Below are 71,164 nucleotides of genomic sequence, written 5' to 3' on the forward strand. Positions count from 1 at the left end.
ACAGAGTCTATCTCTTGAGGAGGGAAACCGTATGCTCATCATGCAAGGATGGACAGAACCAGATGGCAGCTATCTGCAGAGAATCCACCACAGTGGTGCCCACAGGTGGGGATCAGAGTTTAACTGTCCCTTGCCCCCGAGAATTAGATAAAAAGAGTCTTAGGAACTGTTTTAGCACAATGCTAAGTGCTGCAGCACACACCAAATGCTCAGCAAGTGCTGATGATTATTATTAATCATTATTATTCTTTTAATAGCTTTTTAAAACAGTCTAAGATAGCACTGTATTCAGTTTAAAGTGACATCTATGGGCCAAATGAACTTTGAGTTCTTTCCTAACTTTAATACCATGATTCTTTGAGTCTCTTTTTTACAGATTTGGAAACTGAGGCTTAGGAAGATTGCATGACTTATCTGGAGTTACATACTAAGCTGGTGCATGACGTCCACATTCAGAGATATCTCCCTCCACTGAATACGCTGGTTTTCACTCCTTCACTTAAAAAATAGTGTATTGGGCACCTACCACAAGCCCAAAGGAGTATAATAAACATATACTGATAATTATTTATTGAATACATCCTATGTAATATTGTGTCACTGAATCCTCATCACAAGCCTATGATGAACCCCCTTCCCATTTTACAGATGGGAATGAGGCAGAGCAAGGTTAAAACAAAAACAAACAAAAAACAGGGTCTATCCTCATAGGGATTACAGTCTACTAAAGAGGATATAGGACAGTCAAACAAATAATTGAATATATAATTACAAATTGTTCTTGGAGTCGGACTGCCCTTGGAGCCCGAGTGCCCACCCTCTCCCTCAAATCAAGGTCTCAGGTAGCCCTGGCAATGGGTCTTCCTGCCAGTAGTAAAGATGGCGCTGAGAGCACGAGCGCATTTTCACACACCCCCATTACCCACAATGCAGCGGGGACAGGGGAGGCTCAGTTTCTGCCAGGAGCTAATATGGCTTCCATAGTTACACCGCTCTCTCTCTTCAACTAATCAGTGACCTTACTTTCCCAGACCAGACTGTCGAGCAGGAGCTAAGACTCCTTTCACCCTGTGCTGACCGCTACTACAAGAGCGGTTGAAGCTAGGCGACCACCTTGCGGAGTTAAACTCCGTAACCTGGGAGCACCACTTCCGCTGACGTCATTACGGCGACACGTGGATCCAAGATGGCGACGGCGATGGTGAGTGAAGGAGACTCCGGGAGCGGGAGCTGGAGCGGGGCCCTCCGGGGTATCCCAGGATCTTCCAGCACCCCATGCCTGACCCTGAGCCACCTCCGGGACCCCTGACTCAGGCCTGAGGGCTGCCTCTGACTGGGCTGGTCTCCCCCGAGATCCACCTCCCCGGCCCTGCCCCTGCACTCAGGCTTGTCAAGGCCCCAAGTTTTGGGGGAGGCGCCGTTTCGGAGAGAGACTTCGGCTGCTACCTTCGCCGGTTCCCATTCTACTTTTGGTCTCCGCCCACTGTGAGCCCCATTTTCCAGTTTTCACCTCCCAGTCCTGACCCCTCTGAAGACCCCCGCCCCTGTTATTCTCATCCTTGCTCCTCCCCGTCACGTCCAGACCCTGCTCTCGCCGCCTCCCCACTATCCTAACCAGTCCGCGGATGTGACCTCCCCTCTGACCACCCTCCCAGCCCAAGCGCTGCCTCAGATCCTTTTCAGAGCCCTGTCCTCACTTACACTCATAGCTGTCCCCATCGCGCACTCCTCTTGACTGCCGCTTCCCCAGAGCTTGCCCTCACCTACCCCACCCCCATCTTTCATCCCTAGACGCTTCCCCACGCCTCCTGTCTTCCCTCAGTCAACTCCCTGCCCCTATCCTAGGGACCTTTTACCCTGTTGGTTCTCAAACTTTACTGTGCAAAAGAATCTCGGGGTGTGCAGGAGGAGGCGTGCTCAAAATGCAGTTTCCTGAGCAGCCCCTCTCCCAAAGATTCTAATTCCATAGGGCTAGGTGATGCCCAGGAATCTGCCCTTTTGTAAGCACTCCAGTGATTATGGTGGAGGTGGTCTGTGAACTACGTTTTGAAAAACACTAATAGCACCACCTCACTGCTGTCCTTCCCATTCCCCAACATGGCCACACAGCTCGTTAGGGATGAAGGCTCATTATGATGAAGCTATATATTGGGATGAAGTCTGTGTGGATGAGGGTGGAGGTAAAAGAGCCATACTTGGAAGTTGGGTCAGAGCTTGCGGGCTCCTGATGCAGAACCCTGGAAGTAAATCTTTGAAGGACTGGCCCTTCTTCCAAAAGTTTAGTTCAAATTCTGCTCGTCAAGAGACCAAAACTAAAATTGAAGTCACTTAGTTCAGAATGATTTTCTGGAGCTTCCTGCATACTGCTTCGTCAGCAGATAATTTCATCCTGGGAGTGAATGACAAGGAAGGCTCAGAGAAAAGGACATTTGATTTTAGCAAAGGAAGATTCTGGCTTAAATAATTTGGTGTTGGTTTTCTCCAAACAGGGATATATTATTGACTGGTAGCAGTTTTCCCTCCTTCTCTTAGCTGACTGAGAACTTATCTTTTGTTTAATGAAGGATTCCTTATTTAGAACTTCAGAGGTCATGTAAAAAGATTTCATGACTTTACCTGGTGTGGTTTCAGACTTCAGGCTGAACCACGAATGGAGCAAATCCTCAAAGTAGTATATTGAAACTTGTATATATATATGTATGTATATATATTCTGATGCACATTCAGAACAAAGATGGTGTGAGAACTTAACAGGAAATCACACCCTCTCTTGCTATAAGGAAAACATTGAATAAAGTGAATAAAGTAGTATTTACAACACTGCACTGGGAAATCCCTGCCTTGGTCAGAGATTTTTAAGAGGTTATAAGTTAGCCATACATATATGTGGTACACATCTATTTAGTCAGCAAATATTTGAGTACCGATTCTGTTCCATGAACTAGGGGTGTAGTTGTGAATTAGAGGGTCAAGGTCCCTACACTTGTGGAGCCTTTCTAGTTTGAGGAGACAGGCAGTGAACAAGCAAATACATGAACGAAATAACGTCACCAGTAAATGCCGTGAGGACAGCAAAATGGAGTGATAGTGATTGGGGTGACTGGATGACACAACTACTTTGGATTGAGTGGCCGGAAAGAAGTCTTCTCAGAGGAGGTGACTTGAGTTGAAACATAATTAACAAGAAGGAACCAGCCATTCAAAGAATGTCCCAAGCAAAGGAAATGGGAAGTGTAAGGGGCTGAGATGGGAGGGAGCTTGGTGTTTTTGAGGAACACACAGAAGGCTGGAGGAGCCGAAGCATGGTGAGGGTTAGGGTAGGAGAGAATGATACAAGATGAAACTGGAGGGAAGCAAGAGCAACTGTTTTGAGAAACATGCCTGGAATTGGGATGGACTGCAGTCTACATTTTGTTGACGGTCGATTGCATTTTCAAATAGAGTTTTGTATTAGGCTGCTTCCCCTTCCCATCCCCTTGAGGACAGTACTTGAAGGGAGTTCTCAGTTGGCACAGAGGCTGTGGAAAGGAGTTTGGATTTTAGTCTAAGCACAGTGGAAAGGACGGAGATTTTGCCCAGCACAGTGACTCAACCTGTAATCCCATAATTCTGGGAGACCAAAACGGGGAGATCGCTTGAGCTCAGGAGTTTGAGACCAGCTTGGACAACATGGCAAAACCCCATCTCTACAAAAAAAAAATACAAAAGGAAAAAATTAGCTGGGCTTGGTGGTGTGCACCTGTAGTACTAGCTACTTTGGGGGCTGAGGTGGGAGGATCACTTGAACCTGGGAGGTCAGTACCAAGGATGCAGTGAGCCCTGATCACAGCACTGCACTCCAGCTTTGGCAACAGAGCGAGACCGTGTCTTAAGAAACGACAACAGGCCGGGCGCGGTGGCTCACGCCTGGAATCTCAGCACTTTGGGAGGCTGAGGCAGGTGAATCACTTGAGGCCAGGAGTTCGACACCAGCCTGGCCAACATGGCGAAACCCTGTCTACTAAAAATACAAAAATGAGCCGGGTGTGGTGGCACGCACCTGTAATCCCAGCTACTCGGGAGGCTGAGGCACGAGAATCGCCTGAACTCAGGAGGTGGAGGCTACAGTGAGCCAAGATCGTGTCACTGCACTCCAGCCTGGGCGACAAGAGTGAGACCCTGTCTCACAAAAACAAAACAAAAAACACCACCACCAACAAAACCCTGAAAGTACGGTGATTTAGCGTTTGTTGTGCCACCCAGGGGTACTGTCCTGAAAACAGTAACTGATTTAAAGAAACTGAATGTGTAATGTATGCAGTGACCCGCAGAGGCCAGTTTAAAGGGTGCATATGGAGAAACTTCATATCTGGGGCAATAGTGAAAAGGTGTGGAAGCAAATTTATTACGGGGGTATGTGAATAAGGGGCAAGGTGGAGTCACAGGGTTGAGTCTGATCTGCAGCACTTCATTACACAGAAGTCAGAATAGTCCCCACTCCCTCATACACACCCTCATTTCATAACTGTTGGTGGGGGGTGAGGGGTGCGGTAGATCTGCTTGGGAGTGTATGGGTCTCTGAGGTGAGTCATACAGCCAAAGAGGAACTGAACTAGTGGATTCAGTGGCTGTGGGAACAGCAGGGTTTTTGGTTTGTCCTTTGTTTTGAAAGTTAGGGTTGTGGGTGCAAGTGCAGTGGCATGTGAGCCTTTCCCTTTCTCTCCTTGGTGAATGGCTCTTCTTCCCCAAGCGTTGGGCTGCCATCTCCCAGAACGATGTTAGTATAGAGGGTGTTTCCTGAACCTGCAGGGCAAGACTTCTCCCTCCATAAAAGATAGCTGGTATAAACTGAAGTTCTCTTTGATTTTTCCTGTCTTCTTCCATCCTTAGATTTAGACTACTCTGTGAAGTTACAGGATACAGTGTTGATCTAGCTAGGTCTGAATTGAGAGGTGGGCTCATGTCTCACTCTTTATGGAAAACGGTTCTTGGGAATATTATTTCACTGGAACTTGGGAAATGTCCATTGAGGACATTTCTAGATGTCTCAGGAGTCTAGAAAATTCAGCTTGGGAGAATAAAACTCTGTACTTCTCTCACATCATTGTTCATACTGTTTTGGTTTTTATTATAATCTTTTTTATGGATATAATTCATATGCCATAAAATTCACCCCTTTAAAGTATATAATTTAGTGGGTTTTAGTGTTTTCATAGGTTGTGCATACACTAAATGTGATGGTTATCATCATTGTGTAATTCAGAACATTTCATCACCCCCAAAAGAGAGTCTCCCTACTCTTCCCTCCCCACAGCCCTAGGCAACTACTAATTTACCTTCTATCCCTATGGATTTGCCTATTATGGACGTTTCATACAAAGATAATTATATAATATGTGATCTTTTGTGTCTGGCTTCTTAGCATAATATTTTCAAAGTTTGTTCATGTTGTATCATGTATCAGTAGTGCTGCATCCCTTTTTATGGCTGAATCTTCCCTTGTATGGATGTACCACAGCTTGTTTATCATTCATCAGTTGATGGACATTGGGATTGTTTTCACTCTTTGGCCGTTAGGTATAATGCTGCTGTGAACATTCAGGTGTAAGTTCTTGTGTGAACATAACGTTCAGTTTCCTTGGGCGTATAGGGGTGTAATTGCTGCATCAGTTCACACTGTTTTGCGGTTACTTGGGTTTGATCCAGTCCAGAAACAGAGGAATGGAATAAATGACATCAAGATTCCTTTGTGCTAATGGAGCCAATGCCAGGAGTCCCTCCAGCCCCAGTCAAAGGCCCAGAAACTGGTTTTGTTTGTTTTTTATTATTATTTGAGACAGGATCTCACTCTGTCATCCAGGCTGGAGTGCAGTGGCACGATCATAGTTCACTGCAGTCTCCGCCTCCTGGGCTCAGGCAATCATCCTGCCTTAGCCTCCTGAGTAGCTGGGACTACAGGCACGCACCACATCCAGCTAATTTTTTAATTTTATTTTTCCTAGAGATGGGGTCTTGCTATGTTGCCCAGGCTAGCCTTGCACTCTCCTGGCCTCAAGCAATCCTCCCGTCTTGACCTCCCAAAGTGCTGGGATTACAGGCGTGAGTCACTCTGCCAGGCTAAAGCTGTTTTTAATGGTGGAATGTGGTGCTAATCAGGTTGGATGATAGAGTCCTGGAACAGAAGGCCAGGAGCCTGAGCTGTGCCATCAGTCTTGTGTGCAGGAAGTGGCTGTCTCCTGTGGACCCCGTGTATAGGAGGACATGAGCTGATTGAAGAAGGAACACTGGAGCAGGAGCCAGCAGCCTGGGCTTGGTCCCAGTGCTGCCATTGATGCATTGTGTGGCCTGGGGCAAATGACTTTAGCTTTGTTAGTCTGTTTTCCACATATGATATGTGTGAAATTAAGGTTTGGACTTGATGATTTCCAGATTCCAAGTTGAAAATTTTGTAGTTTGGAATACTTGCATTTAAGGTGAGTTTTGCTAATATGCCTATAAAATCAGACTGATATTGTTTTTTCCATGATGATGGTCCCTGTGATCTTTCCAAGCTGTTGTGTTCGTTGTGCTGTCTGTCTTATCACCCAGGTTTCCCCACCTGGCTCATGTTCTGCAGGAGCTACTGTGTCCTTGGAACCGAGGTGCTGACATCGGAGCTTCGTTAAATGTGTTTCTCCGAGGGGTCCCTTTAAAGTAATGCCCTTAACCCCCCTCAGGAAGTACAGAGGAGGTTGGGATCACATTAAGTTGCCTCTTGGTTTCTGTTTTACAACTTGGACAAACGTCTCTCTTTGATCTTGGCATTAAAGAAGCAGGTCACAGAATGTTGGAGAAGGTTGAGTTTTGATCTCTGGGCACTGGCAAGAAGGTGGGAAGAACCCAGGATGAGGAAAGCCATCTGGCCACAGATGAATAATAGGAGCCGTCTACCACCTCCAAGCCTGCTTTGATCCCTGAACCGTTTGCTGACACTAGAGTTTCCCAAATGGGGCATGAATGGGGACACCCAGGACTTCTCAGTTCCATCTCATTCCTTTTCATTGCTTCCTTCTCTCCCTTCCTAAACATGGTTTCTCACCTATGCCTGATGCATTAAACCGACAGACCTCCCGGGGTTTGAAATCCTGGTCTTGTGCTTGGTCCGAGAATATGGGCTAGCCTCCCAGCTCTGACACTGTGATTACTTTTGTGACTTTGGACTGGTTGGTTATATGATTTTGGGAAAACTGTTTGCCCTTTTAAGCCTCAATTACCTTATATTAAAAAATTTTTGTTGTGGTAATAACAAAATCTACCACTTTAAGCTTTTTTTTTTTTTTTTTTGAGACAGAGTCTCACTCTGTTGCCCAGGCTGGAGTGCAATGGCGCGATCTCAGCTCACTGCAACCTCCGTCTCCTAGGTTTGAGCAATTCTCTTGCCTCAGCCTCCCAAGTAGCTGGGATTACAGGCATGTGCCACCACACCTGGCTAATTTTTGTATTTTTTGTAGAGAGAGGGTTTCACCATGTTGGCCAGGCTGGTCTCGAACTCCTGACCTTGGGTGATCCACCTGCCTCAGCCTCCCAAAGTGCTGGGATGACAGGCATGAGCCACCATGACTGGCCCACTTTAAGCATTTTTAAGTGTGCAGTTCAGTGGCATTAAGTACATTCACACGTATACAGCTGTTAGCACCATCCGTCTCCAGAACTTTTTAATCTTCTTATTTTTGAAACAAGGATGATATTCTCAAGGGGTTGTTGTGATGATTAAATGAACTATGAGATGAAAGTGCTAGCACAAAGAGGATGCTCTGTAACTTTACTCCAAGGTTTGAAGTCTTCCTGAGGTGAGCTATCTAAGCCTGCTGCTTGGGCTAGCTGAGAGTTCTTTTATAAATACCCGAGGTGGAGACAGGAGAGCAGTACGTTTCTGCACTTTCTGGCATCAAGGTTGAAGTCTGGTTGCCTGTTGCTTTGTAAGGGTGGTTGTTAGTTTCACCTGGACTTCCGCAGCCTGCTGTAAGTTTTTCCTACCCCCAAATTACAGCTTTGAGTCTTTCATGTGTCTCTGTTCAACAGCTACTCTGTTTCTGTGGGCTCTGAAATAAAGGCTACATTTTCAGTTTCCTGTGGCTAATTTGTTTTTTGTTTGTTTGTTTGTTTTCTTGCTCTGTGAGTTCTTTAGTTCCCTGGGCCTGCTTAGTAAGTAGTCTCTAGCTGTCATTAGCCTTCATTCACATGCGGTTGGATTCTTGGTACGCTTTAACTGACTGGGTAATAGACTTCAGTTAACTATTGGCAAACTGTGCCCAAAGCCTTTTTCTTTCTTTTTTTTTTTCTCTTTTTCCTTTTTCTGTCTTTTTTTTTTTTTTTTTTTTATTGCTTAATCTGAGGGAGCAGTTACTGACATAGTCTCAAAATGGTGACTGTCGCCAGGCACAGTGGCTCACACCTGTAATCCCAGCACTTTGGGAAATGCCGAGGGCGGGGTGGGTCACTTGAGGTCAGGAGCTCAAGACCAGCCTGGCCAACATGGCGAAACCCCATCTCTACAGAAATACAAAAAATTTGCTGGGTCTGGTGGCAGGCACCTGTCATCCCAGCTACTCAGGATGCTGAGGTAGGAGAATCACTTGAACCCAGGAGGTAGAAGTTGCAGTGAGCCAAGATCGTACCACTGCACTCCAGCCTGGGCAACAGAGTTAGACTCTGTCTCAAAAAAGAAAAAAAGTGACTGTCTTTTAGAAAGTAAAAGAATCTAGTCTATTTTTAAGGAAAATGCTGCTTTTGCGGTAGGAAAGGCATGGAACCAGAAAGGCTGTTCAGATTGACCAGATGTATTGCTGCTAGTTGATGCTATTTATGGGAAAGGAGATTGCAAGGCAGAGGGCTCCAGAAAAGGTTAACTTCTGGTTACAGAGAAATGCGAGTGAATGAAATAATTTTTAGTTCTCAGGGAAACTTCCTGTTTTCTTTGGAAAATGTTAGTTGTTCACACTTTTCAAACTGGGTGGGGTGAATTTGGAGTAGTTTGGGGTACTTTTGAGTCCTAGCAGCCCTTCATTAGACAGCTGTTTGGGGGAGATATTTCTGAGTGCCCAACCCACCCCACCCCCAAGAATAAAACAGATGGGGAGGGAAAGACCTTGATTCTTGGTTCTCTTGAGCTTTATAAGATTCCAGGTCACCTGTATCTTTGCCAGTGATGGCGTGTTAGATTACAGCACAAAAGGCTTCTAGATTGCCATCACCTTATTGCTTGATATGCTGCCTGTGCGGTCTCATGACTTGCAAACCAAGTAGCAAAAGCAAAATGACGTTGAATGGGCTGGTTCACATCTCTTAGGACTCCTCACATGGCTCTGAACACGCAGAAGATGATTTACTAAATATTTAATTGACTTTTCAGACTGAACCTCACATGGGAGTTAATGAGGTGATCAATTAAAAATTAAGGCCGGGCACGTTGGCTCAAGCCTGTAATCCCAGCACTTTGGGAGGCCGAGACCAGCGTATCACGAGGTCAGGAGATCGAGACCATCCTGGCTAACACGGTGAAACCCCATCTCTACTAAAAAATACAAAAAACTAGCCGGGTGAGGTGGCGGGCGTCTGTAGTCCCAGCTGCTCGGGAGACTGAGGCAGGAGAATGGCGTAAACCCGGGAGGCGGAGCTTACAGTGAGCTGAGATCCGGCCACTGCACTCCAGCCTGGGCGACAGAGTGACACTCCGTCTCAAAAAAAAAAAAAGAAGATTTAAAGGAATTTCATAAGAAGCAGGTACTTTGCTACTTCCTTAGAGAAAAGAACAGCAGACCAAACATTCTCTTATCAGGCTATCGGGAGTATAGAAGGTGATGAAGTCATAGAATCACAAAAAGTTGGAACAGTATCCAGGGGTTTTTACCAGAGACCCATGAACTTCTAGTCCCTGATTCTCTGTGTATTGGAGTATTTTTTCCGAGAGCAGTATCTGTAGCTTTGTAAGTTTCTCAGAGGGATTTGTGACACCCTCCCCAAGATTAAAAATTGCTAATCTGTCTGCTTACCCACAAACCTGGTGCCAGAACCCCCTCTGCAGCCCACTTTCTGCACATCTTCTGTGGAACTCTTCCAGGTATTTTCAGAGGCAACCCATTTCCTTCGCTTCTTAAAATATAAATGAGTATTTGTCTTTATTTTTAATTTTTTAATTTTTTTAGAGACAGGGTCTCACCCTGTCACCCAAGTTGGAATGCAGTGGTGGAATCATAGCTCACTCTAACTGCAGCCATCAGACTCCTGGGCTCAGGTAATCCTCCGACATAATTATAGACGTTAGCTACTATGCCCAGCCTAAATGTATTTATTTCATTTTATTTATTTTATTTTTTTGAGACAAGGTCACACTCTTGCTCAAGCTGGAAAGCAGTGGTGTGATTTTTCCTCACTGCAACCTCCACCTCCCAGGCTCAAGTGATCTCCCACCTCCACCTCCGGAGTAGCTGTGACTACAGGCAAGCACCACCATTCCTCATTAACTTTTTGTATTCTTTGTAGAGATGAGGTTTTGCTCAGGCTGGTCTCAAACTCCTGGGCTGAAGCGATCCACCTGCCTCGGCCTCACAAAGTGCTGGGATTACAGTCGTGAGCTACTGTGCCCATAAATGTATTTATTTTGAGTCAGAGTGATCCATGTACATGGAAAAATGTATTAAAAAGCTATAAAAGCTTTGGGAGGCCGAGACGGGCGGATCACGAGGTCAGGAGATCGACACCATCCTGGCTAACACGGTGAAACCCCGTCTCTACTAAAAAAATACAAAAATCTAGCCGGGCGAGGTGGCGGGCGCCTGTAGTCCCAGCTACTCCGGAGGCTGAGGCAGGAGAATGGCATAAACCTGGGAGGCGGAGCTTGCAGTGAGCTGAGATCCGGCCACTGCACTCCAGCCCGGGCCACAGAGCGAGACTCCGTCTCAAAAAAAAAAAAAAGCTATAAAAGTACCAAAACATTATGTTGTGTGCCTACCATAAATATACTCAATTTTTATTTGTCAATCTTTAAAAAGCTACAAAATAGATCAGGTGCAGTGGCTCACACCTGTAATCACAGCACTTTGGGAGACTGTGTTGCTCATAAAGGAATACCCGAGGCTGAGTAATTTATAAAGAAAAGAGGTTTATTTGGCCAGGTGTGGTGGCTCATGATTGTAATCTCAGCACTTTTGGAAGCTGAGGCAGGTGGATCGCTTGAGCCCAGGAGTTCAAGACCATCCTGGGCAACATGGTGATACCCAGTCTCTATTAAAAATACAAAAATTAGGGCTGGGCGCGGTGGCTCATGCCTATAATCCCAGAACTTTGGGAGGCCCAGGCAGGCAGATTCTCGTGGGTGTGTGGTGGTACCTCACTGTGATTTTGGTTTGCATTTCCCTATTGACAAATGATATTACATATCTTTTATGCTTATTAGTCATTCATATATCTTCTTTGGTGAATTTCTGTACAAATCTCTTGTCCATTTTTAAATTGGATTGTCATTTTCTTATTAAGTTTTAAGTCTTCTTTGTATATTCTGGATATAAGTTCCTTATCAGATACGTGATTTGCAGAGAATTTTCCCCTAGTCTCTGGCCCATCTTTCCATTTTCTTAGTGGTATCTTTGGAAGTGTAAAAGTTTTTAATTTTTTATGAAATTTAATTTAATTTTTTTTAATGGATTCTGGTTTTGGTGTTGTATCTAAGACATCTTTGCCTAATCTAAGATCACAATGATATCTTATTTTTCCATCTAGAGGCTTTTTAGTTGTAGCTTTTTTGTTTAGTTCTGTGATCCATTTTAACTTAATTTTTGTGTGTATGTTCTGAGGTTCCATGTGCATATGGCTACCCAGTGGTCCAAGCACTATGTTTTGAAAAGACTTATTGTTTCTCTATTGAATTTGCCTTGTCAGCTTTGTTGAAAATCAGTTTACTATAAATGTAAAGATTTATTTCTAGACTTCTATGTTCCACTGATCTTTATGCATATTCTTGCCACACTGTCTTGATATTGTAACTTTATAATATGTTTAGAAATTATGTAGTATAAGTCCTCCAATTATGTTTTTAAGGTTGTTTTAGATGTTCTGGATCCTTTGTATTTCCATATAAATGTTAGAATCAGCTTGTCAGTTTCTACAGAAAAACCTGCTGGAATTTTGATAAGGATTGCAGTGAATCTGTAGATAAATTTGGGGAGAACTGACATGCTGCCAATATTGAGTCTTCTAGTCCGTGAACATGGAATATCTCCCCAATTATCTTAGTTCATTTCTCAGCAATTTCAGAATTTTCAATATACAAGTCCTTTTAAAAATATATATTTCTAAATATTTTATTCTTTTTATACTAAGTGGAGCTTTTTTTTTTTTTTTTAAGTTTTAGTTTTGGATTGTTGTTGGCTAGTATGTGGAAATACAATTAATTTTTCTATATTGATCTTGTAGTCTGATCTTGCTCAACTTGTTTATTAGTTCTGGTAGTTGTTTTGTGTATTCCTTAGGATTTTCTAGATACACAATCATGTGATCCGTAACTAAAAGCACTTTTTGCTTATTTCTTTTAATTTTTTCCCGTATGCTTCTTCAGGGATGCCCTTAATTATTAATGTATTTGCTTTAGTGCAGTGGCTTATAGTATAGTGTTGAATGGAAATGACAAGAGTCAGCATCCTTGCCTTGTTCCTGATCTTAGGGGAAATAATTCAGTTTTTCACTACTGAGTGTGATGTTGGCTGTGGATTTTTCATAGCTACCCTTTATCTGATTGAGGAAGTTCCCTTCTAGTCCTAATTTGTTGAGAGTTTTAATGATGAATATGTTGGATTTTGTCAGCGGCTTTTTCTGCATCCATTATGATGATCATATGGTTTTTGTCCTTTATTCTGTTTATCTGGTATATTAATTGATTTTCAAATATTAAGCCAACTTAGGATAAACACCACTTGGTCGTGGTGTATAAACGTAGATTCAATTTTCTAATATTTTGTTAAGAATTTTTTCAGGCCCGGTGCAGCGGCTCACACCTGTAATCCCAGCACTTTGGGAGGCCGAGGTGGATGGATCACGAGGTCAGGAGATCGAAACCATCCTGGCTAACACGATGAAACCCCGTCTCTACTAAAAATACAAAAAAAATTAGCCGAGCGTGGTGGCGGGCGCCTGTAGTCCAAACTACTCAGGAGGCTGAGGCAGGAGAATGGCGTGAACCCGGGAGGTGGAGGTTGCAGTGAGCCAAGATTGTGCCACTGCACTTCAGCCTGGGTGACAGAGCGAGACTCTGTCTCAAAAAAAAAAAAAAAAAAAAGGCCAGGCGCAGTGGCTCATGCCTGTAATCCCAGAACTTTGGGAGGCCGAGACGGGCGGATCACGAGGTCAGGAGATCGACACCATCCTGGCTAACACAGTGAAACCCCGTCTCTACTAAAAAATACAAAAAACTAGCCGGGCGAGGTGGTGGGCGCCTGTAGTCCCAGCTACTAGGGAGGCTGAGGCAGAAGAATGGCGTAAACCCGGGAGGCGGAGCTTGCAGTGAGCTGAGATCGGCCACTGCACTCCAGCCTGGGCAACAGAGCAAGACTCCGTCTCAAAAAAAAAAAGAATTTTTTCATCTGTTCATCGTCATCATGAACACACAGGATAGTTGTCTGTAGTTTCCTTTTCCTTTTCTTGTGATGTCTTCACCTGGCCTTAGTACATGGTTTTTTAAAAATTTATTTGGACAAGTGAAAAAAGGCTATACATAAACTACATAAACCTGCTGTGCCTCTTTTTTTTTTTTTCCTGCACAATAGCTTATGTTGGCAGTCCTTCAGTAACAGTTCTACCTTCTATTTAAGTATGTATCGCTAAATTACCCTCCCTAAAGACTGTACCAGTTTACCTACATCTAGGCTAATCATACTTTTTAAAGCTTTATAACTCTGTTAAGCAAAAAAATGAGATGTCATTATTTTGACCTACAGCTTTTAAATTATGAATGATGCTGAGCATCTTTTTGTGTTTGGCCATTTTGAGCTTTTTTTTTAACTGCCCATTCATATTTCTTTTGGATTATTTGTCCTTTATCGGTTTTTGAGTGTCCTTGTATATTGAAGAAAGTAGTTCTTGATCAAGTATGTTAAATGTTTTTACCTAAGCTGTCTTTTTCTTTCTCTTTGGTGTATTTTTTTTTCATTTTCTTTCTTTATGCATTTATGTATCCTTTTTCTTTATACCTTCTGGATTTTACTTTATTCTTTGGAAACTTTCCACGAAGATTATTTAAAAGCATATCCATATTTTCTTCTAGTACTTCTATTTAATTATACTTGTAAGTTTTTATGTTCTTTCCACCAGTATCAAACACTTTGGATAGCTCTCTAGCTCACGCATTCTCTCATATATACATTTTTTTTTTTTTTTAAGAGATAGGGTCTCCCTCTGTCATCTACGCTAGAGTGCAGTGGCACCATCATAGCTCACTGCATCCTCAAACTCCTGAACTCAAGCAATCCTCCTGCCTCAGCCTCCCAAGTAGCTAGGTCTGCAAGCCCACTTCACCATACCCAACTAATTTTTAAATAATTTTATAGAGACAGGGTCTCATTACTTTGTCCAGGCTGTTCTCAAACTCCCGTCTGTCCTCAAGTGATTCTCCTGCCAAAGTGCTGGGATTGCTGGTGTGAGCCACCATGACTGGCCTGGGTAGCTCTACATTTTAACGTTTAGTAAAACTAGTCTGCCTTTTCGAAGAAACTATTCCTCTTTTCAAAATCACCCCAAAGTAAAGGACAGATACCAAATTCATTGCAATGGTTTGTTAAAAGAAAGGCATTGAATTGGGGGAGAGACAAGGGAGACAAACAATCAGAGGAAAAGAATTGGAGAGGGATGGTCAAAGGAGAAGAATAAGCAGTTCATCTGTGGCAATACAGTTCTTCTTGAACACCTCTAATCGTAACTTCAAACTGTCCCTAAGCATGGCTCCCAGCCTGGTGACAGACCTCTGTTCACTTGGCTGTGCTAGTTTTGGGGGGAGCTGGACTTATGTCACTTTGCAGATAACTTGCTGTGTGACCAGGGCCTGTTTCTTTCCCTCTCTGACCTCCTGGATTATATGACCTCTGAAGTTTTTTTAAAAACTCTTTTTTTTTTTTTTTTTTTTTTTTTTTGAGATGAAGTCTCACTCCGTCGCCCAGACTGGAGTGCAGTGGCACGATCTCAGCTCACTGCAACCTCCACCTCCCAGGTTCAAGCAATTCTCCTGCCTCAGCCTCCCAAGTAGTTGGGATTACAGGCGTGTGCCACCATGCCTGGCTAATTTTTGTGTATTTAGTAGAGACGGGCTTTCACCATCTTGGTCAGGCTGGTCTCAAACTCCTGACCTCAGGTGATCCACCCTCCTTGGCCTCTCAAAATACTGGGATTACAGGTGTGAGCCACCACACCCAGCCCTAAAAACTGTCTTTTTAACCCCATCAAACCCAACTTGGAATGGAACTTTGCCTTGTTTTGTTTTACTTTTAGGTTACTTTGGTTGATACAGTGTTGAATATTCTCAAGGGAATTGTTAACTTCTTGCGCTTCAAGGGAGGTCGTGAGACCTCTGATTCACCCTGTTCATCAGGGCAGAGACCTCCTCTGCCACCTCCTCCCGTGGTCACTCAGCTCAAGGTGACGGTCGCATAGCTCTCCTGTTAGAAGAGCCTTAGAGTGGGCCCGCTGCGCCTCCTTGCAGTGTCCTCCTTGGTTCTGCTTTCTTGTACAACCCAAAACAAGGCCACCCTGCCTTTATGAAGCACCTACTATGTGCCAAGTGCGCTATGAACTTTATTTAATCTTTACCACTATCACCCTGCCATGAGGTTAGTAGTATTTTTCTCATTTACAGGTAAGAACCCAAGACTCAAAAGAGTTATAAAAATTTACCCAAAGTCACACAGCTAGAAAGTGGTAGGTTTGGGATTTGAATTCATGTTTGTATGGTCCTCAAAGCCTGTGCTCTTTCCAGTACACCAGTGGTTTTCAAAGCGTAATTTCAAGAGCAGCAGCATCTTCTGGGAACTTGCTAGAAGTGCACATTCTCAGGCCCTGCCCCAGACCCAGGTGTTTTAGTAAGCCCTCCTGGTAATTTCCATACATGCTCAAGTTTCACCACTGCATGCCATGTCATTCCACTTCTGTACCTGGCTGCTGCTTCTCTTCACATTTGACCGAGAATTTATAAGTGATTTCTCTTTTTTCTTTTCTTTTCCTTTTGTTTTTTTTTTTTGAGACACAGTCTTGCTCTGTCACCCAGGCTGGAGTGCAGTGGTGTGATCATGGCTCACTGACTCAGGTGATCCTTTCCACCTCAGCCTCCCCAGTAGCTGGGGCCACAGGCACATGCCACCACGTCCAGCTAACTTTTTGTATTTTGGGTAGAGATGGGGTTTCAGCATGTTGCCAAAGCGAGTCTCAAACTCCTGGGCTCAAGCAATCCACCCACCTCTGCCTCCCAGAGTGCTGGGATTATAGGCATGAGCCACCGCACCGGGCTAGATTATTTCATTTATCCTTATTAAATGTCAAATCTAGGACTGGATATTACTACGTCTCCAAAGCAGAAATGTGCTCCACACAGCCCCCCTTTCACACACACACACACAAGCCAGAGTAACCTTTAAAACTGCAGATATGATTTATTCCTTTTCTGCTTAAAATGCCTGAGTCTCTCCCTGCGCTGAGAACAGAGCCCAACACTTGCTGCTCATAGGATGATCCGTGAACCAGAAGTGTCGTCATCACCTAGTAGCTTGTGAGAAATGCAGAGTCTCAGGCCCTACCCAGACCTTCTGAATCAGAATCTGCATTTTAACAAGGTCACCAAGTTATTTAAATGCACGTTAAACTTTAAGAAGCGCCAGCCTATACATTACCTGCCAAAAAGTCAGAGTTGCCACCAGGCTTTTGCGTCTGTGTTGTGCTCTTTCTGGAACCCTTCTCTCTTTCCTCTCCCCTCCCTTCAGGTTTCAGGGTAGACTTGAGTTCTTAGGTTTGCACTCCTTCCCTGCCCCAAGCCTGGGTATATTGCTGCTCCCATGTATTCCCAACGTATTGCTCTTAGCCTCTTAACCTACTGAGAGCATCTGGGACCTAGTGTTGTGATTGGCTGATGGCTCGTCTGTGTCCCCTGACCTACCTGAAAGCTCCTTGTGGGCATGTATGCTGTGAGGCTGGCACAGTGCCTGACACACAGTAGGTACTCAATAAGTAGTTAAACTAATTTCTTTTTTCTTTTTTTTTTTTTAAGACAAAGTCGCGCTCTTGTCCCCCAGGCTGGAGTGTAATGGTGCAATCTCGGCTCACTGCAGCCTCTGCCTCCCGGGTTCAAGCGATTCTCCTGCCTCAGCCTCCTGAGTAGCTGGAATTACAGGCGCCTGCTACCACACTCAGCTAATGTTTGTGTTTTTAGTAGAGACGGGGTTTCACCATACTAGCTAGGCTGGTGTCGAACTCCTGACCTCAGGTGATCTGCCCGCCTTGGCCTCCCAAAGTGCTTGGATTGCAGGCGTGAGCCACCGCACCTGGCCTGTGACCTAATTTCTGTACTGGTTTGAACATGGGCTTTGGGCTCAACCAGGCTAAATCCTGTTTAATCCTAATACTGTTCAATGCCAATCCTGAGAGCCCGTCTGACTCTCAGTTTCCTCATCTGTGAAATGGGAACAAGAGTCCCCACCTCATAGGATTGTTTTCATTGAATTATTCCATGGAAAGAACCTAGAACTGTGCTTAGCACATAATCAGCATCCAATAAATGTTAGCTGCCGTTGTTATGAACATCATCTTCCAGTCTCCTCATTTGTAATGCAATTCACCTGCCTGAAAAGAGCATCCTTGTTCCTCCACGTTCTGGCTGGGTGACCTTGGGCAAGTTACTTAACCTCTGGGTCTCTGGGTCTCAGATTAACACCGTCTGCAAAATGGTGACCAAAATCTCCAGGTACCTGTAGTTGTGAGGATACCACAAATCAATGTTTGTCAGTGCCTAGCAGGGCACAGGGATTTGGTAAGCAGTAAGTGGAAAGAAGGAACCAGGTCTATCACCGTGCCTTATACTTAGAAGGTGCTCAGTGACTCTGCCTTCTTGTTGTTTTTTGGTGGTGTTTTCCTGTTAGGGCATTCTTGCTGTGTCTTTTTGTTTTTGTTTTTTATGTGTATACTTGCTCCATTGGTTTGAGACTGGAACAAAAGTGTATTAAAGTCTTTCAGGATTTGCTTTTCATTCCTCTGCAACCTGAGCTTCTCAGAGAGCCCTTGAGTTCCCTAGGGTGGTGTCTCTCAACTAAATCTGGAGGATTCTGTTTCAAAAGAAGGTAGAACTGTGGTAACTGCTTAGACTTAATTGGCTTGATAACCAGAGGAGATTGTGATCCCCTGCACTGGTTTCAAATCACATATCAGATGAGACAAAAAGGTCCGGTGTCCAGCTTCTTAGGAGGAGACATTCAGAGCACAGGTTATTGATGAGCAAGAAAGAATGATAATCATACTTACATATAAGGGTTGTGGCTTACTGGTTATTAAATGTTTTCAAATCCATGTTCTTTTTTGAGCTCCACTTCTACCACATGAATCCATCCTAATAAATGAGGACACAGCCCAGCAAAGTTGAAGTTGATTGCCCAGTGCTGCACAGCTGAGGGGAGGGTATAACTCCCTGGCCTTATTTTGGGACCCCAGGCTCAGTGCTTTCCCTAGCAAATGACAGCCATTGCAGTATTGGTTGTCAAGATGCAGTTTTAAATCTAGTCAAAGAGAAATACAGACCACTACATCCCTTCTGAGAGGTTTGTATCGTCTGGGATAGACTCTTCTACCTAAGCAGTGGTTTTTGATCCTGACTGCACTTTAGGCTTACCTAGAGCAGTGCTGCTTAAACTTTAACTCAGGGAACTTGCTGAAATGCAGGTTCTGATTCACTAGTTCTAGGGTAGGGCCCGAGATTCTGCATTTCTTTTCTCTTTTGAAATAAAATTTAGGGCGTACCAAGTGCATGCAGCGTACCAAGTGCATGTTACATGGGTAGATGGGGTAGTGGGGAAGTCTGGGCTTTTAGTGTAACCATTCCCTGAATAATGTACATTGTATCCAGTAAGTAATTTCTCATCCCTCACCACCTCTACCCTTCAGAGCCTCCAGTGTCTATTATTCCACAGTGTATGTCCCTGTGGACACAATATTTAGCTCCCACTTGCAAGCAAGGACATGCAGTATTTGACATTGTTTCTGAGTTGTTTCACGTAAGATAAATGGTCTCCAGTTTCATCCATGTTGCTACAAAAGACATGATTTTATTCTTTTTTATGGCTGAAGAGTATTCCATTGTGTGTGTGGTGTGTGTGTGTGTGTGTGTGTGTACACATTTATACAGTGTCCCGAGTCCTAGATCTCCCTGAAGGCTTAGAAAGAAAAGGTGGGAGGTGCCGCTGGAGAGACAGTGGGAGCGGTGGGTGGATGTTCCTCCGTGCCAAGCTAGGATTACTCTCACCTCGGTGTTCAGAACAGTGATGTTTTCTTTTGCCTCATTTGTTATTTAAGTGGCATAAATACTATATAATCCTCTAAGAAAATTAGAAAATATAGATACACAAAAAAGGAAAAAAGCTCATCAGTAAGACATTTTGCCTCCTAAATATTTTTCCAAAGATAACTTAAAAAAAAAGGAATCCTGCCACACAATGTTCTAGCTCCTGCTTTTACTATGTAAATCTAAAACTTGAACATTCCTATTCAAGAAATGTATCGGCCAGGTGCAGTGACTCACACTTATATCTCAGCACTGTGGGAGGCTGAGGCGGGAGAATTGCTTGAGCCCAGAAGTTTGAGACCAGCCTGGGTAATATAGGGAGATGCCGTATTTACAAAAAATAAGAAAAATTGCAGAGCATGGTGGCATGTGCCTGTGGTCCCAGCTACTTGGGAAGTTGAGGTGGAAGGAACACTTGAGCCCAAGAGGTCAAGGCTGCAATGAACCGTGATTGCACCACTGCACTCCACCCCGGACAACAGAGTGAGACCTGTCTCAAAAAAAGAAAAAAGAAACATGTCATCACTTTCGATGACTATTTAAATGGACATACAATAATTTAACCCATTCCACTAACATTTGACATTTTACTGTTGTAAGTAGTGAATTTTTTTTTTTTTTTTGAGATGGAATCTCCCTTTGTTGCCCAGGATGGAGTACAGCTCCCTGCAACTTCCGCCTCCCCAGTTCAAGCAATTCTCCTGCCTCAGCCTCCCAAGTAGCTGGGATTACAGGCATGTGCCACCACACCTGGCTAATTTTTATTCTTTTAGTGGAGATGGGGTTTCACCATGTAGTCCAGGCTGGTCTTGAACTCCTGACCTCAGGTGATTTGCCCCCCCACTTGGCCTCCCAAAGTGCTAGGATTACGGGCATGAGCTACCGCGCCCAGCCAGTAGTGAACTATTTTAAATAATGCTGTTGGCGAACATCCTTTCATGTATACATTTTGGCATACCTGACACATTTTTCTTAACATACCTAGAAGCAGAATTACAGAGTCAAAGAGTATGTACTTTTGGGGGACTTTTGGATACAGAGTGCCAGATAAACCTGCAGTAGTGTTCCAGTATAATCCCTATAGCCATGTGAAAATACCAAGACAGGGACATTTTAATATCTAAAATAGACAGTGTCATCGGATACAGCCATTAGTTCTAAGTTGAACTTCTGAATTGCTTTTGGTTGCCAACATAAGTATTATGTTCAAAGATTCTAGCATATTACGAAAATATCCTTTGCTGTTTTTCATCTCTTGATCCTTCTAAGATAAATTGGTGTGTGGTTTGTTGATAGTATCTTTGTGTGAGGATTGTTTTTCAAAAATTCAAGGTTGAGGTTTTTTTGTTTTTGTTTTTGTTTTTTTGGTTTTTTTTGAGACGGAGTCTGGCTCTGTCGCCCAGGCTGGAGTGCAGTGGCCGGATCTCAGCTCACTGCAAGCTCCGCCTCCCGGGTTCACGCCATTCTCCTGCCTCAGCCTCCCGAGTAGCTGGGACTACAGGCGCCCGCCACCTTGCCCGCTTTTTTTTTTTTTTTTTTTTGTACTTTTTTTAGTAGAGACGGGGTTTCACCGTGTTAGCCAGGATGGTCTCGATCTCCTGACCTCGTGATCCGCCCATCTCGGCCTCCCAAAGTGCTGGGATTGTTTTGTTTTTTTAACAGCTTTTCGGTGGCTGTTTTTGCCAGCAATACAGGATTTGCCTTCTTTATATTTTGGTTAACTGGAATTCAGGAACAGAGGGGAATTAGAGGAAAAAAGAGGGCAGGGTTTATTTCTCTCACATGACGCACTTGCATTCTAACCAATGACATGAGGGTTGGCAAAAGGTTCCAATGAGGAAGGGCCAGAATCTTCAGATGCCTAGTCAGGTGAAGGAGGTCCCCTGACGCAGAGGAAATCAGATGCTATACCCAGCCTGCAGTTGGTAGGCTTTCCATCACTACTCAGAGAGAAAGAAGAAAAATCGATTTGTTTTTGTATTCAAGCCAACCTGTACTATGAAACCCTCCCCTTTGTACCAGCATGGAATGTCTCTAGAGAGATTTTCAAGGAACTGGTGATAGCAGTTGTCCATGGGGACCTGAAGTGGAAGGAAGATTTATTTTTCATGGCATACCCAATTGTGCTGTTTGGATTATTTACTGTAATTTGCTTTTTCAAAAAATGTTCATGCTAGTTGCTTTTAAAAAGCCTTACTCGCTTATGGTTATGCAAGATGTTAGCATTAGGGGAAACTGGGTGAAGAATGTATGGGAACCCTCTATAGTCTCTCTGTAACTGCTCTGCAAATCTGAATTTACTTAAAAATAAAAAGTTCTTTTTTTAAAAAAAAGGACAGAGGGAAAAAATACTGTCTTCCTATCCTTCCTATCCAAATTGCCCCGTGAGGCAATTTATCTACTAGTCTTGTCGTTTCTTTTAAAGATTTTCCTGCTCTCCTAATTCATCTGGCCTCCTGATTGCCAAATACAGTACACCTGTCTTAGCCATGGTACTGTGTTTATGGGGGGGGGTCAGGCTTTCCTAATGAACATCAGCTGGCAGATACTTGTAAACATTCACAACAAATCAGAGGAAAAACTCCATGAAGATATTGCTTAAAAGACTTTGACCAAGCTATGTGTCTGCAAAAAGTGTACTGAATTCCGAACCTTTTACAAATTCAGAAACTTGTAAAGCCATTTTTTTCCTCAACTTGTAGTCCAGGTAAAAGTACAGGTCATTCTGCATTTTTGGCGAGCCCCCTCACTCAGTGATCCTGATTTCCTATAAAACTGAGTTTCACTGAGAGTCATCTGAGAGAGAGAGAGAGAGAGAGAGAGAGTGTGTGTGTGTGTGTGTGTGTGTGTTGGTCATTTGGTTGCTTGGTTGGTTGGACGGGGTATAACTTGATGGATGGGAGGGCTGTGGAGACAGGTGATCAGGAGACTGTGCCAATGTCCAGGTAGGAGGAAATAAGCATCTGAAATGCAACAGCAGTGAAAGGTTAGGGAGAGCAGTCAGATACAGAAACTGACTTGAGTTGGTGATTTAGGCGTGTGGAAGACAAAAGTTCATTGTTCAGACTGCACAGAAGGAAGAGAATCCGGCAGCTCTTCTAGTTCCTTGCAGGGGTGAAGCGCTATTATTAAGGGAAAGAGATGCAATGGGCCTTTCTTGCCTTTGATTCCCAGGTGCCTATGCTGCATGCAGATGTTTCCTGAGTCCCCATGCTGTGCCAGGCACTGTTCATGGTGCTGCTCCCACAGAGATCACATTCAAGGGTAGAGAGAGATGCAATACCCAAATAAACACATACATATAGTATATGTCAATTAGATAAGTCCATGAGGAGAAATAGATAAGGGACTAGAGTAATGGGTAATGGGAGCCCTGAGGTTGGTTTTTTTTTTTTTTTTTTGAGACAGAGTCTGGCTCTGTCGCCCAGGCTGGAGTGCAGTGGCCGGATCTCAGCTCACTGCAAGCTCCGCCTCCCGGTTTACGCCATTCTCCTGCCTCAGCCTCCCGAGTAGCTGGGACTACAGGCGCCTGCCACCTCGCCCGGCTAGTTTTTTTGTATTTTTTAGTAGAGACGGGGTTTCACTATGTTAGCCAGGATGGTCTCGATCTCCTGACCTCGTGATCCGCCCGTCTCGGCCTCCCAAAGTGCTGGGATTACAGGCTTGAGCCACCGCGCCCGGCCGAGGTTGTTTTTTAGATAGAATGGTCAGTGCAGGCTTCTCTGAGGAAGTGATATTTGAGAGACCTGAATGAGATAAGAAGGAGATGTGCCATTGGGCGTGGTAGCTCACACTTGTAATCCCAGCACTTTGGGAGGCCGAGGTGGGCAGATCACCTGAGATCAGGAGTTGAAGACCAGCCTGGGCAATGTGGTGAAACACCGTCTCATCTAAAAATAGAAAAATTAGCCTGGTGTGGTCGTGGGTACCCGTAGTCCCAGCTACTTGGTAGGCTGAGACAGGAGAATCACTTGAACCTGTGAGGCAGAGGTTGCAGTAACCTGAGATCGTGCCATTGCACTCCAACCTAGGTAATGAGCAAAACTCCATCTCAAAAAAAAAAAAAAAAAGATGTGCCATGCAGGTGCCTGTGGGAAGGGCATTCCAGCAGAAGGCACAGTAAAGACGAAGGCCCTGAGGGGTGCAGAAGGGTTTGTTGTCAGGACAACAAGGAGGCCTGTGTGGCTGAGCTGAGCGAGGAGAGTGGGAGGTGACGGAGGCCAGCACAGTTTTGGAGAAACTTGTAGGAACATCTCTTGGTAACATAGGAGCTTTTGACAGTGTGAACCAGTTGCTATACAGAGAAATGGAATTAATTAAATGTCCTGGAGCTTTATTCCCTGCTAGCTGTCCTGGGAGTTACACACTATAAATGGTTAAAAGAACATTGATCCAGAAGCGGGGAGACGTGGCTCCTGTGTGACAGTCTTCCCTTTTGCCCAGGTGTTAATTACTTTGTGGCTTACTCCTGAAAGTGCAGAATTGTTGTCTTGTGGCACTCTTGGGGGCATTTGGGAGACAACGTTTACGAGGTCTTCAGGCTTCGTGGGTCAGAGGGTGGTGACACTGGGTCAATTAAAGCAACATTAAGGTGGTATGACTTGATCTTCCTCAGAGGATCTTCTTCACTTCTCCCCAATCCAACCCTGGCCTCTCTTCTGAGCAGGATTGGTTGCCATGGTCTTTACTGCTTTTCTCCCTGATGTATGAAACAAGCACCTTCTATGTGCCTGGGGTCGCGCCAATCAACTTCCACCAGAACGATCCTGTAGAAATCAAGGTAAGTGTGTTCCTGGATTTTTGGAGCCTCTGTGCTAGGCAGCGTGGCTGGAGCACCATGGTGAGCTGCTCGTGTCCATCCTGTGGTTGCAGAGAAGAAAGAATAGTGCCAGTTACCCTGGAACTCTGCCTCTCCCTCTCCCTGTGCCTCTGGTTCTTGGTCCCCTCTCCATTTCCAGTTCTTTCTGTGTCTCTGTCCCTGTGTATGCTTTTGTATATGTGCATCTCGGTCTCTTTCTCACTCTCACTTCTGCTCTCAGGTATTCTGTCTCTGTCATGTATGTGTCCATCTGTTTTTGTGCCTTTGTCTTGCTCCACCTGCCTCTTTAGCATCTCTGCCTCCCTGTTTCACCTGCTCCATCTTCTTCTCTGTTACCAGCTTTGTCTGCATAACTCCTAGTGTCTGCTCATATTGTTCATATATTGTGAGCATCTCTTTTCTTTGGCAGTCAGACTTGTAACTTGCAGGAACAGTCATTAAAATAACTTTTATTTACATGCCAGGTATATGCATGGCTTAGCTCAGGATGTCCCCCGAGGGGCTAATTCTATATGTTACACAGATTTCCTATTCATTTTACAGATGGGGAAACTGAGGCCTGGGAAGGGAAATTAGCACGTTCAAGGTCACATAGTGAGGAAGACATAGGATTAGTTCAAACCCCATCTCTATTTAGAAGAGATGTGGTCTTTCTCTGTTGCCTAGGCTGGAGTGCAGTGGCATGAGCATATCTCACTGCAACCTTGACCTCCCAGGCTAAAGCGATCCTTCTGCCTCAGCCTCCCAAGTAACTGGGACTGCAGGTGTGCACCACCATACCTGGCTAATTTTTTTTGTTTTCTTTTAAGTAGAGATGAGGTGTCACTATGTTGCACAGGCTGGTCTTGAACTCCTGGGCTCAAACAGTTCTCATGTTTCAGCCTCCCAAAGTGCTGGGATTATCAGGCATGAACCACCACACCCAGCCCAAGACCCCATCTCTTAACTACTGCAGTACCTTCTTCCCACTACCTCTGTCAAAAGCTCCCTCCAGAGCAGAGCAGTGGCCTGGAGGTACCAGGGCTGCTCTGGCTTCCAGTCCCACATAGCTGAGTATGTGAGGGTGGACGCCTTGGGTGGGAAGAGAGGGAGTGGGAGGCAACATAAAGGTGGGACATATCTCTCTGTTACGTGCATTCTTTTCTCATTTCCTGAGTGAGAATGCTAAGAAACACAAAATTGTTAAAACAAACTTTTTGGCCATTTTTCCTCAAGCAATTCATGGAATGTTTAATAGAGGTCCTTAATCCCTTCAGTTTCACATCCAGAAAGCTCTGGAACTCAGTTTTTCCAAGCACATTCAAGGCAAGAACTGACCAGAACTGAACACAAAGCTGTTTATTGACTTTTTCTATCCCACTTGATATGAATATTTTTGCATTTCTCTGCACAAATAGTTATTGAATATGAGGTACTGTCCAGACCCAGCTTGGCTATGGTTTGTATACCACATTGCCTTCTAAAATCTGGAAATTTTCTTTTTTTGAGATGGAGTCTTGCTCTGTCGCCCAGACTGGAGTGCAGTGGCATGATCTCGTCTCACTGCAACCTCTGCCTCCCGGGTTCAAGCAATTATCCTGCCTTAGCCTACTGAGTACCTGGGATTGTAGGTGTGTACCACCACGCCCAACTGATTTTTGCATTTTTAGTAGAGATAGGGTTTCACCATTTTGGCCAGGCTGGTCTCAAACTCCTGACCTCAAGTGATCTGCCTGCCTCACCCTCCCAAAATGCTGGAATTACAGGGAATCCGGAAAATTTCTAATCCCAAAAAAAAGATTTGAAAGAAGATTGTAGACCTGTATTCCAAAAATCTTTTATACTTTCAGGTGGTGTATGAGGAATGGTCAGTAGTTCCTAAATAGTAAAGGTAGCTTCACTCACGTTTGGATTAAAATTTTATTTTTTGTAACATTTTGATGGGTTCTGTTTTGTCTGTGGTTTCCAGAGCTATATTCTGTGTGCTTGTAGCATTTCCTAAACATTCTCCTTCATTGTCTTAAACTTTATTTTTTTATGGCTTTACTATATTTAATTGAAAGAATATATCATGGTTTATTGATCAATTTCCCATTGCAGGGGCTTTGAGTTGAAGTTGTTTTTCATTTTTCCTCTCTTCTCTCATTCAGCACTTTGTACCTACTTTGTACCTAGCTCTAAAGCACTGGAGTTACAGAGGTGGCCAAGGTACACGTGGTCCTTGTCCTTATAGAACTTAAATCTTAAATGCTAATGGGAGAAACTGATTTTCAAAAAAACAGGGAAACTAATTAACATTTTATCAGACATGCTATGAAGTAAACAGTTGAAGACTGACAGTCCAGTGGATATTGGGGGAGTTCCTTTAGAAGGCCTCCCTTCTGAAGGAAGGCCTCAGAGGCAAAGGGAGAGCTGAGACCTGAAGCGAAGGAGGAGGAGAAGCCAGGCGAGCACACAGTAGGGCAGAAAGGAGCAGTGGGTCAAAGCCTGAGACAGGAGAGAGCTTGACTGACTCGAGGAGCTGAAGGAAGAAGATCACTGTGGTTATGAATCATAAGGAGTGAACTTTGTTGCTCCTAAAATGCTTTTTTTCCTTATTTGGAGTTATTTCTTTAGGAAAGATGCCCAAAAGTGAAATTACTGTGTCAAGGGATAGTAGCATGTTCAAAAGTCTCACAGTGTATTAAGTTTGATTGTTGAAATGTGAAATAATTCAGAATTGTGGGCAGCACATTATGTAGTGTACTGCTGTCATTTCTTCTAAGTCATTTGCCTATTAGATAATATTACCAAGTGTACTCAAGATGGGTGGGTACCAGGAAGGATTATTGGTCATCTTGGTTTCTGCTGGATTCCCATCAGGCTGTGAAGCTTACCAGCTCTCGAACCCAGCTACCTTATGAATATTATTCACTGCCCTTCTGCCAGCCCAGCAAGATAACCTACAAGGCAGAGAATCTGGGTAAGTTCTTCTCCCACACTGCTATCAACTTGTCCCCAGGGGGAACCCAGCATGATTTTTATAATGATAACAACAGTTAACTTTGCTATATTCTAGACACTGGTCTACATTGTTTGCATACCTGTTAGCTTATTTAAACCTCGTAACAGTCCCAGGGAGACAGTTGCTCTGTTTATTCCCATTTTGCAGGTTAAGTGACTTGTCTTTGTTTATACTGTGGGCAAAGGCATCCTCTGTTTTCTTCACAGAACAGCCAAAGTGATCTTTGTTTTGGATCCACAGTCAGTCTTCAGACTTGGAGCATTTGGCTTCTACTTACACCTCCTCTTCTTGATTTCTAGATATCTCCTCTCTGGTGGCTTCATCACCTCCTCTGCTTTAAATGGAAAGGGAGAGTGAGTGCCTCTGCCCTGAATGCAAGCAGAGATACCACCACAGTTCTTGCTGAACTCTGCAACCCTCATGTCAAATAATATGAGGCACCCAGTGCAGTGTCTGACACAAATATTCCATAACTAGTAGCCATTTTATTCTCATTTAAATAATTCTCCATTTGGCAGGATTTCAGGTGTAGAGGCGTCTATTCATGACACAGTTATTAGTGCTTCCTCTATGACTGTGTTAGGTCCTAGAGATAAAAGCATGGAAAGATGCTCTCCCTGACCTCAAGGAACTTAAGAGACTTTCTTTTCTTACACCTTAGGAAGGAGAAAGGAGAGAACTGGTTCTCAAGCAGGCCCCTGAAAGGGCTGCCTTCTCCATCAGGGCTACCCATGGCTCAGATGTTTCTGGAACCCCTAGCTGACAAATTTATCTACTGCCAGGTATTGGGGGTCCTGGACCAGTTGGAGGCAGGCCTTGGAGCCAGTATAACCAAAATTGGGTAGCACCGTCTCCCCTAATACCAGCTGTGCCGAAGTCTTGCCTTGTAGCATTGAACAGAGATTGGCTTCAGAGCCTGGGCTTGCCTCCACCGACTGCAGTGGTGCAGCTTGTGGCCCTGCCACTTACCATCTGTGGACCAGTGCCTGCCTGCCGTAGCCCTCGTTTCCTCTCCACACCATGCCATCTTCCAGCCACCTTACCTCTCCCCGGGAAGCCTGACCCACTTGGTGCTCCAGGGTCCTGATGTCAGGCCCCTCACAACTGTACCTCCCTTCTCCTGGGAGCTGTTGTGGACCCTTTGGCAGCCCAAGGCTCTATAGTTACGCACTCTTAGTGTGATCCTGGGTGACCTTAACCTCTCTGAACCTCTGCCAAATCTTCCTAAAGCTGGGGAGAGTTCGTGCCTCATAGAAATGGAGATTTCTGTATACAAATGTTATCCTGCCATATTGCATCTCATTCTGTCTTTGTAGTGCCTGCCTTCATGGCCTAAGGGCTCTTTGACTGGAGGGATTGTGTCTCACGTTCCCCTCTCTTCTCAGCTTCTAGCCCAGTGCCTGACACATAGTAAGCATTCAATAAGTGTTAGTGTCCTACCTGAGTGGAGCAAGACCATCCTTAATTGCATGACCATTGGATTGTAAGCCATTTACATCATCATCCTCATCGTCATCATTAGTACCGAGAGGGCTCATCCTATGAGCTGGGCACTGTTGTAAGCATTCCTGTGCCTTAACTTATTCAATTCTCACAGCAACTCTAACTTATTAATTCTCACAATAAGGGGTAGATTCTCTTACTCTCTCCTTATTATAAATAAGGGAAGTGAGGCACAAGGAGGTAAAGTCACTCACTTAGTAAGTGGCAGAACTCCAGGAACTCTGGCTCCAGAATCCATGCCCATAAGTACCACACTATACAGCAGCTTCTGTGATTCTGATAGTAACTCTGAAGCTGAGTATTTCATAGTAGAGGGAACAGCGTCCTCAAGGGTTTGAAAGACTTATTCAGGGTCACATGGCCAATAGGTGGAGAAATTGAGATTTTTTAAACTCAGGTTTTTTTTACCCTAAAGCCAGAGTTATTTCTGTTGTCCCAGGCTGCCTTCTCCAGAAAGGCCCATGGGGCTATCTGAGGGCTGTGCTAATGGTGTCACATTGATGGAGATCCTTGGCAGGTGTTCTGGATAGAACCTCGGACTCTGGGAGGCTCCACATTCATGGCTTACTGCTCATTATTAAAAGGAGTACTTCCGTGTATAAAATGAGCCATTTCCCTCATGCCTATAATCGCAGCACTTTGGGAGGCCAAAGCAGGCGGATCACCTGAGGTCAAGAGTTCAAGACCAGCCTGGCCAATGTACTAAAATACAAAATTGAAAAAAATTCGTAAATCTCTACTAAAAATACAAAAATTAGCTGGGTGTGGTGGTGCACACCTGTAATCCCAGCTACTTGGGAGGCTAAGGCAGGACAATTGCTTGAACCCAGGAGGCAGAGGTTGCAGTGAGCCGAGATCGCGCCATTACACTCCAGCCTGAGCAACAGAGCAAGACTCTGTCTCAAAAACAAAACAAAAAAAGAAACAGAAATGAGCCATTTCCTGACCATTATGTCCCCTTTCTTGGTTTAAACTTAATTTTTAAATACCAAGAAGCGATTCCACCGTGCTTGGTCTGCCGTCCTGTTCCTTTCTGTAGCTCTTTCTCTCCGCAAGCAAGATCCTTGTTGACAGGAGATAAAATGGGCAGTAGGAAATGTTATAGAGGAAAGAGGCCAGGGATTTAGCATTACCACCACCCCCTTGTATCACCACAAGCAGGTCTCTGATCCTCAGCTTGTTGTCTTTAAAATGCCATTTCAGCAGTGGACTCTGCATATGTCTTACTGTGTCCTCGCTCTTCACTGGCCAGTCCATCCCTGGGTTTTGCAGGCTCACCTGCATTGCCAGCCTTCCAAAACAGGGTGGAGAGGTGAGGCCTTCATCCAGGCCCTTCCTCACCCTCTCCCTCTCCTGTGTGCCTCCTCCACACTCGAAGCATCGCTTGCCAGGGCTGCTACTTTGCACAGCAGAGTGCTGGCCCCTACGGCAGTGTAGCTCGCAGCCCTGCCATTTACCATCTGTGGGCCGATAACCCCCAACTTCCATCTGTGCCCTGACCTCTCCTCTGCGCGTCAGATCTTGATATCTAAGTGCCCACTTGATATATCCAAACTGAAAATGCCTTCGATGTAAATTTGCTGTTCTTCCTGTTTTCCCACCTAGAACCTGGTTGTAGAAACCTCAGAGTCAGGCCGGGCGCGGTGGCTCAAGCCTGTAATCCCAGCACTTTGGGAGGCTGAGACGGGCGGATCACGAGGTCAGGAGATCGAGACCATCCTGGCTAATACGGTGAAACCCCGTCTCTACTAAAAATACAAAAACTAGCCGGGCGAGGTGGCGGGCGCCTGTAGTCCCAGCTACTTGGGAGGCTGAGGCAGGAGAATGGCGTAAACCCGGGAGGCGGAGCTTGCAGTGAGCTGAGATCTGGCCACTGCACTCCAGTCCAGGCGACAGAGCGAGACTCCGCCTCAAAAAAAAAAAAAAGAAACCTCAGAGTCATCCTAATATGCACCACCCCTCACTCATGCCTTGTTTACAGTCAGCAATGCTTCCCCTGGATTTCACCTCTTCGGAGCTCCTGTGTACTCTTCTCCACCCTCACCAGCACCTGTTCCAGCCACCAGTGTCGCTCATGCATGACTGCCATCGCTGCTGCCACCCCCCCACACCCCACCGCTCACTGCCAGTTCCTTGCATCCTCTGTTTTCTTCACAAAACAGCCAGAGTGATCTTTCTGGAACCAGACTCAGATAACGTCTTTCTCTACCCGTTAGAAACCTTCATTGGATTTTGTTGCTTTCTAAGTCAAACTGGTCAAGATCAAACTGTGTGTGTCCCACAGGCCCCTGTGGTCTAGCACTGGCCCATCTCTGCAGCTCATCTGAGCTTTCTACACTGTAGCCACACAGGCCTCTCAGATTCAATGCCTCCCCCTGTCCCAAAGGGGCCTTTGCACATGCTGTCCTGTCTGGAATATTCTTCCCCTATTTTTAACTTCTCTCTTCCTTTCAAGTACCACTTCCTCAGGGAAGCTGTCCTAGACCCACTCCCTTGTGTCTACAGCAAGTTATATATTCTCATTTTGCTGATTATTCAGCAAAGTCTATCTTCCTGCTAGGCCATGCACTCTATGAGTACGTCTATTCAACTTTGTATCTTTAGGGCCTGGCAGGTAGCCAGTACCCAGTGCATGTTCATGGATGAATGAATGACTAGATGACTAGGGAGAGTGCCCTATTGAGCAGATCCACCCTGGAGGAAAAGTGCGAGACCAAGTGCATGTGGAGGTGTTAATTAGTCTTCATCTTGTCCATCAATTGTTGAACAGCTCAGAATGAAAGCACCATGGGGTTTGCTTGATAGTCCCTAACTGCTCAGTGCCTGTTAGGGTGACATCTGGCAGCAGGTTACTCTGAGGCAAAAGGCACACAAGGGGTGCCACTTCATTGTGTCAAAAGATATTTTGGCTAAAAATCTCAGGTGCTGGGTTTCACCCCACTCCCTTCCCTGCTGGAACCAGGAACTGAAGACACAGAGATAAATAGGAAGCAGTCTAACAGTAACGAGCTCATAGTCAGGTAGGGGAGTCAGAAACACGACTGTATCAGCACATTGTGCAAAAGTAGATCCTTAACATAGGAACGAGTGCTGATGATAAAAGAGCGTTTGGTGCCTGCCTACTGTGTGCCTGCTACTTTATTGGATTGACTTCCTTTATTTCTCACTGTAACCCTGTGAGGTGGGTACTGTTATTATCCCATTTTACGGATGAGGACATGGAGGCTCAGTGAGGTGGAGTGACTTACCAAGACTGCTAAGGCAGGCAGCCGGGACTCAGAGCCATCTCTCCACTGCATAATGCTGCCCTCACACAGAGGGCAGTCAGGGGAGGGAGTGATGGGCTTGTCCTGAGGGGTTAGGAAGGGCTTCCCAGAGAGAATGAAATGAAAACTGGGCTTCCTGGGGAGGCCAGGAGCATGGGGCAGGGAACAGCACTCCCGGAGAAGGAAGCGACCGAGGCCCAGAGGCATAGAAGGATGTGGTGCTAGATGAGTGCTAAGGGGTCTGGTAGCACTAGAGCCCAAAGGAGGAGGGTGGCAGGTGGGGGTTAGCTGGGCCAGTTGGGTGTGAACTGATGGGGAAGGGCATTGGCTGCCAGGCTGAGGCACTGCTGAAGTCCTTGGAAGCCCAGTTTTGTCCTGCAGTCCTGTGTCTCTGTGACTCTGCTGACCTCAGCAACCTCAGGGCTGAAGCTCTGAGCTCGATCTGTCTCTCTTATGGCAGGAGAGGTGCTGAGAGGGGACCGGATTGTCAACACCCCTTTCCAGGTTCTCATGAACAGTGAGAAGAAGTGTGAAGTTCTGTGCAGCCAGTCCAACAAGCCAGTGACCCTGACAGTGGAGCAGAGCCGACTTGTGGCTGAGCGGATCACAGAAGACTACTACGTCCACCTGTAAGTCGCCCTCTACTCCCTGCTGCCTCAGGCTCACACAGGGGAGGGCACTGACGGGAGAGGCGATTGAGAAGACCTGAGCGGGGCATTCGCTTTCCAGCATTGCTGACAACCTGCCTGTGGCCACCCGGCTGGAGCTCTACTCCAACCGAGACAGCGATGACAAGAAGAAGGAAAAAGACGTGCAGTTTGAACACGGCTACCGGCTCGGCTTCACAGATGTCAACAAGGTAGAGTGTCTTTGGCGTGCTCACAGGGCCGGGAGCCACACCTCACGAGTCCCGGCCCACAGAAAAGGTGGCGCTCGGCCACAGCAAGTTTCTCCAGGTGCCCTGGGCATGATGGTCTGTCAGAGGTCCGAGTGCTCCGGGCAAGGCCCTGGGAGGTGCTACAGGGAGGTGAAGGCACAGTTCTTAGGACGTCAGGTTCCGTTTTCCTAAGATTAAAACAACATAATAGTAGTTCAACAAAATGTAGAACTTCATCAATATGTAGGAGAGAGGGCTACGTAGTGGTCAAGTGCATGTAGGCTCCCTGGGTTTGAATCCTGCCTCTCCCACTTGCTAGTTGTCTGAGTGACCCTGAGCCTGTGGTTCCTTAGCTGTAAAATATGTGCAGCAGCAATGGCGGGGTAAATTAGCACATCCGTGTGAGCACTTCCCAGCACAGCCCTGGAGACTCAGCTAATAATGTGATGGTTATAGCCCTGATTCTCTTCTCTTTCTTTCTAAACTGAAAGATATTAGGGAATAAATGACAAAAACATTTCTTTTGAGGTGCAGCCCCTGTCGCCAAAGGGCATCTGTCCTAATTGGGAAGAGAACCGACAGTGGGAGGCTCTAGGTCTCAAGTCCCAGCTGCCTTTCACTGGCTGTTAATGGCAGGGGAGGTCAGAGGGAGCTCCTTTTACACTCAGGTTGTCACAGAGGAGGTGGGCCATGAGAAATTGGTCGGCTTTTGCTGAGTGGAGTTGGGAGTGGCATTCTAGTTGGAGTGGAATGCAGGGTAGGGACTGGTTCATGAGACAGTGGGCGCAGGGGAGGCTGGGTGAACTCATGTAACTTAGATGATGACACTCAGTTCTGTCAGGGTCAGAGGATAGAAGGCCTTGAATGCCAGGCTGAGAGAATTGGGCTTTTGTCTGATAAGTCCCAGGGAGCCCTTGAAGAGCTTCTGAGTAGGGGGATGATGAGAATAGTGTTTTAGGAAGGTTGGTACAGACAGGCATGCTGGGCGAGGCGAGGACCCTAATACCTGGAGAGTATCCCTAAGTGATGTTCTGTTGTGCTCTCTCTGTTGCTGCATTTCAGATCTATCTGCACAACCACCTCTCATTCATCCTTTACTACCACCGGGAGGACATGGAAGAGGAGCAGGAGCATACATACCGTGTCGTCCGCTTCGAGGTGATTCCCCAGAGCATCAGGCTGGAGGGTGAGTGGGGAGGTGTGGCCGGAGGGGCAGGGCTGGATGGGCCTGGGCTTCTCCACCCAGGGTCTTCGCACTCTTCTCCCTCCTGAGCTGGCCGATGGGCTCGGGTGAGGCGTGTGGGCCCAGCCAAGGTAGGATCACGGTATTCTCATCAGAGAAGGTGGGGTGGGGGACCAGCTGACAGCGGCAGTGTCACGGGTTGGACACCTTACTAGTTTACCCCTTCCCAGCAACCCCAGGAGGTATGTGGTGATTACAGATGAGGAACTAGAGGCTCAAAAGGGGCTAGTAACTTGGCCAAGACCAAACAGCAAGTTGGGGCTTTGTTGGGCCTCCTCACAAGAACCAGCCAGCTTACCGGGGGTTGAGAACAAGGGGCCAGGGTACCGACAAAGCCCACAGGCAGCAGGTTTCTTTGTTCCTCTCCCTCTGTGTGAGTGATTGGCATAAACTAAAATTTGCCCAGGGTCAACAGGTGTGCAGGAGTTTCAGAGCCCAGCACAGTACTAATGGGCCTCATAGGAGCTGGTCTGGCTTCGCCTCACTTCTTGGCCCTTGATCACCACAGTGTGCTTTTCAATTAAGCAGCATGCCCAGCCTTTTGACATCGTTGGTGGTATTTGGGCTTTTTTTTTCCACTGTGGAACTTAGTGTTCAAACAAAATTAGACCCAGAAGTCCCAAACGTAGATCCTGCCCTTCAAGAGCTCTGTAGCACATCTACTGCTGGGAGCTTCCTGAGTGCGGTTGTACGTTTGTGTATGTGATGGTTTTGAGGCCACCTGCTCCCCACTGGCTCTTCGAGCTTAGAGTCTCCCTGTCTCCTTTTTTTTTTTTTTTTTTTTTTGAGACGGAGTCTCTCAGTCGCCCAGGCTGGAGTGCAGTGGTGCGATCTCGGCTCACTGCAAGCTCCGCCTCCTGGGTTCACGCCATTCTCCTGCCTTAGCCTCCCAAGTAGCTGGGACTACAGGCGCCCGCCGCCACGCCCGGCTAATTTTTTGCATTTTTAGTAGAGACAGGATTTCACTGTGTTAGCCAGAATGGTCTCGATCTCCTGACTTCGTGATCCGGCCGCCTCGGCCTCCCAAAGTGCTGGGATTACAGGCGTGAGCCACCACGCCCGGCCCTGTCTCCTTTTCTCACCATTTTATCTTTTTCGTTTTTTCCCCAAGACAGCGTCTCGCTCTGTCACCCAGACTGGAGTGCGGTGGCGCAATCTCGGCTCACTGCAACCTCTGCCTCCAGGGTTCAAGCGATTCTCCTGCCTCAGCCTCCCCAGTAGCTAGGATTACAGGCGCCCACCACCACACATGCCTGATTTTTGTATTTTTAGTAGAGACGGGGTTTCACAATGTTAACCAGGCTGGTCTCAAACTCCTGACCTCATGATGCGCCCACCTCAGCCTCCCAAAGTGCTTGGATTACAGGCGTGAGGCACCACGCCTGGCTCACCATTTTATCTTAAGCACCCAGCACAGTACCTGGCCCATAGTTGGTGCCTATTATACGTTGTTGGTTAAATGAGTAGATGGATAACAGGATGAACAGATGAGCAAATGAATGGAGAAAACATCTGAATGATTTATTACGAAAATGCCAGAACTTTAGAGATAGACTAAATAAATGAGTAGGCATGATGGAATGGATCAAGGTTTTATGTTGAATGGGACTGGCTGGATGGTGGGTGAATGTTTGAATTGAGTGAAGGAACACTGACTCAGGGAGGAACTCCAACTCAGGCCCCTCCCTTCCCCCATGCACAGGCCTCTCTGCAGCCCCTAAGTACTTTTGGAAAGTCAGGGCTCTGGGGAATAATTTTCAAAAACCATTGTTGGCCAGGCATGGTGGCTCACACTTGTGATCCCAGTGCTTTGGGAGGCCAAGACAGAAGGATTACATCAGGCCAGGAGTTCAAGACCAGCCTGGGAAACATAACAGGACCCTGTCCCTACAAAAAATTTCTAAAAATTAGCCAGGTGTGGTGACATCTGCCTGTAGTCCCAGCTACTCCAGAGGCTGAAGCAGAAGGATTCCTTGAGCCTGGGAGATTGAGGCTGCAGTGAGCTATGATTGTACCATTGCCTGCATGACAGAGCAAGCTCTGTCTCTAAAAAAATAAGATTTAAAAATAAAAAATAAGGCCGGGCGCGGTGGCTCAAGCCTGTAATCCCAGCACTTTGGGAGGACGAGGCGGGCAGATCACGAGGTCAGGAGATCGAGACCATCCTGGCTAACACTGTGAAACCCCGTCTCTACTAAAAAACACAAAAAAAAAACTAGCCGGGTGAGGTGGCTGGCGCCTGTAGTCCCAGCTACTCGGGAGGCTGAGGCAGGAGAATGGCGGTAAACCCGGGAGGCGGAGCTTGCAGCGAGCTGAGATCCGGCCACTGCACTCCAGCCCCGGCGACAGAGCGAGACTCCGTCTCAAAATAAATAAATAAATAAATAAAAAATAAAAAATAAAACCCATTGTTGCCCATTGTGCTCCCAATCTCCAGTCAGACCCTAGAGGCTGGGTCCCCGCAACAGACAGCCTTGAGGGCAGCCCCTGGAATAGCCCCTGGGCAGTGGCACTGGCCACTACAGGAACAGACTGAGTCTCTGTCTCTCTCAGACCTCAAAGCAGATGAGAAGAGTTCGTGCACTCTGCCCGAGGGTACCAACTCCTCGCCCCAAGAAATTGACCCCACCAAGGAGAATCAGCTGTACTTCACCTACTCTGTCCACTGGGAGGTGAGAAGGGGCTGGAGATCATGGGCAGGGGAGGAGGGCTGTGGTCTGTGTCGGGTTCTCCAGCAGGAGGCCTGACTCTAAGTGCTTCCTCCCACCTGCCAGGAAAGTGACATCAAATGGGCCTCTCGCTGGGACACTTACCTAACCATGAGTGACGTCCAGATCCACTGGTTTTCTATCATTAACTCTGTTGTTGTCGTCTTCTTCCTGTCAGGTGAGAGATCTGTGGGTTGAAGGAAAGGGGATGGGAGTTGGGGTTGAGGGACTGAGACATCACGTCATGTATGGGGGACTTCCAGGGTGTTCTCAGGGCCAGGTGTGGGTCAGAAACAGACATCAGGGCTCTGCTAAGCATCAGGTGCACACAGGTGAAGAAGACTCATCTCTAGAGAGCTCTGGAACTCTGGAGAGCTCATTCATAGAGGACAGACATACCTGAGCCTGCACACGTTCTTGATTCATTCAGCAAGATGTTGTTGCTCATTCTGTGCCAGGCACTTTGCCAGATGCTGGGAATATGGTGTGAACAAGCCCAACCCAGGCTCTGCTCTCACAGAGCCTATATATTCTAGTGGTGGGAGAGAAACAAAAAAGCAAATAAGTAGTGGAGTTGCAGATAGTGATACATTCTGTGAAGCAGATCAACAGGGTGGCCAAACGCACAATAGCTGAGGAAAGTGTGAAGGCTCTTTGGGGAAGACCTTTCTTTACGAGAAGGAGCCACCATCCAGAGACCTGGGAAAAGTCTGTGCCAGTGAGGATCATGGTCCTGCAGTGAGAGAAGCTTGGCAAGAAACCAGGTGGTGAGAGGGTGGTAGGCAGGAGTAGAATGACACTGATGGTTTCACTATCATATGAGAAGCACAGATAATGCTAAGTACTGTTTATTAAACATTTACCATAGGGCCAGCTGCTGAACTAAGCACTTTCCAAACATTTCAATCCCTGAAGCCCTGTGAACTAAGCCCGAAAATGTTAAGTGAACTCAAGGTCATATGGCCCATGCTCTTGACACTACAGTGCTGCCTAGAGAGGGAAACAGGAAAGTACAAATGGGGCCAGGAGTAGCTCTGTACTGTTCAGGGTGCTGGGAGGTGAAGATGCCCAGGGTGAGCCATGAAGCATGAGTAGAAGTCAGGGCAGGGCGGGGCATTCTGGGTAAAAAGGAGAGCCTGAAGACAGGCATGCCAGTGAGGACACAGTGAGGCCAGGAGCCATAACTGAAGCAGCAGATAGCCAGAGGTGGAGCCACAGGTGGCCCTTCGACACATGCGCTGAGAAGTCGGTAGGACCAAGCCATGGAACAGCTGGGATGCTCCTCTCCCCAGGATACCCCTACCCATCCCAGCAGCCCTTTCCTCCCCACCTCCATGCTCTGTGATCTCCTCCCCTGGTAGCTGGAGTGGAGCTCCCCCAAGAAGAGGCCTTGAGGTGACTGCATAGCCAGTTCATAATGGAGCAAGCCGTGCATGCCAGCTGTCGCACAGTAAAACATCATGTCCAGGAGGGCATGGAGCATAGGCTTGCTGGCAGCGCCAACTTCTCCTCATCCTCAACCCCATCTGTTTCAGGTATCCTGAGCATGATTATCATTCGGACCCTCCGGAAGGACATTGCCAACTACAACAAGGAGGATGACATTGTACGAGGTCTTGGCTGGGGAGGGATGAAGTTGGACGGGGAGGGGAGGAGGACCGTGTGTGTGCGTGTGTGTATGTGTATGTGTGTGTGTGTGTGTATTATTCATAGAGGAAACCTCAACATACTAAAACAGTTTAGTATACTTTTTTTTTTTGAGATGGAGTCTCTGTCACCAGGCTGGAGAGCAGTGGCGTGATCTTGGCCCATTGCAGTCTCTACCTCCTGGATTCAAATGATTCCCCCACCTCAACCTCCCGTATAGCTGAGACTACAGGCGCGCACCACCACGCCCTGCTAATTTTTTGTATTTTTTAGTAAAGATGGGGTTTTGCCCTGTTGACCAGGATGGTCTCAGTCTCCTGACCTCATGATCCACCTGCCTCAGCCTCCCAAAGTACTGGGATTACAGACATGAGCCACCGTGCCTGGCCTAGTATATTTTTAATACTAAAAAAGTAAGGAAAAAAGTTTTATTCACCCAAAGTGATAGGGACAGCCTAATTTTAAAGCATAAAAACAGTGGAAGAAATCACAAAGAATAGTTGATTCATTTGACATTGAAAATTGTAAAACTATTCTGCATGCCAAATACATAAACAAAACAGAAGGCCACAATGGCAAAACAATATCTGCAACAAACTTGAGAAAAGTGGCACAGTTTAAAGAATTCATATAAAATCTCTTTGTTTAAAAAAAACTAGGTCAGGGCCGGGCATGGTGGCTCACACCTGTAATCCCAGCACTTTGGGAGGCCAAGGCAGGTGGATCACCTGAGGTCAGGAGTTCAAGACCAGCCTGGCCAACATGGGAAAACCTCATCTCTAATAAAAATACAAAAATTAGCTGGGTGTGGTGGCATGCACCTGCAGTCCCAGCTACTCAGGAGGCAGAGGCAGGAGAATCACTTGAACCCGGGAGGCGGAGGTTGCAGTGAGCCAAGAACACGCCACTGCATTCCAGCCTGGGCAACAAAGTAAGACTCTGTCTACAAAACAAAACTAGATCGGGAACAGTAGATAACTTGAGGTTAGGAGTTGAAGACCAGCCTGATCAACATGGTGAAAACTCATCTCTACTAAAATACAAAAATTAGCTGAGCATGGTGGTGGGCACCTGTAGTTCCAGCTACTCAGGATACTGAGGCCAGAGATCGCTTGAACCTGGGAGTTAGTGGTTGCAGTGAGCCGAGATCACACCACTGTACTACAGCCTGGGCAACAGAGCAAGACTCTGTCTCATAAATAAATAAATAAATAAAACCAAAAAATCCAAAATTTCGAATGTGATGATGAACAGGAAATTTACAGGCAAGACACTGCAATATGCCCAGTAAGCAAGAGAAAACTGTTTTTACCTCAGGAATAACCCCACAAAATGCAGATTCAAACAATCTTGAGAAGACCGTTTTGGACCATCATATTAGCACAGACTTTTTTTCTTTTTTTAACAGTACTAATTATTGGCAAGGTTAACATGAGCCAAGCACCTTTCCATACCACCCATGGAAGTGTAAGTTGGTAGCTTTCTGAAAAGTGATTGGCAGTGGATATCAAGAACTATAAAACAGGCTGAGCATAGTGGCTCATGCCTGTAATCCCAGCACTTTGGGAGGCCAAGGCAGGAGGATCGCTTGAGCCCAGGAGTTCAAGACCAGCCAGGGCAGCATAGGGAGACCGTGCCTCAACAAAAACAAAAAAGAACTAAAACAGGCAACTTCCTTTGCACGGCAATTCTTCTATAATTTTTCTAAGGCAAGATTCAAAACACCAAGACTTGGTGTAGAAATATTACAGCTTTGAGGCCGGGCGCGGTGGCTCAAGCCTGTAATCCCAGCACTTTGGGAGGCCGAGACGGGCGGATCACAAAGTCAGGAGATCGAGACCATCCTGGCTAACACGGTGAAACCCCGTCTCTACTAAAAAATACAAAAAACTAGCCGGGCGAGGTGGCGGGCGCCTGTAGTCCCAGCTACTCGGGAGGCTGAGGCAGGAGAATGGCGTAAACCCGGGAGGCGGAGCTTGCAGTGAGCTGAGATCCGGCCACTGCACTCCAGCCTGGGCCACAGAGCAAGACTCCGTCTCAAAAAAAAAAAAAAGAAAGAAATATTACAGCTTTGAAATACAATGTCAAAGAGCTTTTATTGACCTAAGGAAATGTTCACAAATACCAACTGAAAATAACAAAGTACGTAGTGTGATCCCAATGTTATTGTTTAAAACATACATATACACATTATATATAAAAGATTAAGGGAATTATATCAAAACAGTGTTATTAAGTGGGAGTATTAGTCTTTTTTTTAATCTTTCTGTTTAAATTTTTCTATAATAAACGTGTTAGTTTTTGTTCATTTGAATTTCATGCTACATACCAAATTATTTTTACTTTTTTTATTATACAAGTAAGAATATGTATTTCTTTTATAATCAGAAAAAATAAATAAATTGATTCCAAATCTCACCACCCAAGAACTATTACAGTTAACATTTCAGTGAGTTGAGGTATTTACATTATATTCCCACAAATGAGGTTTGTGAAATTTAAAGAGATTTTCCTTTTATGCAGCTCCAGGCATCAGGTTTGTGGCCTCCTTTTCTTGTGACAGTTTCAGATAAGCACTTTCTCCTATCACTTACACTCCTGTGTCAGAGCAGCACTGGTTGACATCTGAGGGTGTCAGCTGTACCTTGGGGGTGGTCCCTGCAGGAGCTGCCTCCATCCTCAACAACTAGCCTCACTCTGGCTCTTCTCTGCAGGAAGACACCATGGAGGAGTCTGGGTGGAAGCTGGTGCACGGCGACGTCTTCAGGCCCCCCCAGTACCCCATGATCCTCAGCTCCCTACTGGGCTCGGGCATTCAGCTCTTCTGTATGATCCTCATCGTCATCTGTGAGTGTGCCCAGCGGGGCCCGGCATGGAGCATGGCTCCCTCTTCCAGGTGCCTCAAGGAGAGAAGGGTGGGCTTCCCTCCGTGGAGAAAGGGAACGAAGCTCCTGGCGCCAAGTGGGCATGTCAGTATCTCTGGGCCAGACGGGCCGTCTATCTCAGCAACAGCCCCAGCCACAGCCCAGGACTGGTGATTCACCTCACAGCCGTTTACGGAGCCCACCATGTCCCCTCCATCAATGAGGCCACATATCACTGCTGTGAGCTTGGCCTCCTTTTGTAGTCAAAGGCTGTGACCTGCCCAAAGTCAGTACCAGGATTAGGATTGAAATCAAGTATTTTATTTAACAAAAACCCCACTAATATATAGTAATTTTAGACAGCTTTGCACTCATCTGTCTAGATTTACATCTCAGTCTCATGCCTCCAAGCTTTGTGGCCTTGGACAGGCCACTTGACCTCTGTGAGCCTCAGTTTCCTTACTTGAGAAATGGGGAAAGTAATCACCCTGCAGAGTTGGTAAGGTGGGTTCAGATACCTGGCATTTGTGGTGCCCTCAGCCCAACACCTTGACTAACTGCAAGTGCTCTATGGACTGGAAGCTGCAGTTGAGATTTGACCAGTCAAGGCCCAGCAGCTGCTGCACCCCTCTGAACCCCAGCTAAGACCCAGTCTTCCCCTGTAGAGGACAGGGGACTGTGCTGTTGAGAAGACAAGGAAGGGGGAGCCTCATCTGCCCAGACTCCTCCTGTCAGCCTGTCCAAGATGGGCCTGGGGCTGGGGTTGTGGCTGGGGGCCTGGTGATCAGCCACCCTGCCTTTCTCTGCCCTCCCTCCCTCCCTCCACAGTTGTGGCCATGCTTGGGATGCTGTCACCCTCCAGCCGGGGAGCTCTCATGACCACAGCCTGCTTCCTCTTCATGTTCATGGGGTAGGTGTGTCTGAGCGGGCGCCCAGGGGCGGCACAGGCCTCTTCCACGGCAGCTAATGGGTCCCCTTGGTGTGGATCCCCGCCATTTTCCCACAGGGTGTTTGGCGGATTTTCTGCTGGCCGTCTGTACCGCACTCTAAAAGGCCATCGGTGGAAGAAAGGAGCCTTCTGTGTGAGTATCCTAAACCTTCTCTCATGTTTGGTGGGAAGCTGAGAAGCTTCCTGGGCTCCTCAGGAGGAGGTAGGCAGGCCCCGGTGGGGATTTTGGGCCGGAAGCTGAGCAGTAGCAAGACGTAGCAAGAGGAGCACAGGTTCAGGGGAGGAATCCCAGGCTGTTACCCACGGGCTCACAGCAGAACCTCCTAGGGCCTCCTCCGCCCCATCTGTAAAATGAGGGATTTGAATTTAGGTCATTTTTAGCCAACATTGTCTGATGGCTCAAGCAAGAGAAGAAATAGGGGATTCAGAATAACAAGATTTAGAATAGGAGGGCAGCTGAGAGAACACCCTGAGTAAAGAGGGAATTGCCTGCCTAAGCCCGAAGAGGCCAGACCTGAGTTCCTGTCAGCCCGTTTTTCCAGACTAGTGCCTGCATTTCTCTTTGGTGAGGGCTCCTGCCCTTCTCTGGCCTCCTGGAGGTAAGGCGAGTTCTTGGCAACAGAAAAGACCATAGAAACCAGAGGGGGTCTGGAGATGGACCTCACCTCCTAGGGAGCCCCAAGCCCCTTCTCCCAGAGTGAGTGAGTCCCTTAGAGGACTAGGCAGACTCTTGAGTGCCCACACTCAGAGAAGTCTCTGGGCCCGGGATTCTGAAACCATTCTCACCGCTGTCAAATGGTCAAGGAGAGCTCAAGCTGTGTCAGCTCTGGCTGCCACACCTCTGGCACAAAGTAAGCCTCAGTAAAGAAAAGTTATGACCGTGACTATTTTGGAAGGATCAAAGAAAGCTTCCTGAATTGTTTTTTGGTGTGTGTGTGTGTGTGTGTGTGTGTTTGTTTTTAAGAGTTTCGCTCTTATTGCTCAGGCTGGAGTGCAATGGTGCGATCTCGGCTCACTGCAACCTCCACCTCCCGGCTTCAAGTTATTCTCCTGCCTCAGCCTCCCGAGTAGCTGGGATTACAGGCCTGCGCCACTACGCCCAGCTAATTTTGTATTTTTAGTAGAGACGGGGTTTCTCCATGTTAGTCAGGCTGGTCGGGAATTCCCAACCTTAGGTGATCCGCCCACCTCGGCCTCCCAAAGTGCTGGGATTACAGGCGTGAACCACCGTGCCCAGCCAATTTCCTGAATTCTTGATGATTTGAGCATTTTACTCTGGCTACCATATGCCAAGAGCCAGGGATCTAGAGAGGAGTAAAACCTACCACTGCCTCCTGGCAAGATTCTTCCTTGATGAGGTCACCAGATACCCTCCAGGATTTCCCTCAGTGGATCCCACACCAAACCCAGTCTTCTTCCCCCAAACCACCCCTTGCATCTAGTGAGCCCATCATTCATCCAGGCCCCCCAAGCCAGAAACCTGGAGTTGCCTGTCCTCCTCCTCCCTCGTGCCTCATTCCTTCTCAGACATCAAGTGCTAAGGGTCTTCCTACCAAATGTTCTGTGAATGTTCCATGAATTCCACCCCACCGCCCCCATCTCTGCATCTTCAAGGATTCAGACATCTTTGCCTCTCACTTGGCTCTCACGGTCTCCCTGCAAGATTCTGAGCCTTACCTGGTGCCTTTCCACAGGTGGTCATCTCCGACAGCCCGCAGCAATGTGGGTGTACTCTCCTATGGCCTTGTCTGTGCCATCCCCTCTGCCTGGACCACACCACCTTTACTTCTCACCTGGCTGGTGTCACCTCATCCTTTAAGTCTTAGCTCCTACATCAATACTCTAGAGGCTGTTGCCTCCCCCACCTCCTAGAGCCCTCATGAGACCTAAGTAGCACTTGGCAGAGCTAAGTAGGGGCGGGTGTGTTGTTCTCTACATAGGGGTCTGCCTTTCTCCCTGGAGCATTTTTTCCTACCTAGCACGGTGACCAGTCAGTACATTTCAGCCAGGAAGGTAGATGAGGAATTCTGTGTGCTACACAACAGTCATGCAGGAACACACAGGAAGGGAGGAAGTGACCTTTGAGCCGGGCGTTGGAGAGGAGGATTTCAGATGAAGGGATGCAGCCAGCAGTGGGACCTAAGGTTCTAGAATGGCCTAGATCCCAGTCTGGCTCTGTTCTTTCATTGGTTGGTAACTTTCAACAGCCCTCCGAGCTTCAGTTTCCCCATCTCTCCAATGAAGATAGCTAGGGTTAACTGCACATAAGGACCTTGGTACAGCGTTAGCCCTCAGGAAATGGATCCTCTGAGGTGTTGATGACCTATGCAAAAAGGCCCAGAGACAGGAATGTGCAGAAACAGTGACCAGTTGTTGGGTGCAGGGCTGTGAGCCAAAGATGAAACTGGCAACGGAGGTTGAGCGTCAGGTTCCAGAGGGCCTTCGTCATTGTGGTTAGTGACCCACCTGGAAGCTCAGGCTGCCACAGCAGTCCCTGGCCTGGTGATCAGTGTGGCAAGAAGGTTCATGCTGGTTGTGGTGGCTTGCGCCTGTAATCCCCGTCCCTTGGGAGGCTAAGACAGGAAGATCACTTGAGCCCAGGAGTTTGAGATCAGCCTGGGCAACACAGTGAGACCCTGTCTCTACAAAAAAATAAATTACTTGGATGTGGTGGCATGTGCCTGTAGTCCTAGCTAATCAGGCAGGTGAGGTGGGAGGAGCACTTGAGCCCAGGTGTTTGAGGCTGCAGTGAGCTGATTACACCACTGCACTCCAGACTGAGTGACAGAGTGAGACCCTGTCTCTGAAGAAAATAGAAGGAAAAGGCTCAACTTTAACTCTGGGCCTTGACTAGACTAGAATCCCTGTGCCTAGACCCCACCCAAGAGATTCTGACTGGCTAGAATACACTGCAGTAGGTCAGGAGCATGGGCTCTGGGTTCAGACTGCCTGGGTTTATACAACTCTGCTGCACCTTCAGGAGACTGGGTGACGTGGAGGTGGGGGGAGTCTTTAACATTGCCAGGCCTCAGTGTCCTCATTAAAAGGAATAATGGTAGACTTTCCTTCCAGACTTGCAGTGAGGATTAGGTGAGACAAGGTACATAGGAACCCAGCATCTGCCACCCCTAAGACTCAGAGCTTCACCATCCTCCTAGGCGGTTTGGGTTGGGGCCCAGACATACGTGGTTTGTTAAAGTTGGTTTTTGGGGTTTTTTTGTGTGTGTGAGACAGAGTCTCGCTCTGTTACCCAGGCTGGAGTGCAGTGGCGCGACTCGGCTCACTGCAACCTCTGCCTCCCGGGCTCAAGCGATCCGTCTGTTTCAGCCTCTCAAGTAGCTGGGACCACAGGTGCGTACTACCACGCCTGGCTACTTTTTTGTAAAGACAGGGTTTCACCATGTTGCCCAGGCTGGTCTCAAACACCTGAGCTCAAGTGATTCTGGAAGTAATTTTTTTTCCCAAAAAAAAAAAGATTTACATATATATGTATATATTGGGTAGTTAATGTGTTCTTTCTTTTTTTCTTTTTTTGAGATGGAGTCTCGCTCTATCGCCCAGGCTGAAGTGCAATGGCGCGATCTCTCCTCACTGCAACCTTTGCCTCCTGGGTTCAAGCAATTCTCCAGCCTCAGCCTCCTGAGTAGCTGAGACTACGGGCGTGTGCCACCACACCCAGCTAATTTTTGTATTTTTAGTAGAGTTGGAGTTTCGCCATGTTGGCCAGGCTGGTCTCAAACTCCTGACCTCAGGTGATCCATCCACCTCAGCCTCCCAAAGTGTGGGATTGCAGGCTTGAACCACCGCACCCGGCCAGAGTAGTTACCGTGTTCTCAGTGATGAGAGTACATCAGAGAACAAGGTGGACACACTCCTCCCAAGGAGCTCACAGTCTTTTGGGGATAGGTGGATATTGATCAGGTAGCCAAAATATGTAATTACAAACTGGGATGAGAGCAGAAGGGGCAGGTTTAGGGACCTGAGAGGGCATAGGACAGAGCCCTGCTCAGTCTGAGGGTCAGGGAATACTTTCTGGAAGGAATGATGCTTGAGCTGAGTCTGAAAGACAAGGAGGGCTTAAGAGCTTCTGGTCTGGGGGCCCCACTGGGACACGTTGGGGAGCTCTCTGGATGCTGCTCCTCAGCCCGGCCCCTCTTGCTTCAGACGGCAACTCTGTACCCTGGTGTGGTTTTTGGCATCTGCTTCGTGTTGAATTGCTTCATTTGGGGAAAGCACTCATCAGGAGCGGTAAGTGTCTCCCCTACCCTCCCAGCCCCTCCCCAGCAAGCGAGGACCAGCGGCACTCAGCCCCACTCCCAAAAACCACTTCCTGCCATTCCCTTCCCTTTTCTGAGTCCCCAAAGTTATGTTCCCAGCCATGAGGGCAGAGGACCGTCTGGGGTTTCCCCAGCCCTGCCCTTGGTGTGCCATGCCCTGGCCCTGGCCTTCCTGTGAGATCTTTCAGACAACTGACCCAAGCCCACTTCTCTAAAGGGAGGTTTCCACAGTCCAGGGGCCAACTGGGAAATTTCCCTTTGTCTTAACCAAAAGTGAGCTTGCCAGTGTGAGTTTATTAGGTCAGTATCCCAAAGCAAGCCTGTCCTCCTCAGTGTCCCTGCCCCTCAGCACCAGCCCCTGCAAGTGGAGAAGAGAGGAAAGGAAGGATCAGGTTATATTACCCTTAGAATTGGGATCCTGCCAGCCCTAGCCCAGTGTGTTACTAGCAGCTGTCCAAGACTTACTGAGTAGGATTTTGAACTCAGTTGTGGGGAGTGGGGATGGGGTCTTGGTCAATTAGCAGGACTGCAGTTGAGATGGGGCAGGCATTTTGCTATCCTAGCCTTAGCAGGTAGAGCTGCCTGCCCTCCACCTGGGGGTGGCGGTAAAGGTCCTTGCATGAGGCTTCACGTCCAGGCGCTCGGAGGACGGATTTCTTTCCCAGCAATTAGGAAGCCACCCTCAAGACACAGTCATGCCCTTCCTCTCACTTCCCCTTTTTTATACCTGTGTTCCTTCTCCCTTTGAGCATTTTCCTCCCAGTTACCAACTGCTCATTATAAACATTCGTTGTAGAAATTTTGGAAAGTACAGAGAAGTTATAGAAGAAAATTAAAATAACCCCAGATCTACTCACCAGAGATAAATACAGTGTAGGTCTTTAATATATGTTCTTTCTGTCTTTTTTCCTTTTTATAGATATACTTACAAAAGAATTATGTAATTTAAAATTTATAAAATAACAGCAAACATTTATATGGTTCTTGCTTTGTAGTACTACTGTTCTAAACACTTTATATATTTATTTCTTTTTATGTGATTCTTGTAAAAACTTAGTAAGTGTAGAGAAGAGGATAAAGAAGAAAATGAAAAATCAATTCTAATCCCCCATATCCCATTTAAGAAAGTATTGTTAGCTCTTTGGTGTAGGCCTTTCCAGGCACAAGTATAAATAAATAGAATTGTCCCTTGGTATCCATAGGGGAGTGGTTCCAGGACCCCTGAAGATACCAAAATTCAAGGATGCTCGAGTCCCATATATAAAGTGGCATAGTGTTTACCTACACACATCCTGTATATTCTAACTCTTCTCTAGATTACTTAAAATACCTAATACAATGTAAGTGTTATATAAATAGTTGTTATACTATATTGTTTTTTAATTTGTATATTGTTGTATTTTTTGTTTGTTTTGAGACAGAGTCTCACTCTGTCGCTCAGGCTGGAGTGCAGTGGTGTGATCTCAGCTCACTGCAGCCTCTGCCTCCCGGGCTCAAGCAGTTCTCCCACCTCAGCCCCACTGAGTAGCTGGGACTACAGGTGCCACCACCACACTCGGCTATTTAAAAAAAAAAAAAATTGTAGAGATGCATTCTCACTGTGTTGCCTAGGCTGGTCTCAAACTCCTGGGCTCAAGTGATCTGCCCACCTAGGCCTCCCAAAGTGCTGGGATTACAGGCATGAGCCACTGCACCCAGCTTATTTTACTGTTTTTTGTTTTTGGTTTTTTTTTCCTGAACATTTTCTCTTTTTTTTTTTTTTTTTGGAGACGAAGTCTCACTCTCACTCTGTCACCTGGGCTGGAGTGCAGTGGCGAGGTCTCAGCTCACTGCAACCTCCACCTCCTGGGTTCAGGCGATTCTCCTGCTTCAGCCTCCCAAGTAACTGGGATTACAAGTGCTCCCCACAGTGCCTGGCAATTTTTTTTTTTTTGTAATTTTAGTAGAGACTTGGTTTCACCATGTTGGCCAGGCTGGTCTTGAACTCCTGACCTCAAGTGATCTGCCCGCCTTAGCCTCCCAAACTGCTGGGATTACAGGCATGAGCCACCGTGCCCGGCCTTCCTGAACATTTTCTGTTTGCAGTTAAATCCACAGATGCAGAACCTGTGGATACAGAGGACCGACTATGTTGTGTTTTTATTAAAATGGAATCCTTTTATACACACAGTTTTATATTTTCCTTTTTACACTTAATAGCGTATCATGGAGTTTTATTCTGACAAGACTGGGAGCACTTTGTACAGTTTCTTTTTTTTCCCTTTTTTTCTTCACATAATGTGCCACATGTAATCTCTTCATTTTGACCTCTTCATCTCCTCTTCACGTTCTCAGTCCCTTCCTTCCTGTTCCTCCCCTACTTCCTCCCTGGATGGCGAGCTCCTCTGGGATGCTGAGGTGCCTTCTTCACTGGGAGTCCAGATCAGGGCTGGGGCCAGCCCCAAGAGATGCTGGCCAGGAGCCCTGTGACGGGGGCAGGGAGTGTGCTTCTGCTGCACAGGTCGCCTCTCCTTCCATGGAGCCCAGAAGGTCCCCTCCCCCTTGCGCAGCCCCCATCCCGGGCATCGGGGGGGCCTCATGGCGCCATGTCCACAGGTGCCCTTTCCCACCATGGTGGCTCTGCTGTGCATGTGGTTCGGGATCTCCCTGCCCCTCGTCTACTTGGGCTACTACTTCGGCTTCCGAAAGCAGCCATATGACAACCCTGTGCGCACCAACCAGATTCCCCGGCAGATCCCCGAGCAGCGGTGGTACATGAACCGATTTGTGGGGTGAGTCCTCCAGCAGAGGCAAGAGCAGGGGGGCATGGAAGAGGGTACCCACCCCCTACCAGAAGGGTGCAGCAACCAGAGTTCCTGCTGCTTCAGCCGGCTCTAATAGAGTTTATGAAAGCTTAGCTTCACTCTTAAGATCAAGGTGACCAGGTTGTAGGCAGACTTGGTGTCCTTCTAGGAACCAGGACAAGGAAGGAGAAGGATGGAAGGGTATGGTGAGACAGGTTAAAACCATCACTTGGACCTCAGGCAAGTCACCCCACCTTTCTGCACCCCAGTTTCCCATCTATAAAATGAGAATAATGCCCACCCTGCCTACTTCACAAGAAATTATAATAGTACAGAAATACGCCAGAAGAATTAGCACCACCACACTCATGTAGGTGCTCTCACTTCATGCCAGCTTGGGAGGGAGCTTGGGGCTTCCTGATGGCCAGGTCTCTAACAGTGTTAACCTCTTGTTCTGCGGCAGCATCCTCATGGCTGGGATCTTGCCCTTCGGCGCCATGTTCATCGAGCTCTTCTTCATCTTCAGTGTGAGTACTGGTGCCTCCCCAACCCCTCCACCACTGCTAGCCGGGTCTCTCCCACTCCACTTGGGTACTCTGCTGCCTGCTGCCTGAGAAATTTCAGATGGGCCACTTCACCTCTCGGAGCCCCATTCTTCACACTGAAATTGGATAACAGCCTTCCCTGTCAGGGCAGCATTGAAAGTTAAATGAGGCTGGGCACAGTGGCTCACACCTATAATTTCAGCCCTTTGGAAGGCCGAGGCAGGTGGATCACAAGGTCAGGAGTTCGAGACCAGCCTGTCCAAGATGATGAAACCCGGTCTCTACTAAAAAATACAAAAATTAGCCGGGCGTGGCGGCATGTGCCTGTAGTCGCAGCTACTCGGGAGGCTGAGGCAGGAGAATTGCTTGAACCTGGGAGGCGGAGGTTGCAGTGAGCCAAGATTGCACCACTGCACTCTAGCCTGGGCGACAGAGTGAGACTCTGTCTAAAAAAAAAAATGTTAAATGAGACATGCGGTGTAGGGGGCGTGCCTGGTGTGTGGAAAGCGGGGCTTGGTAAATAGAAGCTGCCTCAGTAGTACTTCAGTCGTTCACCACCATGACTGATAGCATCATTGCACTTGCTTTCATTTCATTGCACATCTTTACCTCTCTGTGTTACTCATAGTTCCTAGGAGGGTGTACAGAATGATTCCTGCTTGTCAGGGTCATTGTGAAATTGGAATAAGTCGTTGTAAAAGTGATTGACTTCAGGAAATGCTGTTGTAGTGGTGATGATGACTCCTCCCAAAGAGTGCCAAGATGAAAATTGGTAGGAAGGCCCTTCAGAGCCATGTAAGTGTGGCTGACCCAGCTCGGGGCCCAGCACAGATGGTACCTTGTACCAAGTCAGTACCGGACATGTATCTGCTATTCCAGAGTAGTGGCCCAGCCCCTCCCTGCTGAGACTACCTCACCCACACAGGTTTGCCTGGGAGAAGGGTCAGAGGAGGTTTTGGCTGCCCGTGGTGCTAAAGGCCATGTGCGCTCCCCAGGGAGGCCCCCTCTGTTTCATCTGTGGAGCTCTGGGCCAGTCACCAGCTTCTCTGATCCTTGACTTTCTTAGCTCTACCAGGCCAAGCTTTCATAGACACACACATGTAGCAATTGCATATGAGGCATGTGGCACAAGGCCTAGCACTTGGAAAGCTGCTCGAGTGGTGGTGGCTGCTCTATAATTTTGCTTTGGATAGGAATCATTATTTTCTACAAGCTGCTGAGTTCACGCTGGGGTCCACCCAGAGCAGGGTCAGTCAAGCCCTGGCCCCTCCCTAAGGACAGCGTGGCTCACCCCCTGCTCTGGGGAGGAAGGGCCAGAGCCACATGCCAGGCCCACAGGCCCTGATAGTGTCAGGATGATGTGTCCACTCCTGCCCTTGTGACAGGTTGGTGTGCCAGGGGAAGGGGTGCAGCGTAGGCAAGCCAGCTGAAGCCCCACTGTGTGTCCGCAGGCTATCTGGGAGAATCAGTTCTATTACCTCTTTGGCTTCCTGTTCCTTGTTTTCATCATCCTGGTGGTATCCTGTTCACAAATCAGCATCGTCATGGTGTACTTCCAGCTGTGTGCAGAGGTGAGGAGAGCAGGGCCAGGAGGCGGGGGAGGGAGAACTGGATCCAGCATTGAACGGGTTGGTGAGGCTCTGTGGAGAGGCTGGGTCGGGGCTCTTCATGTGGCCCTTGCTTCTGGCTCTGAGCTCTTGGGCCAGTACGCTGCTGTGCCTCTCCCAGCCTCCATGTGTTTAGCTGTACCCTGGGCTAATGAGATACCTTCCAGCTTAGTTGTGTGGGGTACTCATCACAGCTAGATGAAAGGACGGTAGATTTGCCAATGCCAGGTCCACTCCAGTAATAGTTTATCCAACAGGCTGATGCACACTGGGTGGCCTGTCCTCCCTCTGGGGACTAGCCATTGGCAGAGTGGGTGAAGCCAGGGTTTGGGATGAACAGTCTGGGCTGGGACCCTGTCTCCTCCACGAGTAGCTCTGGGTCTTGGGCAGGTTGCTTAACTTTGTGCCATCCGTTCCTCCTCCATATGATGGGGTGAGTGAGAGGACCTAACTTGGAGGGCTGCTCTCGGGATTAAGTGAGTGGATTCATCTATAGCACTTAAAATGGTGCCTGCCAGCCAGATGCTGTAGCTCACGCCGGTAATCCTAGCACTTTGAGAGGCCGAGGTGGGTGGATCACAAGGTCAGAAGATCGAGACCATCCTGGCTAACACAGTGAAACCCCATCTCTACTAAAAATACAAAAAATTAGCTGGGTATGGTGGCACATGCCTGTAGTCCCAGCTACTTGGGAGGCTGAGGCAGGAGAATCGCCTGAACCGAGGAGGTGGAGGTTGCAGTGAGCCAAGACCGCACGACTGCACTCCATCCTGGGCAACAGAGTGAGACTCCGTCTTAAAAAAAAAAAAAAAAAAAATGGGGCCTGCCACATGCTAAGCATTTGCTCGAGAAATGTTAATTACTTTTTTGTTGATTTTTTTTTTTAATGAGGTATAAACAGTAAAGTTCACCCTTCTTTGTCCACAATTCTGTGGTTTTTAGAAATGCATACAGTTGTGGAACCACCATCACAGTCAAACTGTGAAACATTTCCATCACCCCATATGTTACTGCTCTTACCAGAGTCTTCAGCCCCTCAAGCAACTGTGAAATTGGTAGGAAGGGGTTCTGCCGCAGGACAACGCTGACCTTCCTCTGTTTCCTCCTCAGGATTACCGCTGGTGGTGGAGGAATTTCCTAGTCTCCGGGGGCTCTGCATTCTACGTCCTGGTTTATGCCATCTTTTATTTCGTTAACAAGGTACTGCCCTCCTTGAGGAGGTCCTCTTAGTCCTCGTAGGGTAGGAAGGTCAGGAGGAGGATGCTGGGAGAAAAACCCGAGTGCCTGAATCTTCCTTTTCCACCCAGAATGGGGAGGACCAAAGCCACCTAGAACTGTTCCTGCTCTAGAAGATGGATCTTAGTAGGAAAGAAAGAATCTGTATTCTGTATGTTTGGGAGACAAAGGCCATCAGGATATGTGACAATGTGAATAATACTTGTGAAACTTACGAGGTATAGCCATGGCCAAAGCAGGACTTGAAAGCAGTATGTCACCTGCAGGGCTCTTCACAGGAAATAAGAGGGACTAATAACACTTTGAGAGAAAGGAAAATGTGAGAGTAACATGAAAGAAAAAAAGTAGAAAGGAGTTAATAAAGATAAAAGCACAAAATGCTGAAATAGTCTAAATAGTAGAACCCAAATTTAGGGCTGCAGGCATCGTCTCTCTGCAGGTGTCCTCTTCTTCACACAAGTACTGTTCGATCCTGCAGAGTAAGGAGAGGATGGGAAAGGTTTTCACAGGCATCTTGGAGCCCTCCTTGCTCTGTGACCCAACAGAGGTAAAGTGTGGCCCAATAATAAGAGGGAGCCAGGCTTACCGGACTAGGGCAATTCACAGAGCTCACTGTCCCCAGAGAGAGGCATGGGCAAGAATACAGATGTCCCCACGACATTTTTACTAGATTCATACATGATACACAAACCAGATGAGCCATCGAGAGGAATTTGGAGGAGCCCTGTTGGGCCCCTCACCTCTAGAACTAACACTCAAGACTTACTCTCACCTGCTGTACTTTGGGTCTCCAGAGCCCAGAAGCAAGCAGTCCTCTGCGGCAGCCAGGCGTATTTGCAAAATAGAATTGTAGGTGAGTTGATCGAAGCTGGGAATGCCATTTCCCAAAAACAATCAAGTTGGAAAAGACTGGAAGGATCATTTAGTGTGGTGCTGCACTGCTGCCTCCAGTCTGGTGACTGTGCCCCTCTTCTCTAACAGTCTCAACAGATGATTCTCCAGCTCAGGGGTCAGCAAACTGCAGCCCCCATGTTTCTGTAAACTTTTATTGGAACACAGCCATGGTCATTCATTAACATACTGTCCATGGCTGCTTTCACACTACAGTGGCAGAGTTGAGTAGTTGCGACAGGGACCATATGGCCTACAGAAACTAAAATACTCACAATCTGGCCCTTTAAGTAAAAGATTGCAGACCCCTGCTCTCCTACATCCAGCAACAGAGAAGACACTCCCTCCTAACACTCCCATTCTTTCTGGACAGCTCCTATCATTATCAAGGTCTTGATTCACACTGCAGTCTCCCTTGCTGTGACTTCCATCTTTAGACCTTAGTCTTAATTCTGGGATCATCTAGAACAAATCTAATCTCCCTCTTCTATAGCCCATATTAATCAGAACTCTCGTAAGTGGCAAGTGACTAAAACTATTCAAAGTAGCTTAAGCAAAAAGAATGTATTTGCTGATATAACTGGAAAGACTAAGAAATTGGAGTTCTAGCCTCAACCATACTTAGATCCAGGGTCTCAAAAATATCAGGGCCCAATCCCAGCACTTTGGGAGGTCAAGGCAGGTGGATCACGAGGTCAGGAGATCGAGACCATCCTGGCCAATATGGTGAAACCCCGTCTCTACTGAAATACAAAAAATTAGCCGGGTGTGGTGGTTCACGCCTGTAGTCCCAGCTACTCAGGAGGCTGAGGCAGGGGAATCGCTTGAACCCTGGAGGTGAAGGTTGCAGAGCCGAGATCGTGCCATTGCACTCTAGCCCAGATGACAGAGCAAGACTCCATCTCAAAATAAAATAAAATAAAATAGAAATAAAAATACGCACACATACATACCAGGGCTCTGTGCCCACGCCTTAGCCCTGTGTAGCTTTTTTTGGCTTCAGTCTGCAGGCAAGATCTTTTCACCAAGTAGAAAGATGGCCAATGGCAGCCCTAGAGTCTACTCTTCCAGCTTTGCAGCCCTAGAGCTAAAAGACTATCTTTCTTCTACCATCATACGTCAGCCAGTGAATACTCTCGCTGCTCTGTTCGGGTGGCATGCCCAGTGTTCACTGTTTTCCAGGTCCAATAGCATAACATATTCAGGCAGACTGGCTTAGGTCTTGTGCTAGGATTTTTTTTTTTTTGAGGTGGAGACTCGCTGTGTTGCCAAGGCTAGAGTGCAGTGGTGTGATCTTGGCTCACTGCAGCCTCCGCCTCCCGGGTTCAAGCAATTCTCCTGCCTTAGCCTCCTGAGTAGCTGGGGTTACAGGTGCACACCACCACACCTGGCTAATTTTGTATTTTTAGCAGAGACAGGGTTTCTCTATGTTGGCAAGGCTGGTCTCAAACTCTTGACCTCATGTGATCTGTCTGCCTCAGCTTCCCAAAGTGCTGGGATTACAGGCGTGAGCCACCGCAGCCAGCTTATTTTGTGCTAGGATTGATGGCCCCAACAGGACCATTTGTTTGAGTGTGTTCCTCAAAACATCTGGAAGATGGAAGACAAGGAACACGGTTAGACAAAAACTAGAGATCACATCACAGCCTCTTGTCCTTCCTCCCTTCTGCTCCAGTCTTCTTGCTCTACTCAAAACATCTCTTCCTCCAGCCACGGTGCCTTATGTATAAAATGAGGAACTTTCTGTCTCTGCCTCTTTGCCTCATCCCTTACCTCCTTTTACCACTGTTCTGCTCCCTGTCCCTCCCCCACTCCTCTCCCCACCTCCAGCCACAAGAATGCATATAAGAAGAGGTGGAGGCTGGGTGTGCGTGGTTCACACCTATAATCCCAGCGCTTTCAGAGGCCAAGGTGGAAGGATTACTTAAGGCCAAGTGTCTGAGACCAGCCTGGGCAATAGAGCAAGACACTATCTCTAGAAAAAATAAAAATTAGCTGGGTGTGGTGGCATACACCTATAGTCTGAGCTACTTGGGAGGCTAATGCAGGAGGATCCCTTGAGCCCAGGAGGGTGAGGCTGTAGTGAGCTGTGATCATGCCACTGTACTCTAGTCTGGGTAACAGAGGGAGACCCTGTCCCTTTAAAGCAAAGGGGTAGGGGGAGAGTTGCAGGGCTGAGCCTGAAAACATGGCCTTCACCCCATAGGCTTAGGAGAGGGCTTCAAATGGTGACCTATATTGTTTTATTTGTTTCTTTACTGTTTTCTTCTGGGCTGCTGACATTCCATGACCATGTGTCTGCCTGTGAGTCCTGGGACAGGCCCTACTCAGGCCCTGGGCATATCTTGATACCAGGGTTCCACATTAGTTCCATTTGTAAATAACACAACACAGATCCCCAGCATCTCTGCCCAGCCTCTAAACTCTACCCCAGTTAAAAAGGAGTCCAAAATGCTCCAAGATCAAATTTTCTCTGTGAGATGCTAACAGAAGTGCCAAGCATTCTGGGGAAGAGAAGAATGAATGAAGGCTGAGGCAGGCTGATGGGGCTCCTGGTCACCCATCAACTGGGCATCCTGGACACCCCTCCCTTCCACTGCCCCACCCACTCTGACTGCTGCTCTGGCCATCCAGGAGTGTTGCCATACTGATCCAGGGACTGTGGGGGACCAGGAAGGGCACAGCCATGGCCATTCCTCCTGTGGCATTCTGACCCTGGCCCCTGAGGCTGTGTGCATTAGGACAGTACACAGGCCTGGTCCAGATGAAGCAGAGCTGTGCCCAGGAGTCCTGCCTGCCCCTTGCCACCCACTGGAGCACACCTCTTCCCCTGGCCAGGCCTCAGTTTCCCCATGATATCAGTGAGGGTGGGGTCCCAGTTTGCCATGCAGCCTGGCACTAAGCACGCACCCTGTCTTCTTTCTGCTCGTGGCCGCAGCTAGACATCGTGGAGTTCATCCCCTCTCTCCTCTACTTTGGCTACACGGCCCTCATGGTCTTGTCCTTCTGGCTGCTCACGGGCACCATCGGCTTCTATGCAGCCTACATGTTTGTTCGCAAGATCTATGCTGCCGTGAAGATAGACTGATTGGAGTGGACCACGGCCAGGCCCGCTCCGTCCTCGGACAGGAAGCCACCCTGCGTGGGGGACTGCAGGCACGCAAAATAAAATAACTCCTGCTCGTTTGGAATGTAACTCCTGGCACAGTGTTCCTGGATCCTGGGGCTGCGTAGGGGGCGGGAGGGCCTGTAGATAATCTTGCATTTTTCTTCATCTTATTCCAGTTCTGTGGGGGATAAGTTTTTTTGTGGGTTGCTTTTTCTTCAGTGCTAAGAAAGTTCCCTCCAACAGGAACTCTCTGACCTGTTTATTCAGGTGTATTTCTGGTTTGGACTTTTTTTTTTCTTCTTTGTTTTAACAAATGGATCCAGGATGGATAAATCCACCGAGATAAGGGTTTTGGTCACTGTCTCCACCTCAGTTCCTCAGGGCTGTTGGCCACCCTGCGACTAACTGGAAGAGAACATGCCAGAGCCTCAGTGAGGTTCCAAGCCTCCCCCTGCCCATCCTCACCACGGAGGCCACGACAAAGCACAGCTCCAGCCTGGACAGCACCCTCAGTGCCAGCCAACCTCTGCCAGACCTCTTTTTCCCTCTTCTCCCCAGCCTCCTCCAGGGCTGCCCAAGGCCGGGTTTCCAGCCAGGCCTCGGGGTCATCTTTTCACCAGGAGCAAACCCAAGTCTTAGTTGCTACAAGAAAATCCCCTGGAAGTACTGGGGGCCAGGTTCCCCAGACAGCAGGAATCACCCCTATTCAGAGCAGCCGGAGTTTGCTGGACCAACAAGGAGGAAGAGAAGAGACTTGCAGTGAACTGTTTTTGTGCCAAGAAACCCTGGACCTGGGGCCAAGTATTTCCCAAGCCAAGCATCCACTTGTCTGTGTCTGGGAAAGGATGGCCAAGGCCGCTAGGGTCCTTACCCCTCAGGATTGCTCCCCAGCCCTCTCCCCAGGAGGTACCACTCTCCAAGGTGTGCTGGCAGTGGGCCAACTTCAGGCAGGACAGGGAGGCCCAGAGATCACAGATCCCCTCTTGTAAGTGGCCGGGCGTTCTCTCCCTGCCGTCTCTGGCTGCCGGGGTCATACTCACTTCTTTAGCCAGCCCCATCCCCTCTACCCGACACCTGAGTTCTTGCCTCCTCCTTTTGGGGACACCCAAAACACTGCTTGTGAGAAGGAAGATGGAAGGTAAGTTCTGTCGTTCTTTCCCCAATCCCCAGGAATGGACAAGAAGCCAACTTAGAAAGAAGGGGCTCATGTAGCTGGCCTGGCTCCTCCATAGACACCTGTTCTTAACCTCTGCCCACCTGTGCATGTCATCACAAACATTTGCTCTTAAGTTACAAGAGACCAAATCCACCCAGGGATTAGGGTTCAAGTAGCAGCTGCTAACCCTTGCAGCAGCCCTTGTGGGGCTCCCAACACAAGACAAAGCTCAGGATGCTGGTGATGCTAGGAAGATGCCCCTCCCCTCACTTCCCCACATTCTCCGGGTGGCCCTACCAGCCTCACCCATCAAACCAGTGAAGTTCTCAATCTTGCCTCACAGTGACTGTGGCACCAAGCGGCATCCACCAAGCATCAGGTTGGAGAAAAGGGAACCCAAGCAGTAGAGAGCGATATTGGAGTCTTTTGTTCATTCAGATCTTGGATTTTTTTTTCTTTCCCTAAGAGATTCTCTTTTTAGGGGGAATGGGAAATGGACACCTCATAAAGAGTTCAAAGATCATCAATTTTTCTGACTTTTTAAATCATCATCATTATTATTTTTAATTAAAAAAATGCCTGTATGCCTTTTTTTGGTCCAATTGTAAATAAATATGCCATTGTCCTACTGTTTTGTCTTGAGTCTCATGCAGGGGTTGGAGGTCTGAGGTGAGACACCTTCCCCGAGTGGGTTTAGTTGCATAGTTTGCCCCGAAGCTCATTCTCATGTCAGACTTCTCCAGGGCTCCAGCTCCTGCGGTTTCCTGCCTGGTACAAGTCCATTGCCTAGCCGCTCCATACTAAATTGCAGTCGTTTGCTCTTCTCATCCTACAAGCGGGAAATGGCAGTCAAGTGTGTTTTGGTAGCAGTGAGATCTGGTTTTGGATTCCCAGCTTCAATGTTTTACTGTTAGCTTATCTCACTCTACGAAACCCAGTTCTTCAATTGCAAGCAACAGAAATGTCGGTCAAACTGGTTTTAGTCCAAAAATGAATTGATTGGTTCTTAAGTCATCAAGGATTTTGTTTATTTTTTGCTTCAGGTCTGACTGGATCCAGGGACTCAAAGGATAGCCTTAGGGCTCTCTCGCCTTTTCCACTGTGCTCGTCTCTGGCCTCCCTCTGTCCTGTTATCCACAGTCTTCCTCCTGATGGGTGAGGCAGGGAGGGCAGGATGTCAATCACTCCAGGCTTACGTGATCCACTTGGATATGCCAGGAGGTTGGGGTAGGGGAAGATGTCCCTCCCCACTTCAGTTTATTCAATATAGAGAAATTTCAGGAAACATTTCTGATTGGCCCAGCTTGGATTATTATTTGCACGTCTTGTACCAATCACTATATCCAGGGCGATGGAATATGATTTGGGGCCACTTTTCCTGACGGTGTTGGATATAGCGAATTTCAGCCCCACCAGAATGACTTGGAATGGTTGATGAGGAAAGAACCATTTCCCATGGTAAGGGATGTGAAGCAGACCAAAACAGTGGCCTGTGACCTCCCACCCTCTCTAACCCTAAGCCTCAGTTCCTCATCTGCAATGGGAAAGGTGCTTGTTACTATTTATGGAGTACTTCCTGTGTTCTGATGTTCCAAACACTTTCCATGGGTTAGCCCATTTAATCTTGGATATGTTGCAAGATAACAACCTGCCTCTGAGGCAGGTTCTGTTATTAGCCCCGTTTTACAGAGGTGGTCAGCGAGGCACCCATGATGCATGGAGTAGCGTTCACCTGGGACAGCCAGACTTCTGAATCTGCCCTTCCAACCTCTCTACTATAGCTGCCTTTTGAAAGGGCTGTGCGTGTTTGTAAAATTGTATGTAATTGATGTAAAATGAACTGCACAGTTTGGTAAGTTTTAATACATACACCCATGAAATTATCACCACAGTCTCGATAGTGAGCATACTCAGGTTTCCTCCTGCCCTTTTTTATAATCCTGCCGTCTAGCCTCTCACCATCATGCTTGTCGCCTCTAAACCTCATGTCGAAATTTCATCCCCAGTGTTGGAGGTGGAGCCTAATGGGAAGCGTTTGGGTCATGGGAGCAGATTCCTCATGAATAGATTAGTGCACTGGGGGAGGTGGGAGCAGAGGAGGTGAGAGTGTTCTCTCTTAGCTCCTAAGAAAGCTGGTTGTTAAAAAGAGCCTGGCACCTCCCTGCAACCCCTACTTCTCCTCTCCCCTTGTTATCTCTGCACATGCCAGCCAGCTCTCCACCTTCCATCATGAGCAGAAGGAACTCACCAGAAGCAAATGCCCAGTCTTGAACTTTCCAGCCATCAGAATCATGAGCCAGACTGGGCACAGTGGCTGATGTCTGTAAGCCCAACACTCTGGGAGGCTGAAACGAGGATCACTTGAGGCCAGGAGAAGTTCAGCCTGGGCCACAAAGCAAGACCTCATCTCTAAAAACAAATTATAAAACATTTTTTAAAACTCATGAGCTGGCCGGGCTTGGTGGCTCATGCCTGTAATCCCAGCACTTTGGGAGGCTGAGGCGGGCAGATTACCTGAAGTCAGGAGTTCGAGACCAGCCTGGCCAACATGGTAAAACCCTGTCTCTAAATTTTGTAAAAATACAAAAATTAGCCAGGCATCGTGGCACACGCATGTAATCCTAGCTACTTGGGAGGCTGAACCCAGGAGACAGAGGTTGCAGTGAGCCGAGATTGTGCCACTGCACTCCAGCCTAGCCTACAGAGCAAGACTCTGTCTCAAAAACAAAAACAAAAACAAAAAAAACTCGAGCCAAGTAAACCTTTTTTTCCTTTATAAATTACCCAGCCTCAGGTATTCCTTTATAGCAACACAAAACAGACTAAGACACCATCCCCAATAAGCCACTGATGTTTCTGTCACTATGGATTAATTTGCATCTCCCAGAGCTTTATATAAGGAGAATCATATACGATATATTACGCTATATATACATGTGTGTATGTGTATATATATTTTATATATTATATATATTACGTATATATTTTATTTATATATGTGTGTATATATATATATTTTTTGAGACAGAATCCCACTCTGTTGCCCACGCTGGAATATAGTGGCGCAATCTCAGCTCACTGCAAGCTGCAAGCTCCGCCCTCTGGGTTCACGCCATTCCCCTACCTCAGCCTCCCAAGTAGCTGGGACTACAGGCACCCGCCATCATGCCTGGCTAATTTTTGTATTTTTAGTAGAGACGGGGTTTCACCACGTTGGCCAGGCTGGTCTCAAACTCCCGACCTCAGGTGATCTGCCCACCTCGGCCTCCTAAAGTGCTGGGATTACAGGCGTGAGCCACCATGCTCAGCCTGTCTGACTTTTTCATTCGGCATACTTAGTGATTCATCCATGTTCTTATGTGTGACTATAGTCCATTTCTTTTTTATTCCATTGTACGGAATTTGTTTATCCACTCCTCCGTTGATGGACATTTGGGTTGTTTCAATTTGGGCTATTACAAATAAAGTTGCTATGAGCAAGTGAAGCAGTCAATAGCTGTATCATATGGTAGGTGTATGGTTTTGGGGTTTTGTTTTTTTTTACTTTTAAAATGGTTTTATTTTATGTGTAAATAATGAACAGATGTTACACCCATAAATTCTACTCTCCAAAAACAATTAGGAGCTTCTTAAAAGAAAACCACATAATAAATTTTTAAAGGCACTGGGATTCCTCTGCTTGTAGATCATTGCTAGGCTAGAAAAATAAAGTTTGTTCTACCAGGAATCACAAGTTAGAACTGAGTCTTCTCCAAAGTGGAAATTCTAGAGTGTAATGTCATTCCAGGCAAAGATTATTCAGTTCTCATACCCAACATCCACAACTTCCTATCAGAAGGGTTAAACTGGGTCAAAACAGTCCAGCATAATGAGGTGTCATCAAACAATGCCATTATGCTCTTCTAAGATGCAAATAAATCAAAACAGGAAGTACTTAAAATAATACTTGATGCTGTCATACAAATTGTTAGTTCCTTGCTGTATCCCCCCTTCTATAACATTAATAAAGGGAATATCTTTCTTCAAAGAATATTTTATTTTATACATCGCTAGCCATGAATTTTTGCTGTTAGCTATTACACAAATGCTGCCTAATGCCATTAGCCAAACGGCATAACCATTTTACGTCCACCATTCACTTCTATAAGTAGAATTTTCATGATTTACATATGTACATCTATCAGTGAGGATTTAACACTGAGATACAATCTAACATCTGTAATAACTGATGTTTAAAGTAGATAGCAATGTAGGAAAGATATATTTTAATCACTTTTCATTTAAGTGACCTTATGTAAAAAAAAAAAAAATAGTTTAGCAGTTCCAAGTCTCCAAAGGACATTTTCAAATGTATGTAAAGAAATGGTTCCAGATTTGTAAGAAGCATCTTCCATGTCCACATCCTATTGTAACCTCTGTACCATTTTCTCTTCCAACTCCTTCCCTTTGCCTGCAAGAGGGGCTCGGATAAGATGGATGTTTTGCTTGACTCCTTTGATATCCTGAACTTCCGTAGCTCTTTATTTTTCTTCAGTCTGTTCATTATAAATTTAGCTTGGCATTTCTGTTTGATCTCTTCAACTCTCTTCATTGCATCAATAGTTTTATTCCATAGCTCTCGCCGGTATTTGATAAGTTCATGTCTACGTTTTTCAAATTTAAATGAATTATCCACTGTAAGCCCTTTACCGGCTGTTTTCCAGAATCCTTTGGTCCACCTACCTTTGTGAGGATTGCGCTTCTTTTATTTATTTATTTATTTATTTATTTATTTTTTGAGACAGAGTCTCTCTCTGTCGCCCGGGCTGGAGTGCAGTGGCCGGATCTCAGCTCACTGCAAGCTCCGCCTCCCGGGTTTACGCCATTCTCCTGCCTCAGCCTCCCGAGTAGCTGGGACGACAGGCGCCCGCCACCTCGCCCGGCTAGTTTTTTGTGTTTTTTTTTTTTAGTAGAGACGGGGTTTCACCATGTTAGCCAGGGTGGTCTCGATCTCCTGACCTCGTGATCCACCCATCTCGGCCTCCCAAAGTGCTGGTATTACAGGCTTGAGCCACCGCGCCCCGCCGCTTCTTTTTTAAAGTCTTTGTGACATTTAGATTTACAAAATCTGAACACCTTGCAATCGTTGCAGACAGACATCATGCCGTGGCCAGGGTAGATGGGCCCCGAACAGAAATAACACTTCTCCATACCCATGTTGAACCCACGTGGGTCCCCGCGGACCCAATGCCAGGCTTCAGAGGAAGTCAGGTGTATGTTTAACCTAAACTGCCACGCTCTTTTCTAAGGTGGGTGTATCATTTTACCATCGGCAGTATACAAGAGTTCCAGTTCCTTTATATCCTAATAACACTTGGTATGGTTAGTATTTTTAATTTTAGCCATTCTTGCAGGTATATAACATCTCGTGATTTAATTTCTATTTCCCTAATGACATGTTGCACATCTTTTCATGTGCTTATTTGTTATTGTTGGTGACAAATATATCTTCTTTGGTGAAGTAGATGTTTAAATTTTTGTTCATTTGTATTAGGTTTGGGGTTATTGTCAAGTTTTGAGAGTTACTTATGTATTCTGCAGACAAGACCTTTATCGGATAAATGCTTTGCAAAGATTTTTCTCTTAGTCTGGCTTGCATTTTCAATGAAATCTGTCTTTTGAAGAGCACAGGTTTTTTATTTTGATGAAGTCCAAATTGTAAACAATTCAATTAAACAGTTTAAGTAAATAATGTAATTTGTTCTTTCTGAATTTTTGGTTTGTTTGATTTTTGAAACAGGGATTTCACTATGTTGCCCAGGCTGGTGGTCTCAAACTCCTGGGCTCAAGCGATCCTCTGGCCTCAGCCTCCTGGGTAGCTGGGATTACAGACACATGTCACCATGCCCAGCTCCTTTTATGGATTTTGCTTTTTGGTGTTAGACATCTTTGCTTAACTCAAGGTCACAGTGAATTTCTCCTGGGTTTTCTTTTTTTCTTTTTTGTTGTGGAAGAGTCTTGCTCTGTCGCACAGGCTGCAGCGCAGTGGCATGATCATAGCTCACTGCAGTTATGATCAAGGATCAAGTGATCCTCCCACCTCAGCCTCCTAAATAGCTGGAACCACAGGCATGCACCACCACGCCTGGCAATTTTTTTTTTTTCTTTTTTTGTAGAGATAGTGTCTCACCTTGTTGCCCAGGCTGATCTCAAATCCCTGGGCTCAAGCAATCCTTTTGCCTCAGCCTCCCAAGTAGCTGGGATTACAGGCTCGAGCCAAACTGCACCTGGCTCGAATGTCTCTCTTTATTTATTTGTTTGAGACGGAGTCTCGCTCTGTCGCCCAGGCTGGAGTGCAGTGGCGCGATCTCGGCTCACTGCAAGCTCCGCCTACCAGGTTCACGCCATTCTCCTGCCTCAGACTCCCAAGTAGCTGGGACTACAGGCGCCTGCCACCACGCCTGGCTAATTTTTTGTATTTTCGGTAGAGACGGGGTTTCACCATGTTAGCCAGGATGGTCTCTATCTCCTGACCTCGTGATCCGCCTGCCTCGGCCTCCCAAAGTGCTGGGATTACAGGCGTGAGCCACCGTGCCCAGCCTATTTTTACTTATTTGCGATAGGATCTCACTCTGTCACTCAGGCTGGAGTGCAGTGGCAGTGGCATGATCACAGCTCACTGCTGCCTTGACCTCCTGGGCTCAAACAGTCCTCCCACCTCAGTCTCCCAGGTAGCTGGGACTATAGGCATGCACTGCCATGCCCAGCTAGTTATTTTATTTTTTGTCGAGACAGGTTTTCCTGTGTTGCCCAGGTTGGTCTCAAACTTCTGGGCTCAAGCAGTCCTCCTGCCTTGGCCTCCCAAATTGCTGGAATTACAGGCATGAGCCACACTGTGCCCAGCTGTGGAGTTGATATCTTAACAGTATTAAGTCTTCCAACCCATGAACAAATTATACCTCTCAATTTAGGTCATCTTTAATTTCTCTCAGCAATGTTTTGTATCTTCAGCATCTAGGTCTTTCACTTCTTTTGTCAGATTTATTCCTCAGTGTTTCATATTTTTGATGCTATTTTAAATGGTATTTTTTTTATTTTTATTTTTTGAGATGGAGTTTCACTCTTGTTGCCCAGGCTGGAGTGCAATGCTGTGATCTTGGCTCACCGCAACCTCCGCCTCCCGGGTTCAAGCGATTCTCTTGCCTCAGCTGGGATTACAGGCTGGCACATGTGCCACCACGCCTAGCTAATTTTGTATTTTTAGTAGAGGCGTGGTTTCTCCATGTGGGTCAGGCTGGTCCTGAACTCCCAACCTCAGATGATCTACCTGCCTCGGCCTCCCAAAGTGCTGGGATTACAGGCATGAGCCACCACCCCTGGTGTAAATTGTATGTTTTTAAATTTTTATTTATTTATTTAGAGATGGTGACTTGCTGTCACCCAGGCTGGAGTGTAGTGGCGGGATCTTGGCTCACTGCAACCTCTGCCTCCTGGGTTCAAGCAATTCCTGTGCCTCAGCCTCCCAAGCAGCTGGGACCACAGGTGCATGCCACCACACCTGGCTAATTGTTATATTTTTCAGTAGAGATGAGATTTTGCCATGTTAGCCAGGCTGGTCTCAAACTTCTGACCTCAAGTGATCTGCCTGCCTCAGCTTCCAAAAATGCTGGGATTACAGGCGTGAGTCACTGTGCCTGGCCTGTAAATGGTATGTTTTTATTTCTGATTTTTCATTGTTAGTGCTGTACAGAAATAACAGTTGATTTTTAAAATATTGATATTATACCCTAAAACCTTGCCAATTAGTTCTAGTAGCTTTTTTAGATCTCATCGGATTTTCTCCATAGATGATCATGTTGTCTGTGAATAAAGACAGTTTTACTTCTTTCTTTCCGATCTGGATGCCTTTCATTTCTGTTTCTTGACTGATTGCACTGGCTACAATATCCAGTACAATACTGAATGGTGAAAGTAGACATACCTGTCTTTATTTTTTTGTTTGTTTGTTTGTTTGCTTTTTGAGAGAGAGTCTCTCTCCGTTGCCCAGGCTGGAGTGCAGTGGTATGATCTCGGCTCACTGCAACCTCCGCCTCCTGGGTTCAAGTGATTCTCCTGCCTCAGCCTCCCGAGTAGCTGGGATTACAGATGCCTGCCACCGGACCTGGCTAATTTTTGTATTTTAAGTAGAGATGGGGTTTTGCTATGTTGGCCAGGCTGGTCTCGAACTCGTGACCTCAGATAATCCACCTGCTTCAGCCTCCCAAAGTGCTGGGATTACAGGCATGAGCCATCACACCCAGCCCATCCCTGTCTTTGATTTGCTCTTTTCTAGTGTTTTAAGGTGGAAGCTAGGGCATTTATTTGAGGGCTTTCTTTTCTAATATAGGGGGTTAGTGCTATAAACTTCTTTTAAAGTTTCACTGTAATGGCATCCCAGAAATTCTGATATGTTGTGTTTTCATTGTCATTCCATTCAAAATACTTTCTGATTTTCATTTGATTTCTTTTTTGAGTCATGTGTTATTTAGAAGTGTGTTATTTAGTTCCCAAATATTGGGCGATTTTTTTCAAGGATCTTTAGGTGACTTATGTCTAATTTCTAATGCTATTGTGGGTAGAAACTTTGTATGACTTGGATCCTTTTGACTTTATTGAGACTTGTTTTATGGCTCAAAATATGGTCTAGCTTGATAAAAGTTAATGCACAATTGAAAAGAATGGTGTTCTGTGTTCTTGGGTAGAGGGTTCTATAAATATCAGTCAGGTGAAGTTGATTGATAGTGGTGTTCAAGTATATGATATCTTTACTGATTTTCTGCCTGCTTATTCTATCAATGATTGAGAAAGGGATACTAAAATCTCTGACTGTAATTATAGATTTTTATATTTCTCTTTGCAGTTCTATTTTTTGCTATATGTATTTTGTTAGGTACATACTATATTTTGGATTAATTTATCCCTAGTAATTTATGTAATTTATCTATTTTGTCACATATTGATATAGCCAATCCCACTTGCTTCTTACTGTTAGCATGGTATATCTTTTCCATCCTTTTACTTTCAACCTACTTCCATGTGTATAGTTAAAATGTGTTTCTTACAGGCAGCATATAGTTTGGTCTTTCTTTTTTCCAATCATACAATCTCTGCTTTTTAATTGGTATGTTTAGACCACTTAATTCATTTTTTATTTATTTTTACTTTTATTATTATTTTTAGACAGTCTCATTCTATAGCTCAGGCTGGAGTGCAGTGGCGCGATCTCGACTCACTGCAATCTCCACATCCCGGGTTCTGGTTCAGGCAATTCTACCTTAGCCTCCTGAGTAGCTGGGATTACAGGCATGCATCACCATGCCCAGCTATTTTTGTATTTTTAGTAGAGACAGGGTTTTACCATGTTGGTCAGACTGGTCTTGAACTCCTGACCTTGTGATCTGCCCTCCTCGGCCTCCCAAAGTGTGGGATTACAGGCATGAGCCACTGCGCCCGGTCGTCCACTTACATTTAATGTGATTATTGATTTGTCTAGGTTGAAGTCTACAATCTTGCTGTTTGCTTCCTATTTGTCCCATTATTGTTTCCTTTTTCTTCCTTTTTTGTCTTTTTTGGATAAATCAAGTATGCTTTGTGATCCCATTGTAATGTCTTCCATTTGCTTATTTGCCATAACTTCTTTTTTTTTTTTTTTTTTTTTGAGATGGGGTCCCGCTGTGTCGCCCAGGCTGAAGTGCAGTGGCATGGTCTCAGCTCATTGCAACCTCCTGTCTCTGGGTTCAAGTGATTCTCCTGCCTCAGCCTTGTGAGTAGCTAGGATTACAGGCGTGCGCCACCAGGCCCGGCTAATTTTTCTATTTTTAGTAGAGATGGGGTTTCACCATCTTGACCAGGCTGGTCTTGAACTCCTGACGTTGTGATCCACCCGCCTCAGCCTCCCAAAGTGCTGGGATTACAGGCGTGAGCCACCAAGCCTGGCTCTAAGTTTTTGTTTTGTTCCTTTAGCATTTGCTTTAGAGTTTATAGTATATAACTTTAACTTCTCATAGTCTACCCTCCAGTGATATTATACCACTTCACATACAGTATAAGAACTCCTGCCAGGCACGGTGGCTCACGCCTGTAATCCCAGCACTTTGGGAGGCCAAGGCGGGTGGATCACCAGGTCAGGAGTTCGAGACCAGCCTACTCAATATGGTGAAACCCCGTCTCTACTAAAAATACAAAAATTAGCCAGGCTTGGTGGCAGGTGCCAGTAGTCCCAGCTACTTGGGAAGCTGAGGCAAGAGAATTGCTTGAAGCGGAGAGGCGGAGGTTGCAGTGACCCAAGATTGTGCCATTGCACTCCGGCCTGGGTGCAGTGGTGCCATTTTCCATCTGCCTGAAAGACGTCCCTTAACATTTCCTGTAGTGGGGATCTGATGATGATGAATGCTCTCAGCTTCTGTACATCTAAAATTTTGCCTTCATTATTAAAATATACTTTTGCTGGATAAAAAGTTCTAGGTTGATAGTTTTCTGGTACTTTAAAGATGTTACTCCACTGTATTTTTGCTGGATACAGAATTCTAGGTTGATAGTTTTCTTTTCTAGTACTTTAAAGATGTTACTCCACTGTCTTCTTACATTGCTTCCAACAGCAAATTTGATATTGTCCTTATCTTTGTTCTCTTTGTATCTAACAGTCTTTTCTCTCTGGTTGCTTTTATGGTTTTCTCTGTGTTATTGGTTTTAAGCCATTTGATTATGAGATGACTTGGTGTGGTTTTCTTCATTTCTTGTGCTTAAAATTTGTTGAGCTTCTTGGATATGTGCATTTATAGTTTTTATTAAGCTTGGAAAGTTTTAGGCTATTTCAACTCAAATATTTTTTCTGTCCTTCATCTCTCTTCTTTACTTCAGCAATTCTGATTACCCATATGCGAGACTGCCTGAAACTGTCCAGCCGTCGAAGTCCTGCCCACAGATGCACTCTTTTCTTTTCCTTTGTTTTGTTTTCTTTCATCTGTTTTTCATTTTGGATAGTTTCTATTGCTATGCCTTTGCATTCACTAATCTTCTGCCATGTCTAATCTGCCATTAATCCCATTCAGTGTATTTTTCTTTTATTTATTTATTTATTTATTTGAGACAGAGTCTCACTGTCACCCAGACTGGAGTGCAGTGGCGCAGTCTCAGCTGACTGCAACCCCCGCCTCCCGGGTTCAAGCAATTCTCCTGCCTCAGCCTCCCGAATAGCTGGGACCACAGGCACGTGCCACCACACCTGGCTAATTTTTGTATTTTTAGTAGAGGTGGGGTTTCACCATGTTGGCCAGGCTGGTCTCGAACTCCTGACCTCAGGTGATCTGTCTGTCTCGGCCTCCCAAAGTGCTGGGATTACAGGCATGAGCCACCACACCTGGCCTCTAGTGTTATTTTTCATCTCAGACATTGTCTTTTTTAAAACCTCTACGTATTTTATTTGGATCTTTTTTCAAATTGTCCATGTCTCTACTTTATTTTATTGTGGTAAAATATACACAACATAAAATTGACTGTTTTAATATCTGTAAGTATACAATTCAGTGGCATCAGGTACAGTCTCAATGTTGTGCAACCATCACTACTATCTATCTCCAGAATATTTTCATCATCTCAAATTGAAACTGGGCTGGGCGTGGTGGCTCATACCTGTAATCCCAGCACTTTGGGAGACCGAGGCAGGCAGATCAACTGAGGTCAGGAGTTCGAGACCAGCCTGGCAAACATGGTGAAACCCCATCTCTACTAAAAATACAAAAATTAGCTGGGTGTTGTGGCATGTGCCTGTAGTCCCAGCTTCTCGGGAGGCTGAGGCAGGAGAATCACTTGAACCCCTGGGAGGCAGAGGTTGCAAGTAAGCCGAGATCACACCACTGCACTCCAGCCTGGGCAACAGAGCAAGACTGTCTAAAAAAAAAAAAAAGGAATCTGTATACTCATTACACATTAACTCTCCATTGTCCCCTCCCCCAACCCCTGGTAACCACCATTCTACTTTTTGTCTCTGAATTTGACTTCTGTAGGTGCCTCACCTAAGTGGAATCATACAATATTTGCCCTTTTTGCCTGCCTTATTTTACTTAACATAACGTCTTCCAGGTTGATCCGTGTTGTAGCATGTGTCAGAATCTCACTCCAGCCAGGCACAGTGGCTCACACCTGTAACCCCAGCATTTTGGGAGGCCAAGGCGACTGGATCACCTGAGGTCAGGAGTTCGAGACCAGCCTAGCCAACACGGCGGAGACCACCCGGTCTCAACCAAAAATACAAAAATTAGCCAGGCATGGTAGCATGCGCCTGTAATCCCAGCTACTCGGGAGGCTGAGGCACAAGAATCACTTGAACCCGGGAGGCAGAGGTTTCAGTGAACCGAGATTGAGCCACTGCACTCCACTCCAGCCTGGCCAATAGAGGACAGAGCGAGACTCCATCTCAATAAAAAACAACAACAACAAAAAACTCATTCCTTTTATAAGGTTAAATTATCTTCTGTCATATTTTGTTTATTTATCCACCAATGGACATTCGGGTTGCTTTCACCTTTTTGCTATTGTGAATAATGCTGCATTGGTATACAAATATCTATTTCAGCCCCTGATTTCAGTTCTTTTGGGTATATACCCAGGCATAGAATTGTTGAATCATATGGTGATTCTTTAATTTTTTGGGGAACTGCCATATTGTTTTCCACAGTGGCTATGCCATTTTACACTTCCATCAGCAATGCATAAAGGCTCTGATTTCTCCATAGCCTTGCCAATACTTATTTTCTGGTTTTTGTTTTGTTTTGTTTTTTGGGGTTTTTTTATAATACCTATACTAGTGTAAATGAAGTGGTATCTCACTGTGATTTTGATTTGCATTTATCTACTTATTAGTGATGCTGAGCATCTTTCCATTTGCTTATTATTTGTATATATTTGAATAAATGTCTAATCAAGTTCTTTGCCCATTCTTTTAATCGAGTTGCTTTCTTGTTGCGCTATAGAAGCTATTTGTATACTGTGTATATTAAACCCATTATCAGGTATCTGATTTGCAAATATTTTCTCCCATTCTGTGGGTTGCCTTTTTACTCTCTTGATAGTGTCCTGTTATGAACAAAAGTTTAGTTAATGTATTTAGAGACAGGGTCTTGCTGTGTTGCCCAGAATGGAGTACAGTGG

At 46.4% G+C, this 71,164-nt stretch overlaps 1 protein-coding gene across 4 annotated transcripts; it reads left to right on the top strand.

Moving 5' to 3' along the window:
• The first annotated feature begins 956 nt into the window (after positions 1–956).
• On the top strand, positions 957–58,627 carry TM9SF4 (transmembrane 9 superfamily member 4). 4 transcript variants are annotated; one of them, XM_033186074.1, is made up of 18 exons: positions 957–1,201; positions 24,201–24,314; positions 27,195–27,294; positions 32,566–32,734; positions 32,835–32,964; positions 34,045–34,168; positions 36,779–36,897; positions 37,000–37,111; positions 38,469–38,539; positions 41,295–41,427; positions 42,273–42,354; positions 42,451–42,526; positions 46,558–46,641; positions 49,266–49,441; positions 49,917–49,980; positions 51,450–51,569; positions 52,716–52,805; positions 56,671–58,627. In XM_033186074.1, exons 1-18 carry the CDS (start codon positions 1,187–1,189, stop codon positions 56,818–56,820), a joined length of 1,929 nt encoding a protein of 642 aa, XP_033041965.1. In that variant the 5' UTR covers positions 957–1,186; the 3' UTR covers positions 56,821–58,627. The 4 variants fall into 4 exon arrangements, with proteins under 4 accessions (XP_033041965.1, XP_033041967.1, XP_033041966.1 ...); XM_033186076.1 differs by having other exon boundaries at positions 1,160–1,201; positions 32,610–32,734; positions 56,671–57,065; XM_033186075.1 differs by having other exon boundaries at positions 1,174–1,485; positions 56,671–58,625.
• The last annotated feature ends 12,537 nt before the right edge of the window (positions 58,628–71,164 follow it).

Source organism: Trachypithecus francoisi, unplaced genomic scaffold (assembly GCF_009764315.1).
Source record: "Trachypithecus francoisi isolate TF-2019V2 unplaced genomic scaffold, Tfra_2.0 Lachesis_group21, whole genome shotgun sequence".
Lineage (NCBI taxonomy): Eukaryota > Metazoa > Chordata > Mammalia > Primates > Cercopithecidae > Trachypithecus > Trachypithecus francoisi.

Bases quoted from the DNA above. Each gene is read 5' to 3' on its own strand.
- TM9SF4 (XM_033186074.1), top strand. The intron at 46,642-49,265 runs GTAAGTGTCTCC...CCATGTCCACAG, and splicing joins GAAAGCACTCATCAGGAGCG to GTGCCCTTTCCCACCATGGT. The intron at 49,981-51,449 runs GTGAGTACTGGT...GTGTGTCCGCAG, and splicing joins AGCTCTTCTTCATCTTCAGT to GCTATCTGGGAGAATCAGTT.